Here is a 72,089-nt window from a genome sequence, read left to right on the forward strand (position 1 = left end):
TAAACTACTGCAAGGTTCTTTGATATATTGAAAGTGTGAAAAAATATTTTCTGTAATTTAGACTTTAATTTAAATATTCATAAAAATGATAAATAAGACCTATAAGAAATATGATGTTTAAAATTTTTAAAAAGCAAGAGCAAAGAAAATAATTTTTAAAAAAGAAAACAGAAGAATTGTAGAAAAGAAGGATAAGTAAATAATCAAGAGTAGAATAGTTAGAAACACATTCAAATCTGTCAATAATTATTAAAAAATAATAGACCTTATTTACCATGTAAAATGTACTCTAAAATTAGATAAAAAAAATAGTTTAGTCTATATCATTTGTAAGAGTTGCAATGAAAACAAGTCTTTGTTAACATTGAAAGGAAAAGAATAGAGAAAAATACAACAAGCAAATACTAAGAGAAAGCCCATATAATTATATTTATCCTGAACAAAGTAGATGTTAGAACTACTTTGTTACTAGGGGATAGATAGGGGCCATTATATAATGATAAAATGTTCGGTCAATTAAAAGAAATCTATAACAATATATAACCCTAATAAAATATTCTTAAAATATATATAGAAGTTTTGAGATAAAGAAATTGGCAAATCCACTAGCATAATGGAATATTTTAGATAATTCTAACATATTAAAAAGTCAATCAGCTCTCTACACCCCTAAAATAAGCTACAGATATTTTAAGCAACACAATTAATAATCTTCACCTATTAGACATGCACAGATGTCTTTACCCACAAGTAGTAAACACATATTTTTCTTGGAGAAACATTAAACAGTTATAAAAATCAACATTAATTAAGAGATAAAATAGTCTCATCAAGTGTCAAAAATGTGTAAGTATACAGACTTTCTTACCACAACAAAAAGTAAAGATGTAATAGATGTAATTTAAATTCCCTTTCTTTTTTTTTAAGTTTGAAATCACTCTTGGGATATAATAATAAGTCATACAATTTTAAAATTCTTAAAACCTAAAGGTTAAATATACCACATAACATGCGGGATGTAGTTAAATACTTTTTGACATTCAGCCTTAAATTCTTATAGTACAGGTAAAGCTAAAAATAAATTAAGCATTCAACTTAAGACTTTGAAAAGGAACAAAAACCAAGAAGAGTGCTAGGAAAAAGGGAGGTAAAATGTAGGACACAATAACAGAAAATAAAACCAAATAACATAGACAATAGAAAACACAGGTTTAAGAAAGCCAAAATTCAATTATTATACAATAAAATATGCAAATCTATGAAGAAATCAATGAAGTAAAACAGAAAATAGATAATATTATAAAAGTAAAATGATTCAGATCTATAGAGCAAAGATTTTAATAATAGAATATTTAGTATATTTATATGCCACAAAATTTAAAGACTTAGGCAAATAGACACATTTGTAGAAAATTAAATTTACTGAATAGAATAAAAAAGAAATAGAAACCCTAAATAGTCCTATATTTATTAAATAATTTAAATGAGTAGTTTTAAAAATTACCAGAAATAAAACATTAGTTCCAGACAATCTTAAAGACGAGATCAAATAAACTTGCAATAAAAACATAGAGTTTCAATATGTGGGGAACATTTTTATAAAATTCAAAATAGTTGATGAATATAAATCTTAACAAACTTAGAATGAAAGTACTCTCCATTTGGTAAAGCATATCTGTTTCTTTTTAAAGCAATCCTTTTTCTTAAGGGGAAAACATTAGGAGCTTGCCAACTAACACAATACTGCTTCTATTTTATCTATCTATCTATCTATCTATCTATCTATCATCTTTTTATTGATTTTTTCAGAGAGAGAGGAAGGAAGAGATAGAAACATCAATGTGAGATTGAAACATTGATCATCGAACGGCTGCCTCCTACACACCATCCCTGTGGTGATTGAGCCACAACCCGGGCATATACTCTGACCAGGACCTCTCGGTCCATGGGATGACACTCAATCCACTGAGCCACAGCAGCTGGGCTATTTAATCAATATTTAACTGGAGGGCATAACTGAAAGTCCAGCCTCTATTAGTTTTATTGTTTTTCTCTTTTCTCCCCATTCTGTGGTCTTCATTATTTCCATCCCTTTATAATCTGGTGGTGTCCACATTTCTCAATAGACACAATCTCTTCAACAATTTGGTCATTTATATTTATATTGTTAAGTGAGCTGGTAAAATAAGAAGCTAGGTCCATTGCTTGTGGAAATCAGCTGTCTTCATCCACATTTTATTCATTTAACCTAGCCTCAATTATTACCTTCCATGTCTCATTATTTCTCAGGCTTTATCACAAATCTTACTTGAGTCTCAGAGTATCAGACTGTTAAATACAATGTCAGACTCTTGAAATATATGCTCAACTACATCACAAAAATTACATCTATTAAATAGTCAATGAAAAGAACAGTTTTTCCTTCATATTGTATTCTAATTAGCTTTCAATATTTATAAATTAGATATCTTCTCTTCATAAATTTTGCATTCATTTTACACACATCCAATGGTAGTATACATTGTTATCAGTTCAATATAGCTAAACTGGAGCTATGTTTTCTAGATTTCCCTTCCCTGCCAAGGTCTGAAATTGCATGGGCTTCAACCAACATTTTGAAATTTAGAAAATGAAAAGTAAAACTGAAAGTTAAGTTAGGAATGTCAGGGCAGGAGTCCCAAGGAGTGTTGTAACTCAGGCACACTGTCACTTATTGAGGGCTGGGCTCATCCTGGTGTAGGAGAGGCAGTCTTGGGCCTAAAGCTCCTTTGGTTCCCATTGGCTCCTCTTTAGCTTTTCCAGTTTCTATACCTGGTATGTGCTTTGCTCCATGACAAAGGGTACCCAATTTTCCACGGTCACCCACATCACTGAAGTTTGAAGATTGGAAGTAAAGATAAACATCGGTTCCAGTCTATCTTGTGAGTACCAGTTCATCCTCATGACTTCTAGTGTGTCTATGCTTTTCCCTACTCAACTATCTAACATCCCTTTTGACTGCCTGCCCTGACAATTTTAGGCTCAGATGCCAAGAAAATAGCATGGCGTAAGTTCTCAAAATTGAATACGGTCAATTCCCTATTAAATCTTCCTATATATATCCATATATGTATATATCATGTTTAGTAGTTCCATTTTTCTGATCAAACCCTGACTGATGTGGTTGGGAAATATTCTGCATGCTGCTATAAATTTATAAATCGATTGCATTCTGCCAAAAACCTCATTCTGCAATTCCAGTAAATACCCCATCTCAAGGCTCCTCTGACATTGTGCCCCGAAACATACCTTATCATTTCTGTTTATTTCTCTTAGCCCAAGAAATAAACATCTCCTCTTCTGTTCATTGTTAGGTAGCTTCTTACTCCTACTGATGGCGGATATATATTCCAATAAGATTAAGTTTGTTCAGATAGAAAATAAAAATCATAATGCATGTATTATTTCACACGGGTGTGAGGGCAATCAGGAGTTCATTTGTAAAAAAAAAAAATTTACTAATATAAAATGACATATACATACAAAAAATATATACATTTTCTTTTCTGTAAAGTAAGAGATTCCTGTCCCTTTAATCACTAGGCGATGCCTCAGGAACTTAGAAGATATTTTTTCCAATTCTGAGATTTGTTGAATTGGGGAAAAAAAAGAAAAAGCTTCAATTACCTACTCATTGTTATTGATTTACTTAATCACATTTCAAAGTAGGATCTAGTTGATTTGAAATTGGCTTCAAATTGCTGGGGTGGAGCATGGGTCTTAGAGAAGTTAAAGTGAATCTCAGAAAAAGATGTCCCACCACTCTGATAAATAGAACCCAATTAGATGTACACAGGGCTTGAACCAGAAACGTGTTTCCTGTTTCCAGGATGTTGAAGACTGCTTCAACTCGGTTGATTGTAATTGCAACTAAAAGCTCCTTGATTTAAGGAGGCAAAAAGCTGAAAGGCTGTTAGGAAAGTGTTGATCAAATCACATTCTTTGATCTTTTATCTTATAGCTTTCCCCTCCCAACTGTTTTCACCTTGGCTTGGGCTTATAAAACTAGCCTATTAATAATTTACTATGTGCACCTAGTTCATTTTATACAGAGGGCTCTTAAAATAACAGCTCTAAAGTGTGGCTACATCTGGACCTTAGTACTTCATCGTTGTTGGTTCCAGGCACATTCCAGAGTTATTAGGATAAGAGATGGATGCTCTCACCTAATCTTTGATTTGGGAATTATTTTTCATGGACAACAATTTCCTTTGTAATTTCAAATCTCTGACAAACTATTTATTTGTGTTATGCCTTTAAGAGCAATTTTTCTATGGGTTCCTTCCAGGAAGGAGAATGCATGTGAATTTCCTAAATAAACACAATATTATTCTGACATAATGCTCATGATAAAGGTAAAGAGGATAGAGTCCTTTCCTTAAAGCTCTCATTTAGTTAGGAGACAATTGTAAGTAAAGAATTATAATAGTACATAACACACTGTGCTGCAATAGAGATAAGTCTGGGGTGCTACCAAAGTATAGGGGGAGACAGGTCAGCTCTCACTATGTATGTCAGAGATCCCCAAGAAGAGATAACTCTAGTGAAGCAGTGAAGGATCAACAGAACTTGCTATTGAGTCCCTAACATTAACCTTCACAAAGTCCCTTTTGTAACCCTGTACCAGAGGGATTATGTAGAAACATACAGAAGGTACACAGTAGCAGTAGCAGGCAATCTCTCCTGGCTGTACATCTCGTCTTCTACTTTGTCTCTGCCCAGAAAGATGGAGCAATAAAAGCCTTCTGCCCAGAGGGAGATGACAGTCGGGGCTGGAGAAATACAGTGGAAGATCAAGGGCAAAATGAATGGGAAGCTGTAGAATAGAAATGAGGGCTGCTGAAAACAGGCTGTTTCAAGTTTACAATTATGTGTAAAACTAGTCTTGTCCATGATCCATAAGGCCTTAGAATTCATTCTTCCATAAACATGCTTTGGGTCTTGGTATTGTAGGTACAATGTAATAGTAGGACAGTCAGTGTTCAGAATGGATTCTGATCCTTAGCTCCAACCATACAGATTCCTAATTTCTAAAAGGAAGATACCAAATTCCGACTACCTCGCAATTTCAAAAAGAATCGCATGGATGTGTGGAGAAATGCAAATTTTAGAAACTATATGAAATAAAAATTAAAGATGCTATTATTATATTATTAGGTAAATTGTTAGAGCATTGCTAAAATTCTTAAAATGAGTCTACTTCTGACATAACTTGTCAGAATTACTCAATCTGCCCAGTCACTTTCCAGATCATGCACTTTCGTTCAAAATCAACTCTTTGCTTGAGGGCAAAAGCAAAGCTTCTTTAATTAACAATTAATGACTCCTGTAGGAGCTGCTCTCTGGCTTTAAGAGGTATACTGGAATATTGTACTGAGATACACACACACACACACACACACACACGCACACAATCAGCCAAGAGGAAAATAAAAAATAAATAATTAAAATTGTAAAAGTATACCACAGTCCCATTTTTAATAACTTTAGTAATTCTTGTTTTGAGTATTATTTTGGTGCTTACTAAATGTCACCTAATTTTTTTGTGCACTGATGTTTTTCTCATCTTAGATTTTAAGCATCTTGAGAGTAAAATGTTTGCCTATATCTTTTTATACTCTCAACTTTCATTATAGATTTGTGCACATAGTAAGGACCCAATAAAATTTTGTAGCTGCTACCGATGATCGTCAGGAGTTCATGAAAATTAGAATCACCTTAAAAGCAATAATGTCCAAGGACGTACAAAATATTGAATGTACATTGTTTGGAGAAAGTGCTGTTTTGCTTGGATCTGCACCAATGAAAGAAATGATAAAAACTCCCTGCCGTTCCGCTGATAGAATTATGAAAACAAGTTGAAAGCAGCTGATCTGTGGCATCTGTTAACTGGCATTGACATTTTAATGTGTAGGGCAGCTGTCAAGCAATTCCACTTCCTTCTACGTTCTTTTCAGAATTAATTAGCACTGTGAGACCCTCAAATATTCACTTACTTGCCAAGAAAAATTTGGAAATCAGGTCCTCAGAGAACAACAGAGGGAGATGCACCCTTTCACCACCCACCTTCTCTAGCCCATCTCTGTGGGCCCCACCGGCTCCTGCAAACTACTGAGCTCCTTCGTGATCACAATGGCCGCATGGCCTGCAAAGCATGAGGTATGAGCCGACTCATGTGACCTCATACAAGACTCTGTGGTCCCGGGGGTAAAACAGTCATAACGCCTGTTTTTTTACTCAGGTTTGCAGGAAAAAAAAATCGAGTTAAATGATATGACGGATTTAAAAAATGAGAATGCTTCGTAAATATAAAGTCTTATGTATATAGGGGAAAATATTAATCAAATATAATCAAATGTCACTGCTGTGTGTATGTGTGTGTGTGTGTGTGTGTATTAAATGTATATCCATTCCCTTTACCAAGTTGGCCTTACATTCTCCCCTCAGCTTGACCAAATTTTAGGCAGGCTTTCTTCCTAACCAGAAAGTCCTCCCTTTTCTTAGAGCATTTACTTTAGAAAACATGCAATTGCAAATTCTTTCTCTGTCCTTCTGAGATATAAATCCTCTAAAACCTAGGAATTTCTTTCTCAAGGATCAGGATGTCATTCCGATAAAATGCAATCATTGAAGGTGATAGCATTTTCTAACTCCCAGTCACGGTGGGAAGGTGAGATCCTCACTTTAAAAAAGAACAGGTATCAAGCACATGTGACCTGATGACACTGAGCAATCCTTCATGACCCAGGTCCTCCAGCGCTTTTCCATTAGCTCACTCCAGCATTTGAAAAACCTCTCCCATATCTGTCCAAGATTCCCAACACCACTTATGGAGTAGACTTTACCCCATTGCATGTTTTTGCTTCTGTTATCAAATAGGAATTGACTATAAAGGCACGGGTTTATTTCTGGCCTCTCTATTCTCTTTCCTGTGTTCATAGCAGCACTATTTACAATAGCCAAGATTTGGAAGCAACCCAAGTGTCCATCAGTGATGAGTGGATAAGAAAACTGTGATACATTTATACCATGGAATACTACTTGGCCCTTTAAAAGAAGGAAAACTTACCCTTTGGTCACAGCATGAAAGGACATGGAGAACATTATGCTAGGTGAAGTAAGCCGGTCAGAGAAAGACAAGTACTATATGATTTCACTCATATGTTCACTCTAATGAACAAAATAAACTAACAAGCAAAAATAGAGACAGACTCAGAGGTAGAGAACAGGCTGAGAGCTGTCGGGTGGTGGGGACGGCTGAGTGGGGGAGATTGAGCAAAAAAGAAAAAAGAGAAAGAACTCATGGTTATGGACAACAGTGTGGTGATTGCTGCGGGGAGGGAGAGGTGGGGAGAGGGGAAGGAAGGTATAGGGGGGATAAATGGTGATGGACAGAGACCTGGGATGGTGAACACGCAATACAATGTACAGATGATGTGTTGTAGAATTGTGCGCCTGTTAACCAGTGTCACCCCAATAAATGCAATAAAAAGAAAAAAACATGGCCTCTTCTTCTTCTTCCAGTGTACTGTGTTTAATCTCTCTCCCCTATTACAATAGTCTTAAGTAAAATGTTTAACAGCATCTGATTTAATTTTTCTTTTTATACTCTGCAGGGTAATAATGAGAATGATAATATGAAGATAATATTTGAGGGGAAGATCTGCCGATTATTTCCCCACAGTGTCAGGGTCATATCTTGGTGAACTGGTACATTTTGAAACATTATTCTTTGATGCTGCTTTATGCCCCCTTTTTACCTGCTGATCCTCGAATTACCCCTACCAAGGTATCCCTGTCTCTGGTGTGCAGCTCTCTCCCATCCCTAACTTTTTATAGCCTTCTTTGAGATAATACTTTCTGTCTTCTGAATCAATAATTCTTTTATATATCCTGTTTTCTTGGATTTACTCTAGCTCTGTGTCAATGTTATAAGCCTTCCTAAAATTTAAATGACTATAAATGGCTTAATGTTCCATTACTTCTAGGTAAAGTATTTGCATTTTTTACAGAGACATTTTAGAAATAATACCCAAAGGAATGATTCTTTCATATCAGCAAGGCGGTTTAGGGGATATGCATACATTTGGGCAGTGAGATTACCTGTCACCCCTCAATCATACTAGCAGACAGGCGCTTATTCAGCCCTTGCCTGTGGCTAATCCTATAGGGCATTTAAGTCCCATTCAAAAATTCACTCAATCACAGCATTGAATCTCTCTTTGCCATATTCTTCTCTGGCTCTCTACTGAGGTAGGTAAATACTTCTGCTTTTTCCATAGGCAGTTACCTATGGGGGAAAAAGGGGACTTGAGTTTTGTGATATTGCCATAATATATATATATATATATATATTATATATATACTTTACATCTGTAAACTAATGACAAAATAAATTTAAAGTGGAAAAGCGGAAAAGCTTTGATAATTTTGTCGGGCTGAAGTGACATTAGTTCAACCTGCATAGCCAGGCAGTGAATTTCTATATCAGATCAGATGATGGAAAGCAATAAAAAGTACCCAATTTGATTGGCTGTACTGCAACAAATGACAAGTCTCCCACTAGACCCAGACACCAGGAGGCTGATGTCCTGCGTGCCGCAGACAAATGGTCAGACACGGAAAAGCCCTGGCAGGAAGTGTACAGTATACTTCTAAGAGCATCCTTAATAAAGTAGAATGCTACTGCCAAGAGGGCTTGTAAGACTACCTGAGACCACGTGGTTTGTAAATCTTGTCAGATATTTGGAAAGAATTTCAAAGAGAGAACATTGAAATTGTGCATTCCTTGAATATTCAGAAGTGGTCAAGTTTTTGCAGAAGCCTGGCAGGCAAGTCCACTAAAAGTATGTTTCCTTGAAGAATGAACAAGGTCTGAGACCCATGGTCTGTGAGAAATATGAGCAACCACTGCATCTGTGACAGGATACTGGATGGGGGACAAGTTCACCATCAAAAGAGAGACTGGTGTTTCAACTTGATGGGAGACACGGATTGAAAGTGGAGGATTATTGATTACAGGGTAGTAAAATGTCACTCACATTATCTGGTGTCTCAGCCTTCTTGTGATCAGGATGAGCTTGAAGAAGAGGAGGATGTAACAAAGAAGAAATCAGGTAAAAATCGACACTGCTGAGGTTTATATGTGAAAAATGAGAACACGTGCCCATTCTGCTCTGTCGCATAAGTCACGTGGTGGGAAAGGGCAATTTTTTTTTTTCCATTAAACCTTAGAAAGGCTTCTGGACTGAAAAGGAAAACACAGCAGCAATTTTTAGTGGAAAATGAGATGGGTTGGACAAAAGTCAGGTTCTTTGGTAGAGACACCTCCAGCTGTGGGGGGACAATTTCATCAGTTATTGTGGTCGCCTCTGGGGCACAAGACCTCACCAATGGGAGCCCAGCTGCGCATTAAGACATGTTTTACAAACTCCTGCATAGCTATCCGATGGGTTCAGCTCCTTTGGACTAGAAGAGGGATGAAGGAGGCTCCCGTGAAAGCCACATACTGTTTTCCTGGAGAGAGGGTGTGTGGGAGAGCACGTGAAGCTACCCAGTTACTGCCACATCCCTACTACAGAAAAACATTCATGCTTCTTGTGCTGACTCAGCCTAAAATGATCCTTCCTGCTGTTGAAGGAACTGAGTGTGCACACAGAGGCATGCCAAGAGGCATGACATTATCTTTGCATAGTTTTGGGGCTGTTTTAGACAGAAGATACATTTATCCTGTTACTACTAAGGGCAAAATTATCACAATGAAAATTTACAGATGTATAAAACTGATAGATCTAGCCTTGCTACCTCTACAATAAGAGAGTAACAATGAACATAGTTGAATTGAAGTTGCTCAAGAACAAAACCAAAATGTGGATATCATTGATCAATTCTTCTCTGTTAGATTACTTCATCTAAACCTCGCTAACAGATAAATGTAGAATCTATTCTAAAGGAGAAGAAAATAAAAAAAAGTTTGGTAATTTTATAGTAGTATTATAATCAGAAACAAATTTAAGAATAGCAGGACAGCCAGGCTCATGTGGCTCCCTGGATTGAGCATTGTCCCATGGACGAAGAGGTCAAGGTTTGATTCCAGGTCAGGGCACATGCCTGCATTGTGGGCTCAATCCCCAGTAGGGGGCGTGCAAGAGGCAGCTGATAGATGTTTCTCACTTACATTGATGTTTCTATCTCTCTTTCCCTTCCTCTCTCTCTAAAAAAAAAAAAAATCAATAAAAACATTTTTTAAATGTAGTTAATAATAAAATACCTAAGAGTTAAAAAAAAGAAAGAACAGCAGGACAAACTAAAATATATACATATGTATTCTCTTCCTCCTTTTTCTCTACCTTTTTCTTCTTTAATACTAGTGTCAGGAGCAAAATATCACTCATTTATAGGGTAAGATAAGAATTATAGTGTGGTTTTAACTATTCATAATTTCATAATCATGAGGGACATGAAATAAGTCTATATTAGATACCTAGGTGCATAATTAAATGACCAATTATTTTTATGATATTATATAATCTTAAATATATGTGCAATCAAATTCAGTATCTTGCCATCTGTTAGCATGTATAACTCCACATTCTAAAGACATGTAATTATTTTTCCAAATATATAATTACATATAGGCACAGAAAACCACAAAGGGAAATTTACACTGACATGCATTTATTGATTTACCTTTATATTGGACCAATTTTGATGACCACTTTTTCCTTTATTTTCTGTCCAAGATATTTTAGCAAAACAACTCCATGAAAGTAAGAACTTTAAGCCCTGGCTGGTTTGGCTCAGCGGTTAGAGCGTCGGCCTGCGGAACAGAGAGTCTTGGGTTCGGTTCCCGCTAAGGGCATGTACCTCAGCTGCAATTTGTCCCCAGCCCTGGTTGGGGTCATGTGGGAGGCAACCAGTTGATGTGTCTCTTTCACATCAATGTTTCTCTCTCTCTCTTCCCCCATTTCTCTCTCTCCTGCTCTATCTGAAGATAAATGCAAAAATGTCCTCAGCAAAAATATTCCCAGGTGAGGATAAAAAAAAAAAAGTAGGAACTTTAAAACTTTGTCTTAAGTACCTACCCGCCAATTTGTAACACAATTTAACTGAACATCCTACTGTATACAGGATGAATGATATACATTACTTTAAGTTTCAACTGCCCAGTAGAGGAATACATGTTTTAGCAGCCCAATTGAAAGAGAACACCCCCCAAAATCTATTCTTATTATACTGCCTTAAAATATTAAAATCTTTAAAGATTGTAGAAAAAGGAAGTATTTGAAAGTCTACAAAACATACTGATAATGTATTCAGAATCAGGAAATCATGGCCACGTGGGTAAAATGGTTTATTTTATTAATATTCAGGGACAAAAATAAAACCAATATTTTGACTTTATTAACTCAGAAACTTAACCAACAGAGTTGATCAGATAGTCTCACATGAAGTCATAGGAAACATTATTTTTCCTCATGGTGAACAGAAAGAGAGGGATGCTCCCGTAACTTGTTCTAGACATCCATCCATATTCTGTCCCAGAAACATTTTCTCTTTAAATTATTGAAGTTCTGTACTAGAGCATGCAAACTCCAGAAAACTTGTGTACTTTTGGGTGCAGAAGCCAACTTTGGGAAAGCACAGGTAGACGGAAGAAGGACAAAAATAAGAAAAAGATTCCCCTGCATTCCTGCAATATCAATAGTTGTCACACTGCTTTATTGCAGAAATAGGTTCTCTGTTACTTCCAGACATTCCTTTAATAAATGTGATCATAGATATGGGTTTCAGCATCTAGCAACCTCCAATTGTTCATTAATAAAGAAACTCCTAATGAACTTTATCTTGAAGAGCTGGTGTTAGCTAATGATGTACTTCCTATATTCTTCAACTTCAGCCCTGCTACTTTAAAATGTAGTCCTCAACGCAATCATGTCAGAAAAGGGAAAACACACAATCAACTATCTGTGACCCTCAGGATTTGAAAATGTCACAATTGCTGAGTTGCTGGTTTTAACTGCCCTTCAGTTGTTCACTGTCTCTCCACACCACCCCCACCCCCTAAATGTGTGGGTACTTGGTGTTAGTCAGCTTCCGATTTTTTTTTTCCCTGTCTCTGCAATTTCTAAGCCTAATGAGGCTGAGCTGAGTTAATAATGGATGTAATAAGTAATGACTCATTGTTTTGGGGCCTGCGTCTGTGCCTGCCTCAGAATGGGAGCCAGGACTCTGATGCTATTTGTTCTGCTATGTCACTTGCCACCAAGCAATGCCACTCATCAATAAAAGGCAAGATGACGGATGAGTTCATTTAATGGAATTCCTCTGAGTGAGCTACAGCCCAACTCTTCAATAGGTCTGCTACCATGCTCTCTCCCTCCCTCTCACCCTCTTGTGGCTCTTTTTTTCCTTCCTCCTAAATCCAAGACAGTTGGAAAGCACGCTTGGCCGAGAGGGCTACCATTTGTGCCAGCAGCTCCTTCTGCTCTTAACAACTGCTATCCTAAATCAAATCAGCAGCTCTGGGCCTGGAGATGAAATCTGTGCCACCCGATAGCGGTGGCACCCTGTGGCATCTGTCCACATGTACACCCTGCCTGGGCTCATTCCTTTTTTTTTCTCAGAGGACGGGTTGTGTTGGAGAAAGAGGTTTATGTCCTGGGCAGTCAAGGTTTAAGTGTTCTATTTTGGTCCTTTGCAAGCTAGAAACCAGAAACAGTCTGCTTTCTGGGAAAGTTTATGGACGAGTCTTTCTGAGGCTCACGCCGACCCTTCGGTTTGCGTAGCCCCGCTAGCTAAAGCCTGCTGCTTCCTTCCCTAGCCTGGAGTTCGCCCACAGTGACATCAGCACTGATGGCATCTTACCAATACCAGGCAGACTTTTCCAGTCTGCAAGAATGGTGACGACATCGGGAACCTGGATATCCTAAAACTGCAAAGTGTAAATAAATCAGTTATCCAAAGCATCTCAACAGGTGTTGATGTTAACACGCTGCTTTTAAATGCCATTTTAATGACGAATGAAGGACAAAAATACATGAAATCAAATATAACCACTTATAGGTCTAAGGAAACAGTTGAAACAGAAAAGGAGAGTATAAACATACTTGAACTTGAGTTGGGATATAGCCTCAAGATTTCCAATTGTGCAGAAATGGCATTAAGGCAAGTGACAAAGCAGGAAACAGAATGAGAGGGTGTTGCAGAGTGGACGGTGGACAGATAAGTACGAAAGTACATGACTAGATTGGAACAAACACCTTCAATTTCTCTTTATTTATAGAATACAAATGTAGAGACTCTATTCATAAGCTAATTCAAATATAATTGACAAATAGCTATAAAAGGGTCATTCAGATCTAATATCTCTGTTTTCAAATCTACACAGGTAGAGCTGAGATTGTGGAGCACAAGTGGGTATACAGTGGTGACTACACAGAACACAGTTCATTCTTTTATTATTTATTAATCATTGTGTTATTTTCTTGTGTTTGTCTGTGTGGGGTGTTTTAATTTATCTTTATTGTTGAAAGTATTACAGACATCCCTTCATTTTTCCCCCATTGACCCCCCCCCCCCCCGCTCCCACCCTGCTGTGCCTGCATGGCACTATTGTCTGTGTCCACTGGTTGTGCATATAAGTTCCTTGGTTTATCTCTACCCACCCCACCGTCCTTCCCTCTGATGTTCATCCATCTGTTCCCTGTTCCCATGTCTCTGGATCTAGTTTGTTCTTCAGTTTATTTTTAATTATTATATTATTTTCCATATGAACAACTGAAAACCTACTTTTGCCCACCCCCGTATATGTATTCTTATTTATTTACTTACTTACTTACTTATTTTTTATTTATTTTTTTCCTCACCTGAGGACATTTTTGCATTTATCTTCAGATAGAGCAGGAGGAAGGAAGGGAGGGAGGGAGGGAGGGAGGGAGGGGGAGAGAGAGAGAGAGAGAAACATCTACATGAGAGAGACACATTGAGTGGCTGCCACCCACACGACCCCAACTGGGGCCAGAGACAAACTGCAACCAAGGTACGTGCCCTTAGTGGGAACCAAACCTGGGACTCTCTGGTCTGCGAGCTGATGCTCTAACCTCTGAGCCAAACCGGCCAAGGCGGTATTCATATTTAAATCTGTGGCATGGATAGTTAAGGGCATGAGAAATTTCTCTAGTTTGCCCAGTCACTCAGGGACTCTGTGCATGGCTTTGACAATGAACCTTTCCTGAGCCTCTGCTGGGATGGTTCTAATACGCAACTCTCCATATCGAACATTCGTGATTTTATATAGAGCAAAAGGCGTTGATTCTCCTGATGCTGACATTATATTTCATATTCAGGAGCTTGCAGAGTTGGTTGAATCTATTCACAATTAAAGTCAGTGTCAAAATAGGAAAAGTGATGAGGAAGGAGGAAATATAGTGTAAGGAACTAAATGAGGAACAAAAGTGTATTTTAAAAACCTACAGAGTAAGGACAGCCAAGAAATAGATTAACAGAGCATTACATTTTATTGTTGAGCACAAATGTTCCATTCCTTCCTCTGAGCCCCTAATCAGCATTTTTCATTATTTTCCTTCCACTGTATCTGGCTCCTATGCATCAGTGCCCATAGCAACACCTCTAGTAGCACTGAAAACTTCCTCTCATACCAGAGCTCCCTACACAATGAGCCTTGGCAGGGCTGACCTGCCCGCCTGTTAGATTTTCACACCACTTGGGGTCATTGGTTAGGATAAGAATTCTCTCTTTTGATACTTAGAAATGATTGCCTCATTCGTATGTAGGAAGCGACGATGTACTTCCTACATATGACAAAGTCATGTTTCTAGGTTGTTATGACGTAAGGGTACATCGCATCAAGCTTCATTCTTTAGGAAGGGATTGCCCTCAAAGCTTTGGGTCATGTGGCTTCTCTGGATGCTCTGGGGTGATTAACCACCTCTACCTTTCCATTTGGGACAAAGACTTCACCAGCCCCAGGGTTGTGTATTGAATACAATTCTAGGCTAGTAAAAGTGTTAATGGCAACACCATCAGGTCCCTGAAAGACAGCTTTTATGACTATTTGTGCTTAAATGTGTTAAATCGCACCTAGTAGTTTTGATGTCCTCATACAGCTCTTGCTCTGTGAACACTGCATTCATAGTTTCTGGGTTCACAAGTATGAAGGGGTGGTAATAGGAATTTTAACTATTCAGGCCAGAATTGTGTGCAAACACCTTGGTATCACCACAGCATCTAACACGGAACTTCCACAGACTAGATACTCATTAATATCTGTTGAATTAAAATGGATTGAATAAAATCTGGTTTTTGTCCTCTGTGCTTACTTTCCCATCTCCTGTACCAATTATTCTGTAAATCTGTTTTTCCCTTGGTTTTAGAAATTTGGCAGGTGGCACTTTAATTTAATCTGTTCTTAAATATTCTGACTCCAACATAAATTAAGGCCATATGTGTACCGTGGTAGGCTGAGACCTGCAGACATGAATCCAATTTGATTTTGCAAGTGTTTATTGATCATCAACTATGTGTTTAGTATCCTCCACAGCACAGTCATGATGAAAATACTACCCATTAACAGAAGACAATAACAAATTATTTCAGGGTCTTACAGTCTAAGAAGTTAGGACTTTAATGTTTAAAAGATGATTTAATAAAGTTCGAAAAGTAGAGCCATGAGAGAAGAATTGATTTCTTGTTTTAGAAAATCTGAGTTAAAAGGGGTCTAAGAAATTTGTTAGCTCTAACTCAAGCCCCACCCCATACAACCATTTTATTTTTACTATTTTTTGCATTTATCTTCAGATAGAGCAGGAGGGAGAGAGGGAGAAAGAGAGAGGGAGAAACATAGACGTGAGAGAGACACATCGAGTGGTTGCCACCCACACGACCCCAACCGGGCCGGGGACAAACTGCAACCAAGGTATGTGCCCTTAGTGGAAACCAAACCCGGGACTCTCTGGTCTGTGGGCTGATGCTCTAACCTCTGAGCCAAACCAGCCAGGGCCCATACAATCATTTTAAAGGGCAACCTTCACAAAGGGTATTTGCCTGCTTGATCACAATAAGATTAGGAGCTAGCGTAGTTTTCAGGAAACACAATTCTCCTGGTCAGTATTTTCCCTCCTTGGTCTATCAGCTACTCAAACCTTTGTCCCACAAAGCTTTGTTTAACAGGAGAAGCGTGATTACTCTTTTCTCCTCTTCTTCCCTCCCTAAGGAGGAAACCATGAGCAATAAGTGCACAAGACAAAGTATGATTTCAGCGATATAGTGCACAGGAGAGATAACTGCTATTACTACTTGGCCAAGCGAAGGGATAATTACTTCCCAGGTATTACCACAGAGTTCAGATCACAGTGAAGACCTTCTTTCCACCACCCATTTAAAAAAATTGTATACCATTTACAGAGAAACTCTGTACTTTACAAATTGAAAATCAGCACAAAAAGAGATAGGAACCTGGAGTTGAGACACCAAAGGGGATAAAAAAAGAAGTCTCCGATGGGTGACCATGGTCTGGACATTGTCACAGATGTGTTCTGTTTGGTCTCCAATGATGCCTTATTGTTTTTCAGTTGGGAGAGTCATTTGAAAGTAGATATAAAAGAGAGATCCCAACTACTCTTGAAATGCAGAAGATCTAGCAGAACTGGACTGGCTTTTCCAAGGACACAAATCTTTTGTAGTTGAGGGCAAGTGTTCCCTGAGTCAGAGTGTGGGACCTCCTACTTACTGCAGCCTCCCCAAACTGCTCTCATTCACCTGGACTGCCTGGCCCCTCTAAGCACTCAGGTTCGGCCTCTTTGGCATCATAGGACTCAGAAGCCAGCGGAAGGAAAAGCAGAGACAGGGGTTCAAGATGAAAGAGCTTTCTCAGGGAAAAGAATAATGGGGTGGGGATGGCCACATGGAATAACTGAGGGAGGCAAACCAACACCAATACCTTTCCCCCTGAAGAATCAGAGTAAGATAATACCAGTAGAAGAAAGCAGGAAAAAATCAAACACTTTCTTTGAGATGCCAACCTAAACCACTGTTTTATGAAAGCCTTCTGAATCTCTGATGGTCTGTGGCCAGCTAGCTGTAAGGCCCTCCGATGGCTAGCTCTGCTGCTCGGTTACACCAGCATGTATTGCTCCCATTGTTACTTTCTGTTCACTTGTATATTGAATGGTGCATATATCAATGTGGAACAAATCGAAAGTATGGTATTTTTTCTGGGTACTGTGTAGGTTCTGGATACACACTGTTGAATAAAATAGACGTGGTCACTAGCTCAGCCTCGCCTTGCCTGGCACGTTCGGTGGAAGCAGTGGTACTGGCAGACATAGTGGCAGTGGATGGCCCAAATGGTGACTGTACTCAGGAATGGGAGTGGAGAACACGAGGTTCTTTGTTTAGAGAACAGGTTGAACCCCTGAAACATGGATAACAATTGTGCAGGCCATTTGAACCTAGAAAACACATAGTGACACATCAAAGCAAATCACCTGGCAGGTGGACTTCCACCGCCCCTCTGCTATTGGTAATTCTATCCGACCCTGTTCCTTCCACTAAAACAAATGTGGTAGAAGCCCTTTAAGTGGTTCTTTTCACACACTCGTGATCCTGGGCCACTTTAGGCTTTGGAAGTTTTAAAAGTAATTATGCACATTTTGCCACACACTGGTATTCATATCTTTTTTTTTTTTTCTTTTAATCTTCATCTAAGGATATTTTTCCAATTATTTTCAGACAGAATGTGAAAGAGAGAGAGAGAGAAACATCAATGCAAAATAGACACATTGACTGATTGCCTCCCACACAACCCCAATCAGGGCTGGGGATCAAACTGCAAGGGAGGTACGTGCTCTTGATGGAAATCGAACCCGTGACTCTTTGGTCCACTGGCCAACACTCCAATCGCTGAGCCAAACCAGACAGGGCAGTATTCACATATTTTAATACATCATTTTAGTTATCTGATAATCAGAGTGTTTCATGTACTAACAGTCTGAGTATAACTGAGTATAATAGCTTTTGAAAATAAAGTTTGGAGGTGTACGCCATCATAAAAATAGCTTAATGGTGTAAACCAAAATATCTGCTATTCTTCCAATTTTGTTCTACCTTGCAGAAATTCATTTGCCTATCATTTGTTGATTATATATTTTCATGTATGTAGACATGATATAGATATATATGGAGATAGATAGATAACTGTAATCCAAGAAATTATTCAAGCTATTTGACCTATATTTCCCTTAACAACTCTATACATTCAAGTATCAAGTATTCACAAAAACTACATGACAAAGTATTTTTCTAATAATAATGAGGTCCCACTTAACAACTTCATCTGCAGCAAGTGGATCCACTATACTGCATTATAACATATAATCTGCAATAAAGAGCCTGTTTCATTTGCTTCTTTTTCTTTAAGCCAAATTCTGTGCACCATCATTTTTTTTTTCTGACATCCTAAAGATTGAGTAGCATACTGAGTAAAGAATTAAATCTAATACATATTGCCTATCATCTGAGTGTATGTAACACAATACAGTTTTCTTTCTCAAAAATATGACAATTCCAACAGAAAAATAAACATCAAAGGTAATGCTTCCTATTTACATATATCATGCACGATGTCAAAGCATTTAATAATGAGATACTATTCTCTTTGTAGACTTTTCGTGATGACTCTATAACTTCACTTTTTCTCCTTAAATTTGTATCTAAAGTTTTAGGGGGGAAATTAGAAGCTACTGGTCATGATCTTCAGAAAAGATCTTCATTTTATCATAAGCTTCCTTTTATTAAAAAGTAATTTTGAGTGAGAAAATAAAGTATATAAATAGTATAATTAAAATATAAAGTCAAATTGTCAAATCTCATAATTGAAAAGGATCACAGTTATTTAGACCAAGTTCACTGCCTTCCTCTCCACCCAATACCAGTCACCATGCTTAGTGCATTCGACATCTATATGGAAACAATACCTACACTCTCACATCTTTGACCTCTGCTACCATGAGCCTTTCTTTCATTCCACCTTATTTACTTGCTCCCATAGCCACAGACCAAACTTTATCAGCACCAGAAACCACACTATAAAATCAGGACCCCAACCTCCCACTCTTCTCGAGCTACTTCTATCTTTCCAACTCACTTGATCAAGGATCTGGTCTGGAATTTTCCTTTGACTTATTAAGAGCTTCATTTTATATATATATGCCTCCCTACCACCCTATTTGTCTATCCACTATTGTTCCCATATTCACATTTAATACATAAAATCAACTTTAGTGACTCTCTCTCCATTCACTGTACTTACCAGATAAAACACACTCTTATATAAAATCAACTACTTGTCGTTTTTGGTCTCTGTACACATGCCCAATGGAACAATACCTGAGATTGTGAATCACTCAGGCACATGGGTTTCATTCAGTAAATAATTCATTATAACCAACTTCAAATGGGCACATAGCTCTACACAGTAATATTACACGACTATATTTATTTTCTAAATGTATCCTGTTATCATCAGTAATGCTTTTTTATCTTCCTACCTCCTCCAACCTGAATAAGTTGGATAGCTTGAACGAAAGTCTTTACTGACAAAATAGAAACCATTTATTATCCTACCAGTGCCTTCTGTATCCAATTGCTCCTTTTTTCTATTTTTTAGAACAGAAAAAGTGACCCTGATCTCATTAGGGGTCAGTTTCTCCAAATGTGAACCTTGCCTTATCAATACATGTGTTCCTTGTTATTCCCACTGTAGTATCTTTACCTCTCTTTGTCAACTGGATAATTTCCACTGACAAACAAATAAGCTATAGTAGCTCACATCTTTAAAAATAATACACATTTCCTGAAATTGCTGTCTGCACCAGTATCTCCAATTATTTACTCCTATTACCACTGTCAACCCTTTTCAGTCTGCCTACTGCTCCTACCACCCTCTGCACATCCTCTTGGTAAGGTTCCAATAGCAATGGATGGTCCTTATCTTTCTAAACTGTTCAACACCATTCAGCAGTTTTGACCATTCTCTCCATCTTGAATCACTCTCTTATGTACTTTGTTTTGTATTCTTCTTTCTCAAAAGCCTTTGTCAGTCACTATTCTTTCACCAGAGTGCTAAAAATTGTAGCTCCTTTTTGCCTCCAGACCCTCTTAGAAAATATAAACAATCCAACTGCCCTGTATCTCTCCTTGTATTCTCTTACAAAATCTAACCGATTTCTATATATTAGAGTATTACAAGTATACTGATATCTCTGGACATTTATTTCTTGCCTCAGACATAAATATCTAAATATCTTCTTGTCATCATTTTGTGAATGTCTCAAGGTAATCACAAATTTAACATGTCCCAAAGTAATAAAACTTTTCTAATCTTGCCAACACTTATCCCAGAACTTTTACCTCTCTTCCTTATCACATAAAATTCTATAACTCTCCATCAAAGGCAAAGAACTGAGTCATTACTGGAATAATTGTCTCCTTTACTCCTCATACTCATTCATAACAAATTCTATATGATCTATTTCTAAATATATCTAAAATCAGTCATTTTTTTCCTACTGCCACTTTTTCTACTGTCATTCTTTTTCCAAATCACAACCATTTGTCACCTACATTATAATAACAGCCTAAGTGGTTTTTGGGTATCTTGTCTTGATAGCTGAAATCAATTCTCCATAATTGCATTTATTCACTTAATTAAGCACCTTAACTCAGGTTGCTCTCTTAACTAAAATGTTTCAGAGTTTTCTAATATATACACACATATGTTTCATCTAGCCTAGACAAAATGCTCTTCATCTTATTGTATACTTTGAACTACCATTTCTCAAGCCACACTGTCCTCTTTCAATTTTTCTAACACACAAGGCTCTTATTTCTTTTTTTTTCACCCTTGCACACCCAAAGCCCAAAACCTAGTATAGATATGGTGCACGTTAATTTATGTACTGAATGAGTTATTCGATCCCAAATTGTTATCAAATAAATAATCCCCTTCTACAGCATTTCCCATGAGTCAGATTCTGTAATTCTCTTGTGACGGAACATGGACTATATAGCATCAGCTATATAATTAAAAATATTACTCTTTATAAACCTTGAAAGAAATACTGGGGAAAATATGAGAATAGTAGCTTTAAAAAAGAGCAGAAAATATACCATAGAAATATAATGTTGAGTCAACTGTGGCAGATTAAATACATGCATTTATTTCTAGTCTATCTCAAGCTATAATATAAAAACTGTAGGTAAATAAAGAGATCTAATATCACAAATAGTACAAAATGAATAAGAGTGGATGAGAGACATCAACTAATTTTCAGAAGATGTAAGGGGACAAGGCATTGTTAATAGTTTTGGCAGGATAGGCTGCTCCGTCTGGAACAGGCATAAAGGATCCACAGTTCTAATGACAGTGTTTTTCCCTGTGCACTCATTTTGAGATTAAAAAAAGAAGAAGAAGGTGTATACACAATAGAGCAACTCAGAGATGAATCAGGAATGGAAAACTCCGGTTACCTTAACAGGTGAAAGAGAAATTGCCTTATATTTTTCAAAATCCTCAAATATGGCCTCACCTCAAACTGAATAATTCCCATTGTCCCATAATTCAAGGCATTCTCTGATAAGTAGGTCATATTATCCATATCCATCTACAGTTGATTCTCACACATGGTCTTAACCATCCTAGAGACAGAGCATGGCTTTGGAAAAAGAAAACTCCTAGTTTGAATCTTAATTTTGGCACATAGTAGAACAGTCAACTTGGGAAAACTTCTTAAACTATTTATCTGGTGCTTTAGCATGAGTTTCACAGACAGCAGAGTCTAAGATAGAGGGGTTCACATTCTATCACTTCATCATTGATTGCTATCCCAGATGAAAAGACTGATGGCTGAGGGCCATGATTCATGGAAGAAGAGCCACAAGGAAGATACATTATTATGGTGGTTGACATTAAATGAAGCAGGTTGCCAAGTCATATGGAATTGTCCACCAGGCAGCAAAGTCAATGGCATTTCAAGACTGTTCATCAATAAGGAGAAAGGGAGAAAATTATCTGTCTTATATCTCTTATTCACTAAAAATGACCCCTGAATTTCCTGATTGTGAATGCATGGGCTTTAGTTAAGGTTTGATAAGGCAATAGGGAAGCATGAGAAAGAGATAAAATATCTGAGATATGAACATGAGGTAAGGGACTGCCAAGTGTCATCTGTGTGGAAGCCCAAACCCAGCTAAGACAAAGCTGAGGCAACTGCTTTGACAAAGACCTATAAATCCAAGAGGACCTGAAGTAGCACACGAGCTTCTTAGTAAAATAATAATAGTATTATCTGTGTTTTTAGATTATTATAAATGCTAAATAGAATATATGCCATTGTACACTGGCAAAGCATAGTCTTAATAAACATATTTAATATTCCCCTTATTGAACTCTATCATCAATAAAAACATTTCTAAAATTTATATAAGGCTCTAGATAAAATAAAATTGGCCATATTTTGATTACTATTGAAGTTGGGTTATAAGTAAATCAATATCTAATCTATCACAATCTCTACTTTGGCATACATATTAGAAATTTTGTGTGTCCTGACTGGTTTGGCTTAGCGGTTAGAGTGTTGGCCTGTGGACCAAAGAGTCACAGGTTTGATTCCGATCAAGAGTATATACCTTGGTTGCAGTTCATCCCCAGCCCTGGTTGGGGTCCTCTGGGAGACAACCAGTCCATGTGTTCCTCTCACATTGATGTTTCTCTCTCTCTTACCCTCCCTCTCACTCTATCTGAAGATAAATAGAAAAATATCCTCTGGTGAGGATTAAAACAAACAAACAAAAAAGAAATGCTGTGTAAAATATTTTCAAATAATATTTATAAAATTTGAAATGTGAAAACAAATAATTCTGTTCTCCTAGGTCCACTAGTAGAGTTTTAGTCATTTCAGAGTATCAGTGTTTATTGCATCCTCTTTCTGATGGTCAGAAATATAATTAATCCATTAATTTCCCAGTCTTCATTTTCTATGATTCTTGATGGTTTACTTCTCCATTTCTGAACCTGCTTGTTTCTTCACTAAATGTTATTGAGGTGAAATTTATATCTTATATTTTGACTGTGTTTACATGTATTTCTTCCCCACTAGATTGCAAATACATTTCATACAGAGCCTAGCTTCATCTTTTTTTTTTTTTCACCCAACGACTAGTGCATATTCATCATGTAATAGATCAATAAATTTGCATTGAAAGATTGGGACTCACAGTACTAACTGCTGATATTAAACAATTGTGTTTGTTTATCTTAACAGCAGGAAGCAAATACAGTCAACAATTTTGTCAAATTTGCCAATTTACTCTATGAATTAAACTAAGATTCTGATCAAACTTCATAGGTATATAATTAAGAAGTCTGACTACTAAACTTTGATCATTTTACTGATCACAATGCAGGAAAATGAACTGTCGTGTATTGTGAGCCATACTTTCCTCGATAAGAATAATTTGAAAAATTTTTAATGTGATTGACAAAGCTCTGAAAGTAAAGCATTATCTTTTTTCATAAAAGGAATGATATTTTAGTCAAATAATTTTCTTTCAGTATAGTATTTTCCAGTTCGCATAAAACACCCTTTATCCTTTTATTTTATTTACTGAGTTGAACATTAATGTTCAATTCTAAATAAACTTAGCATCTTAAATCTACATATTTGTCTGCTTTCCCTAATCATTCTTCTGAATTTCTAACTGATTTTATATTTAGAAAAAAAAATAATATGCTGCTTCTTGCATGATAAGACATCAAATATAATCTAATAATAGATTTAGTTTTTTTCTTCTTAAAAACTATCCCTCCAGGTGGTATCATGTGTGACCTGATTTACTCCTTTGTGATCTCCATATTTCCCTATTTCCAAATAATTACTTATGACCCATTTCCTTTTTCTTTTTCTTTTTTTTCATTCTAAGCCAAATATATTGTACTTAGGAAGAAATTCACACTGATACCATTATTCACTTTAAGAATCTAATTTGCAAAGTATTTCAGGATAATTTTATAAATTGTCACAGAATAATCGGGTCTATAACTTAACACTGAGTTTATTTCTAAAATAGATTATTCAGGAGGCTAGGAAAAATTATGTCTATTTTTATTTACTAGTGTATCTTCCCCTATGATTGGTTTATAGTAAAAATTCAATAGATTCTTCAATGAATGTCCAGATGGATAAATTTTAATATGATTTTACCACAATCTCCTTTAAGACTAAGAGCAGGTAATTCAGACTAAAACTCTACTTGGGGTTTGTTAGCCCACACTGAAAATTGCAATTAAATAGTAATTACATAATCTTTCTGTTTACTTTATTCAAGCATTTAAAACCACAATTAATAATTTTAGTCATTTACCATTGTCTGTAATTGTGGTCCTTGAGTATTTTCTTTTACTTGTTCTCAACTAGACCCCAGAATGGTCACAGATCTCAAATAAACATTCAATACAAGAAAATCCTAATAAAGTTCCTAAGAACATACACTTACCACCTTACAAGATGACTATTTAATACAATTTATTTTCTCTTTAAACCTTTTATTTTTCTTCTTTAAAGCTTATCTGCTTACCTCATCTCATATTGCATTCAGAAAATAGATGCAGTTAATTGATAAGTAACTCATTTTCTCACTAAAAAACACATCCCATATCTTAATCTAGATGCTCATAATTTGCCTTTGCTTCTAAAATGAAAAATTTGGCTCTATTCTATCTAATGGCAACTCCTTATGTAAGGTCTATGTCTCATTTACTCTCATCTGTCCCATAATGCTTCTCTGAAATCAGCATTTTACTTGTTCCATTGGATGATTATTATCGATATATAAATATTCCTTAAACTCAATTATTTTATATTTATATATACTTCTTTTCTACTCTACCCCTCTGACCACAACCTCATTTATTACCCAACTACCTTAATGGTAAAACTGCTTGTAAGGGTTGTTTATGCTCTAATTTCACACCTCTAGTTTCTTCCTCAATTATATTTAATCAGGGCTTAATCCCCATAGCAACCTGAAAAGGGCTTTTGGCAATTCCAAAAGTTAATTTTCTAACTTGTTGATATCATTTGACAGAGCTGACCTCCATATCTTTCTCAAACTACATTGTTCTCTAGATTGTAGGACGTTGCACCTCATTCAGTTCTCAGGTCTGTGTTCAACACTGCAGAAAGGTACTTCTTAACAACCATAGCTCAGGCATTCCCTTTCCCTATCGTTCTTTTGTTGATTGCCCTATTTTTTTTTCCTTATGGCATTTACCACTATTCAATATTATGTTATGTTACTTATTTACATGTTTATTATCTCTGTCCCCAACAAATATGGGAGAACCACTGGGTCAGGGTCTTTGTGTGTCATTCTCTTCTGAAGTCTCAGCATTAATTTTTGGAATCATTAATGTTCATCTATATTTCCAGTCTTCTTTTTCTTTGCCCCAGGTTAGTGCTACACACCACCACACCCCACGACCACCAGGCTTCAAGTTGGGCATAACCATGTGACTAGAATTGAATTGTCTCTTTGAGAAAGAAGTATTTAAATGTCTGTGTGCACTTTGGCACGTTTTTTTCCTACCACAGAAACCAAAGACATGCCCATATTGTACAGACTCAGTCAATGTTGTTTTCCAAAGAAATAACACTTGAACAGGACACCTAGAAAGGACATGTAGCTGGGGAGAAAAAAATGCATGATGTGTTAAGGCAGTGTGGTTTAATGCTTTGTTGTTACTGCAGCATAACCTAGCCTGTCCTGACTTAGGACATAATATTTTGCAAGTACTTAGAAAATGAATAAATTCAATTTTACCATAATACGTATAAGATGATGTCTCAGTCAAGAATCAGTTTTAATGCACCAAATAACTGGCATTTATTATGAAATATGGAAGCAGTGATGTCTAAAATAAGTCTTGATATGCTTAACATCTACTTTCATAACATGTCTCTCATTACCATTGTCCTAAATATTACTAGACTGAGAAAATAATCAAGACCAATGACCAGCACAGCTCTATGCATCATTTTTATGATGTTACTTAAAGCTTTAAATTCTTCCATTTTTAGTATTATTTTAGGGTTTTTATATTCAAAAATAAAACGGATTCCTACTTCCCTCTCTTTCTCTCTTTTTTCCCTAGGTCTCATTCTTCTAGAAAATAGAGAAGCTATCAGAAGCTCAAAGAACCATCATGCTTTAAAAAATATTTTAGCATATTAACCTGTTGTCCAACTTTACCTAAGCACTTTATATTTAAAATATCCCTCAATGGAAATTTGAATCCCTCTTTCAAACATTTAAACGACTCTTGAAGTACCTAAAATATGCGTGCTCCAAGTCCCACACACTACATTTTTGCCCAACTAGTCCTATCTCCCTTAAATAAATAATATGACGCAGTAATAATTCAAAACGATGGCCACCCAAATCCAAAAGCATTTTCTTACCCGCTATACAATGCAGTCATTTTATTCCACTGTCATGAATTTTCCTGTGCTATTCTCTCCTCTGGAACGGCCTTCCCCTGTGTTTCCACATTCCAGTGGCCATCCATTTTACAAGAAACACTTCATGTTTTCTGCTTTATGTTGGATCCCATGATAATTCTAGTTCCCACTGATCTTTTACCATGAGCTGCAGGAGCACTCAAAATTCACAAACTATTCTGTGCACTTTGGCAGATTTATGTTTTGTCTCATAATGGTCTGTAATTGCTCCATATATGCTAACCTTCCCTCCAAAACTAGTTTTTGAAGATTAATGGGACTTGAGCTTATCTTTTCTGCGTAATTCCCATAGCAGCAAAAAATATATATACTAGGCACACATAGTAGGCATACAAAAAAAACTGTGTTCTTGTGAATTAAACTGATGTGACTCCAACAAGATTTATATAAAATCGTCTCTCTTGTGAAGAGTGGCAACTTACACCTACTAAAAACATTAAAGGAGATTATGCTTTCTTGCCTAAGTTTTATGTCCAATTTGTTCCAGTCCCAAACCCCTTGACAAAAACAAAATCTTTTAATCTGTTTGCAGAATATTCCCTCCTTGCTCCCATCTTGCCACTGCAACTCTGTGATATACTGCTCTTGCCTATTACCCCTTTATAGCTGTTTTGTTAAAGTTCATACCGCAAAGACCTGTAAAAGAAATTTATGGCCCTAGGGATTTCAGCAAATTTTAAATAACCATAACAGGAACACGACGCATTAATTAAAGACACTAGAGTCTAAGTTATAACAGAAATCCTGACATTTAAGGCTCTGGTACCATGTAAATTTAAAGCAGTATGACAAACAGAGTAATTTGATGGTCAGGAGGTTATAATGGATACCTTAATACCTTTATCAGGAGAAAGAGCCTGTCCTTGCTCTAACCCCTACCCAGAAACTTTAGAAGCCTTCTTCATAAAACATGGTGATGCCTAAATATTTTTTCAATAAGTCATATATAAGCCAGTCTTTAAGTACACCAAAGACGAAGCACCAGCTCCCCCAAATTTCACACACCAATTTTTAAATCAAACACTTGAATATTTAACACACGTTTGTTGCAAATTGTCCATTTTTTAGTTTACTGTGGCCTGAATTTAAAGCCAGGGCACCAAGGAACATGCCACAACGTAGAAGAGCAATTTTACCTCAGGGAATATGCTGATTCTTGTCTAAAAGCAGACATTCTCTCAAGCCAAGCAACAAAAAACGCTCCGCCTAATTTGAAGTAATAAAAATAAAATTGGAGAGACTCAACTTGTTTTGTATGTTTCATACCTACCACCCTTCCTAGAATGTAAAAAAAAAAAAAAAAAAATGCATATCACACATATTTGTTAAATGCATGTTTAAAAAAAGAAACACAAATTGATCCTCAAGCTCAAATGTAAAGCCAGTATCTGTTTCTGTCTCATCCCCCACCTGTACCTAAATTAATTCTTTCCTATAAGGATGGACTGTTTTCTCTCTGTAAAATTCTTTAGTATATCTAGCCATTCATTTGTGATGTGTCCTATTTTATCTTGCATTGCTAGATTTTGCATATATAGTCTTACTTGTCAAGTAAATAGGAAGATAAGTGCTATAATTTATACTTGTATCCTCTACAAAACTTGGCACTGCCTTTGAATATATTAGGCTCTTAATAAATATTTGTTGGTTGATTAATCGATTTACCACACCTGCTAATTGCCAAGTGCCATCATTTGTCATTAATGACACTTAAATGGATTACCAAAAATCCCGTGAATTTGAATATAATCAGATTAAGCCCAAAATTAGCATCAGAGGAGCCAACCACCCTCTTCTTCAGACCCTTCTCACACATTACCCCTACTTATTCCTCACTTACAATTCAGCTACTCACTTGCCCTCTTTCCCTTTCAGCTTTGTGCTGTTATTTAATATCTCACCAGTTGTGTAATTTCAGCTCCCAAATTGAATAAGACGTTCCCTCTAGTGGAACCCTCACCTTGACAAATAGCCAAATAGTAATTATTATTCCTTTCAGGGGTTGAGCTATGGAATCATGCCTGCAATATCCCAATCTTGAGTGCCTAGAAATTTATGCCATACTTCCCTGTGTCGGAGTTTCCATCTGAGATCGTATTTCACGCCCTCTCATTTTTTTTTTTCCCAACATGATTAAGATAATTTCTTTATGAAGTTGGAGGCTCAGAAACTTGATGTTTCATATTTTTGCAAACTTGCTCGTACCATTTCCTTTCTTATCATTTTAGCCACACTGAGAGAGGGAATTAATTTTGCAGTGGTCTCTAATTTTTTTCTAAATGTGTGACCTCCATATTAATAGGAGCCAGAGGATTAATTCATCATATCTGGTCACTGGGAAACTGACATTACAGGGTGGAATGCTTCTCACGCAGGACAAATGGGTGTCATTTGTAAAACATGCCGCACCCAATCGTAGGCTCCCGTGGCTCTCAAACTACATTTTTAAGCAACAATATAAACCATTCCCCAAACTGAAAGGTCTTTTCAAATATTTACTGCCTACCTATGGAATTTTTATTCTGCTGGCTGCTGCCATCAATAATTCTGGAAACTCCAAGCTAAGTGTTGTGTGTGACCTCCAAAGAAAGTCTTAGTGCTGCTGCTGCAGAGTGGGGAGGAGAGTTTAGCATCCTATATTCTTCCTTCTGTCACTTCAAGGGCCTATTACAGTGAAAATAAGTCTTGTAGAAGACTTACTTTTAGGTTTGTTATGAAAGCCCTCTACTTCTGCGTTTCCAAGAAAGCTCAATGTTTTCAAGTGTTTTCCATATAAAATGGGATACCCCACTAAGACTTTGGGAGTGTCTCCTTAGACTTTAGAAACTTCTTGAAAGTCCACTGAGATTTTGGATTACCCAGCCTACCATGATCTTACAACTAGCATTTTGCTTTTATTTTTCTAAAACCCAGTCATGAGTTCAGAAGCCCCTGTCACGTAGACTTCTTAGTGATCTTAGCTCAGGCTCCTAATTCCATTGTAGATACCAGACCAAATCCCTCCCAGCATGGCTGCAAAGGGAACTCTTGTTTTCTTATGCTGTTCTGTCTCATGCTTCTATATCCACATTCTGTGTTGTCCATATCAACATGGGCACAAATGTCAGCTCTTCAAAGGGTTTCCACAAAAATTTACAGTCACCACACTAAGAATTGTTAAGGCTTCTGTTATCTTATTAAAATTACCCTCCTACTTCCCCTCTTCTCTCATCTTTTCCCTCCCATTTCTCCTCTTCATTCTTTTCTCCACCTTCTCAAAATCAAACACATTTGTATTGCCTCATATAGAATATTTCTAATCCCTGTCTTAAAAGCTTTGAAGCTAAAGTTCAAAGTTCTACACAGACTTACCTGTGCTTATTAGAACTTTATTCCTACAGAAAAATAAAATAAAATAAAAAATCTGTATTTCACCTGAGAGCAATGTAAAACGGCATTCACCTTATGCCATTCCTAGAGAATCCTTCTTCCTTCCGTTAAAGTATAATGCTCTGTCTTGAACATACAAATGGTGAGCCTGTCTCGATAGTTTTTGGTGATTCATGTCTGTTACTGGTTATAAGCTAACCCTGAATTTAAACATGGGCCCTGGATGGTATGCTAAGTGGTTAGAGCATCAGCCTGCACACCAAAGAGTCACGGGTCTGATTCCTGGTCAAGGGCATGTACCTGGGTTGCACATTTGATGCCCGTTCCTGTTTGGGGCCTGTAAGGGAAGCAGTAAATCAATGTGTCTCTCTCACATCAATGTTTCTCTCTGTCCTCTTTCCTTCCACTCTCTAAACATCAATTGAGAAAATATCCTCAGGTGTGGATTAACAAGTAATAATAATGCTAATAATAATAATAAAAATAAAAATAAACATGTTCATCTAGGTATTGGACTTGATAGAAAACAAGATAACGATCTTGGTCTTATCAGAATTTATACTTTGAATAAATGGGTCATAATTATAGAGAAATTTTGTACTAATAGTACCTGTCTGATAAGATAAATGTGAGGATTACAAGTGTTAACACGAGTAAGGTTTGGACACTGCCTGGCAATCACAAACGCTCAATAACTTTCAGCAACAGCACTTCTGTGCATCTTGAATCCTCATAACAACGCAAATAGATGTTATCAGCATTTCACAGAATAGGATACTTAGGCATTAGGGGTGATGAAGCCCTATACCGGAAAAATGTAGAAGAGTTGGAATTACACACTATTCTTTCTGAACTTAAAGCCTCCTGTGTTTTGTCTTTTTGAGTACACATGTTACAATTCATAATAGAATAAAACATATATACGGAAATTTTTATAAAACATTAACATAGACCTCGATTGCTTGAAAAAGATACCTGCTGTTTCACCTAAAAAAAAAAAAAAAATATATATATATATATATATACCGTTCTCTGTACCCAGTAGCTTCCCTAATGCCTTCCCCATTTATAAACACTTTTCTTTTCTTTTTTTTTTTTTTTTTTTTTTTTTTTACAGATAGAGTGGGAGGGAGAGGAAGAGAGAGAGAGAGAAACATTGACGTGAAATGGACACATCGAGTGGCTGCCACCCGCACGACCAACCAGGGCCGGGGACAAACTGCAACCGAGGTACATGCCCTTAGCGGGAACCGAACCCAGGTCTCTCTGGACCGCAGGCCAACGCTCTAACCGCTGAGCCAAACCGGCCAGGGCTATAAACACTTTTCATCCATGGGAAGTAGGCATTATAAAAAAAATACCAAATCCTCTGTTTATACTTATACTTCTACCAAATACTTCTGCATTTCTAAATGATATAAATTAGTTTTCTCTGATTGGGAGTGTTATATAACTGGGATCATAGTCAAAGCTCTTCATTGTTACCTTTGTCATAACTTAAGTTTCAAAAGTATATACAACAAATGGATCCCTCTGGGCTTTCTGTTTTGTTCTATCGGTCTTTGTAGTTACCTGCCTTAATTATTGTAAATTTATAGTAAGATTCATTTTCTGGTAGTGTAAGGCTAACCACCTGCTTTGTCTTCTTCAAGAATGCCATGGTCCTGGCCATTTTGGCACAGCAGTAAGAGCATCAACCAGCAGACCAAAGAGTGGAAGGTTGAATTCCCCGTCAAGGGCACACACCTGGGTTGCAGGTTTGATCCATGGCCCCAGTTGGGGTCATGTGGGAGGCAACTGATCCATGTCTCTCTCTCACATCAATGTTTCTCTCTCCCTCCTTCCACTCTATCTAAAAGTCAATGAAAAAATATCCTCGGGTGAGAATTAACAATAACAACAACAACAAAAAGAATGCCTTGGTTATTCTTCACACTTTGCCTTCTTATATACATTTTAAATTTAGCCTATTAAACATCATCCAATAATAATACTAGTAAAATATTTGGGCTTTGGTGTTTCGCAGCACCTATAAATTAAGGATAATTGACATCTGTAAAATCTTGAATTGCCCAACCCATAAAAATGGAATATTGTTACTCTTAGATTATCTTAAGTAGCTCAGTAATATTTTTTTGATTGTCTCTGTGGAGGGCTATCACTTGATATATTAGATTTATTTCTAATAAGAAATTTAATACTTATGCTTTTTAAAACAGGATAATTTTAAGTTTCATTTATGTGTTGTTTGTTGCCTGTATGTAAAATATAATAATTTTTAGTAGTAATAAACTTGTTGAACTCTTTTATTAAGAATAATATTTTCCTGTAGATTCCTTTGGATATTCTTTATAATTGTATCATCTGCAAATAAGAGCTTGATTTCTTCTTTATACTTCCCTACATATAATTTATTATTTATTTGATGTAGCTAGACATTTATATACATATGTATATTGTTTATAATGTTTTATTTTCTGTATATTATGATATTTGACATCTTAAGGTTATCTGGTTAGGGAGAGGCTGCCCCTGCCAGGGGGCTAGGCAATTTTTAGAGAGGGCAAAAGGCTCAGCCCAGAGCATGCCTTTGATATGCAAACTAAGCAGTCCAGGGCCACACCTTCTGCACCTGACCCAAATACAGCCAAGGGCAACAGGCCTCTGCCTTACTCATCCCAAGGCCAGTTACCAGACTACCAGGGATCACTCCTGTAGTTTAGAGACTGCCAAAAGTATTTGAACTAGCTAATCCTAAACTCTTTACCCTGCACCGAATTGCCTTTCCCACAGACACTCCAATAAAAGTCATTGTCGAAGCTCTTCTTGCTCCTGCCCCTTCCGCTCCCTGACTGATGCTTATGCTCTCCCATGTACCACCCATTTCTAGGAGGTGGGAGTATAATCAACTTGGTTCTCTTGAGTTTCTCCTATGTGTTTTCTTCTCACCATACCTGAATTACTATCACATAAAAAGACACAATAGCATGCATACTTAGGCATTTTATTTTACTGTCTCAGACTTTTCATCTACTATCTTTGTCTAATTATCCCTTTCACAAAGAATGTTTTGTTTAGCTATGGTCTTTTCTAATGGTGATTTGACAATTTTTTATAGAGTTCCTTTAACAGATAAAAACAGTTTAATTCAGAATACTTCCCTTCTAATCTTAATTTACCACAATGAGTGAATGTTGAATGTATCAATTTTCCTGTATCTATTTGCATGATCATCTGATATTTCTCTTTGATTCTGAAAATGGCAAGTTTTATTGATTTTAAAATGTTAAACACTTTACATTTCTGAGATTAGTTAACTCAACTTGGCATCTCTTACTCATTTTATATATTCAGATAAACAATTTTCTAACATTTTGTTCATGATTTATTTCATTTGCATTTATGAGAAATACTGGCCTGTAAATTTCTTTATCAATTCTCAAAGTTTCAATGTCAACTTCAGGACAGTTTTCTAAAATATATTGTGGAATATATCTTTTTTAACTATTCTCTGAAGGAATTGCCCTAATATTAGAATTATTTTTACCTTCAACTTTGACTGGAACTTAAGGACGCAGCCATATGAAACCAGAAATGTTGTTGTTGTTGTTGTTCTTCTTCTTCTTGCCCTTGTTCTGCCTTCTTTTCTATTTTTCTTTTGGAATTATTATTTATTAAAATTTTAATTTCTTTAACAATTCTAAGAATATTTAGTTATTCTATTACTACCTGAATAATCTTTGATAATTAGTTTCTCTGTTCAATATTTGCAAACGTATTAACATAAATTTGTTCATAATGCCCTCCTATATTTGCTTAATGTCCACAAGATCTATAGCAATGCTTCCTTAATCATTCTTAAATTAGGTTAAATAAGTTTTTTCCTCCATTAACCAGTTTTACCTGCAGTTTATGAATTTTATTAGTCTACTTAAAAAAAAAAAAAAGCTGTGGGTTTTATTAAGACTCTGCAATGCAATAAATATTTTCTATTAAGACGGTCCAGTTTTTACTATTTATTTTCTTTGTTTATTTTGTTTTTCTTGTTTAAATTTCTTGAGCCAAATGCTTACCTCAATTAATTCTAAATTTGTCTTCTTTCTAATATATGTACTGAAAACCATAAATTATTTTTTAAGTTTCCTATGAAGTTATACTTACAAATGACTCACCAATATTTTGCTTAGGAAAAAAAAAAACGAGACAAATCGAAAGCTATCAACCTTACACAATTTTGTTATTCAAAAGACACTTAAAAGAATGTGATACTAAGCCACAAACACAGATAAGACATTGGTAAAATACATATATGATTAAGAATTTATTTTCAAAATATCTGAAATACCCTAGCAAGTCAATAATAAGAATACAGGCTGATTTAAAAATGAGTAAAATATTTGAATAGGCATTATTACAACAAAAAGATATGGATGGCAATATACATTGAGATATACTTAACATCATTAGCCATTAGGAAAGTACAAATTAAGGCCATAAGAATAGCCTATTTTTAAAAAAGGATAGAAAACAGCAAGTGCTTGTTAAGATGTGGAAAAACTGGAACTCTAATAATTTTGTATTCCTACCACCAATGTTATGAGTCATTTTGGGAAACTGCTAGGCAATCTCTCACAAAATTAAATACATTTTGTGTGATCCAATGATTCACTCCTAGGTCCTTTTCCAAGAGAAACAAAAATATATGTCCATACAAAAATGTACACTAAGTTGTGATAATAGTTTTGTTCATAGTAGCCCAATACTAGAAACAATCCAGTGTTCATCAAAGGTTGAGTGAGTTATCAAAATGTGGCACATAAGTTAAATAAAATGTTACTTAGCAGTTATAAGGAGCAGAGAGTTGATACCTGACTGAATCTCTTGAGCACTATGCTAAGTGATAGATGCCAAACACAAAAGATGGAACATTTCCTTCCATTTATGTGAAATTCACAAAAGCAATCTGTAATGACTGAAAACTGGCCAGTGGTTACTAGTGGCTGAAAGGGAGGAGAGGAGAGACCTGGCTACAAAGGGGTTCCAGGAAATTTTGAGACAGTTCTAGAAAATGAAAAGTTTGATAGTTATAGAAAATTATGTGTACGTGTATATATATATATATATATATATATATATATATATATATATATTATGATATATATATGAGAGATATATATAATGATATACGGTCATTACGTGACAGTGCAGATACAATAAAACCGATTGAAAATGTTTACATCTTGCCTTTCGGAAATTGTGTAAATGTAGGTTAAACAGAGTGAATACATAGGAAAAGATATTTGGAAACTCATTTTTTCCCATTAATCTACATCAAAAGATCATTAGTGTTTTGGATTTAATCAAAGTAAACTAGAAAGTTAGAAGTGATATTTGATTAAGGCAAATTCCTCTTACATAATTTTCTCCTAAACAACTTTGATAATGTATGCAAAGAAGTTTATTATTCAGTATATTCAGTCAATGCCTTTAATATCTGCTCTTCTTGGCTCTTATACAGTACTATGTGAAAGTTGAGGTTTTGGCCTGGCTCCGTAGATTGAGTGTCATCCCATGGACTGACAGGTCTCCTTTAGATTCCAGAGGACATGCCTGAGTTGCAGGTTCCATCCCTGGTAGGGGGTGTGCAGGAGTCAACTAATGGATGGTTTGCTCTCATTGATGTTTCTAGCTCTCTCTCCCTTCCTCTCTCTCTAAAAAGAAAAAAAAAACAAACACACATTTAAAAAAAAAATTTTAGGTCTGTGTCTCCTAGGATCAAACAGTTTTTTATAGCCAAGCTGGTGTGGCTCAGTGGATGGAGCATCGCCCCCTGGACTGAGAGGTCCTGGTTTGATACCCGGTCAGGGCACATGCCCAGGTTGTGGGCTCGATCCCCAGTGTGGGGGCATGCAGGGGGCAGCCGATTGGTGTTTCTCTCTCACATCCATGTTTCTATCTCTCTCCCCCTTCCTCTCTAAAAAAAATCCATAAAAACATATTAAAAACAAAACAAAACCCAAAACGGTTTTCCTCTAAGTAAGAGTTTAAGTGAACAGAATTCAGGAACATGATTTCAACTAACTAGACATAATATTCAACCCAATATGTAGCAACGGTGTTAGCTGAACCACATTAAACTGGTTTAGTTGGAATTAGATCTTCCAGCAACCCTTTCCCTGCATAGTGTCAGACTGGAGTTGGCCCACAGAGGAAACTGCATGAGATCTGGAGGGTGGAAGTATAAAAGCACCTTTCCTTTCAGCATTACTCTCTGAAGGCCATCGTGGTTAGACCTGGTGAGAGATGGTTACAGAGAAGAGGGCGGATGTTGGCTGCTCTCTCCTTTACTTTGTATCAAGCTCTTCTTTGTCACTATCAACCCTATTGACTCATTCACAGGTGCTTCGGAGCAAACATATAGAAGTATTAGCACAATATCCCATAGACCTACACATCAGGCTTGCCTCCATAGTCTCCTTTGGTGGCTTGGCTTCTCAGAGTAGTTGTTTGGAAACTTGCCTGATGCTCTATTATCCCTTCTGAACCTTCACTTGTCCAGCTGTTCCTACAAGTCCACAATATCTTATTCCTACAATAAATCACTAACCCTATAACTTATAGGAGTTCTGCTTCCTTGATTGACCCTGACAGATATGGTGACTTTGGGCACCTAATAATATAACTACTTCTATGCAAAACCAACCCATTTTTAAGGCATCCCAAGTTTTTGTCACTTGCAGTATCATCTGAAGGGGTATAGATCATCAAACTGCGTGAGTGAACTCCATGAACTCTCCCATATTATTCATTTAATCTCTTTAAACCCTTCCAGATTTAACCAGTTTCCAGGTTTGTAGGAAACTAGTTGGTCTAGAGAGGACCTCAGGTGTGAACTTTTAAATCTGTTCCATCTGGTCTCTCATCATCCAATGGACTGGCCTCAAATGTCCCCAGCGGTAGCAAGTTTCCAAAAAGGAAGCATACAAATCTTCTTGAAGCTTAGGATCAAAATCACACATGATTTTGTTGCCTTCCATGGGCCAAAGCAATTCTGATTGTACTGCTTAATAGAAGGAGCTTAAGAGTACTATGATCCCCACTTTTTTTTGTTGTTGTTTTTAGCAATCTGTCATTGTAATTTTCATGGTGAGTTCTTTTCAGGAGAACATAATTTTTAAAAAAATTATTTTTAGTAGATGAATGGTTCCCTGACATTAACCTTTCTTACATTGGGAGAAAGAAAAGAAGTGCACCCCACTTCTCTCTCCCAAGGTTACACACCACCATCCTCAACCTCCCATCCTCACACACTCCTTCCTCTCCAGTGGTTCTCAACCTTCCTGATGCTGTGACCCTTTAATACAGTTCATCATGTGGCGGTGACCCCCAACCATAAAATTATTTTTGTTGCTACTTCATAACTGTAATTTTGCTACTGTTATGTCTTTGGCGACCCCTGTGAAAGGGTCATTCGACCCCCAAAGGGGTCACGACCCACAGGTTGAAAACCGCTGCTCTACAACAAGCCATCCAACTGGGTGTTAGAGAGTCCTTGAGGAGAAAACAAATCGAAATGGATGTATTTTCTACACACTTCCTTGACTATTATTGAACTTGAGTGTACATCCACTAAGAGATTAAAAAAAAGTGTGAATTGGATACCCTCCATTTCAATCTGTGTCTGCAGTTGTGGCTCTAAAACAAAGGTTTCTAAACATTGCTGATCAGATGCACCCAGCAGATTTGACAACATACAAGTTGTTGATCCACAATCCCACCCACACCGAATTAAAAGCCTTGTGAATAGTCAAGACACCTATAATTTTAGGACCATTGACAAAGAAACTAAGTTGCACATAGTTCGAGTTACCTGTCCAAAATCAACAACCACCTCTGAGAGAATTAGCAAGAAATCTGAAGATCTGTACTCCTGGCTCAGTGCTCATTTCTAATATACTCAATTCATTCAGTTCACACAATGAATCAAATTCACTTGATTCACATCAGGAACTTTTTACACCACTCCAAATAATTCTGACACCCTTTCTTTGATTAGACAGCATTAATTTAACATGATCCATGAGAATTCCAGAATATGTTATCTGGAAGTAATCTGCTTTCCGTGTACATTGATTTTTCAATTTTCAATCTTTGTTATGGTTCTATATCTAAATCTACTTAAGAAATTTACTATGATCTAAAAAATTTAATAGCCCTATGATATGACATGCTATATTCATCATTTATATGACATCTTTTAAATAGAAAAGACAAAATATTACAGTTTAGGTTACTTTGGGCCATTGTCAATATTGTCAGTGTCTGACAGAACATTGTTCTCTTTCTCTCTCCCTCTCTTTCCCTGTCCTTCAAGTAAAATTGCCTTTTTGTTCATTTTTGCTCTACCCAAGACTGGCAGCTGATTTTGAAGTGTCAGACCATTATTTGTTTTTTTGGATGTTACCATTTATTGCAAGGAGGATAAAATCAATGTGACATTTCTAGAACAAAGATAGATGACAATAGCGAGTGGTCTTTAAATGCAGAAGACTAATTTTTTAAAATGTCACCAGTGTACTCTTTCAGACTTTGTCAAAGATAAAGCAGTAAAACTTATAGACATAAAAACTAGTAATATTTTACCATGTTACTTGCAGATAAAGATGCTGTGCTTACATTGTTATAGGTTTATCTAAATACTGCCTTACTACTAGCTAGAATAACTACAGCTATACTACAGAAGTCCACTGATAGGAGCCATTCAAAACAAAATTAAAAATGCTTTGGATGAGTGACTATGTACATATTTGTGTATGCATGTACGCATGAAATCTCTGATTATGGCTAGAAGGACTTTAAATCTGTAAGCATAGATATGTGCTCTATGGAACACGCTTATCTATTTCTGTCTGTGTGATCCTGGGCAAGCTACACACCCTCTCCATATTTCACTCTCCCTATTTTTCAAGTAAAAATATTACTAGAAGTTAACTCATAGGTTAAATAGAAAACACAGACAAAAATCTTAGAATAGTGCTTGGCACATAGTAAGCACTCAATAAATGTTAGCTATTAATACTACTGTAGTATACATTTCTTATTGTTTATATCTATATTTTATTCCTCACCTAAGGATACTTTTCTATTTATCATCAGATGGAGGGAGGGAGGGAATGAGAGACAGAGAAAAACATCGATGTGATAGAGCCACATCAATTGGTTGACACCCACACAACCCAACCAGGGCCTGGGACAAACTGCAACCAATGTGCCCTTGACCGGAATTGAACTCATGACTCATTGGTCCACAGGCCAATGCTCTAACCACTGAGAAAACCAGCCAGGGCCATTTCTAGTTGTTTTTAAATGATACAACATCACTGTTTAATTGTTCATACCAGCAGAGATTTTTTACATTACCATTTTGTTACTGTTGTTGTTCATGCTTTCTAATTGGTCTTTAACTTCATTGCATACAGGGCCTGGTCTGCATTTCACTTTGTGTTTCAGGGAATCAAATGAAAGTGTGTGCATTACGTGAACACCCAGACTGGCGGTCAAGAAGCAGTTGAGCAGGAAGCCAGGAAGAAATTGGATAGTTCCCTTTGATGATCTGTTTTTAAAAGTCCAATTTGATTTGTGGTTTGGATGAACCATGTGTAAGTCACAATCTGGGATTTGATCACTAAAGAGCCATCATCTTTTGGAAGTGCCAGAGAATTTAGCAGGAATTTAGAACAAACTTGTATCAGAAGAGCTTTCTCTGTAAGACTGAAGTCTAGGAAGAACAAAAGAACAGATGAGTGGAAAAGGAGAGAATTCCCTGCTGCTTTCTGTGTGGACAGGTAATAGACACCCTATTTACACACAGCTACAACTTCATCAACATTATTGGGGGACACCCCCCAGATGGAGGTTTCCTTTCCCTTAATAATATATGCAGACTAGAACCCAACTTGCTTTCTAAAACTCTATTTCTTATGTAGTAAACCATAAGTTCTAAGTAACATCTAGGTATCTGTCAACATTCATAAAGTGGTTGACCCATAAAATTTTATTTCTGTGAAAGGCCTACCTTGGTTCAAATTTCAGACCTAAAACTTAAAAATTTTGTGACCTTCAGCAAGTTATTTAATATCTCTGCAACTCCATTTCCTCACTTTTTCAGTGGGGATAACAGTGCCGGACAGTGCTAGTGTCTTGAGATATCCTGAGGTTTATAATTTTCCACACATACACAGTGCTTGAGTTAACTCCTGGGAACCAAAGGGCCTCGAAGATCTCTTCTTTCCCCATTCCCTTTTCCTCCTCCCCAACTCCTTCTATGTTGTGCACTAGAAAAAAACTATGTTTTCTCTAGTTTACAGATCTGTCTTATAGGTCATCAATATTAATGATATTCAAGATGAATGGAGATTTCGAGCCAGCAGGGAAATTCCATCCTAGGTCCCAATAGCCTTGATTGCCACTGCCATCCCTCCACGCCCATCCTTGCCCTCCCCCTCCACCCCTATTGATGACTCTTCAGAGGAGGGATATCTCCAAAATAAGGCCAGAAAAGCAATAACGTGTTCCCAGCCAGAGTATCTGCTCCAAACCGAAATGAAAGTTCCTCAGCTGAGCCTTAGGAAGTAATCCTTTCATCGAAACAACCAACAACAGCCAAAACAAAAACAAAAACAAAAACAAAAACAAAAAACAAATCACCACCACAGACCACATACCTCTTTCCTCTTTTTGTTTAGTTCCACTCAAGAAGCTCTGCCCACTTTTCTTACTAATACTAGGCAAACCAAAGAGTTCAGAAGGTATGCAAGACAGACCGAGGGAGACAGGTTCGCTACAATACCTAGATCAGCAACTGGGAAGCTTCCAGGTGCAGGAAAGCCTGGACATTAGTCCCAAGCACAGAGAAGCCAAGTAGTGCCCTGTGACCCAAGCCCTTTGATATTTTAGTTAAAATCTCACCTGCAACGTTGTGAGAAAATAAAACATACAACCCCTGATTCTTCCTCCTTGTGAGGGGAGGAGAAAGAAGCTGAGCATGGGGTTGGGTAAGTCAACAGGTGTGGAAAGCAGAGATCTTGGAGCTCCTTCTGGAGGCCAAATAGCATTTTAATCACATTGCAGAGATGATACCCTCCAATCAGGACTTACCGTCTTCGCTTTCAAGCTCCTCTGCCTCAGGTTCCGGGAAGGTCAGGTAATGAATGTCCCTTATTTTCTTGTTAGGGCAAGTGTGGTCTTTGAGCCAACCACACTGGCATCCTGTGGAAGTTTATAGAAATGCAGGCTGTTGGCCACAACCTCTGGAATTCCCTGGGGGAGATTCAACACTGGTCCTGTACAGGGAGGACAAAGAGAGTTGGCAGAGAGACGCAGGGTGCACCAGATGGGTGGGTGGCAGTTTAATAAGCAAGGGAACTTACCTATGAGGCGTGTCTTGATGACTGCACGACCAGGAGCTCTCCGAACCCACCTGCCAGGATCTTAGGAGGTTATTTAGAAGCTTTAACAGTTCTCAGTCACGTGAACTATCCAGATGGTCCCAATAACACACTGCTCAACCCGGTTACCTTCTTAAAATGGCTTCAGCTGTGGGCAAGGTGGACCGCAGGTAAGTTCAAAGAAGAGGCATCTCCATTCAACTCTCGGTTCAAATGGCCATCCTGGGCTCCTTCCATGACCTTGTTCATTACAGGCCAACCTCAGACCTCGTAAATCAGAAACTCAGGGCACTCAGGCAGGATCCTGGGTTTTTTTGTTTTGTTTTTATCCTCACCTGAGGATATTTTTCCATTTTTTGTTCAGATAGAGTGAGAGGGAGAGAGAGGAAGAGAGAGAGAAAAAAAAACACTGACATGAAAGGGACACATCGAGTGGCTGCCACCTGCACGACCAACCAGGGCCGGGGACAAACTGCAATGGAGGTACGCGCCCTTAGCAGGAACCAAACCCGGATTTCTCTGGACCGCAGGCCGACGCTCTAACTGCTGAGCCAAATGGGCCAGGGCAGGATCCTGGGTTTTAACCAAATTTTCAGATGATTGATTTACTCATTAAATTTTTAAAAGCCACTCTTTTATTCTTATGAGATTTATATTATAAAGTTCCAATCATCCACCAGTAAAGACAAGGAATACCCAACCTGGATTCCTTGCCAAAGCTAAAAATGGCATCAAAACCCAGACCAGTGGTTTTCAAAGCGTGGGTCCCAGACCAGAAGGATCAGCAGCACCTGGACACTTGTTAAACATGCAGAGTCCCTGCCCTGCCCTAAAACAGCTGAATCGGAAACTCTGGGAGCGGGGTCCAGCATACAGATTTAACAAGCCTGCATGTGAATTTGATGCTAAAATCTGAGAACCTCCCACCTGGAACTAAAACCAGTCAATAGGCCACCCCTTGCCTGTAACACATTTTTCTCCCGCCCTTTTTGATTCAAAACACTAATAATAATCAAGCAGCCACATCATGAGGGTCACTCACGATGCCCATAGAAGAGCCAAACCAACCACCCGGTGAGATTAGCTCAGGGTTCTCAAGGAGCAGTCTCCTCCTTTCTTTTTTTGGGGGAAAAAACTACCCCAAAAGGGTCCCTATCGAGAAAGTTCTGAAGCTTACCTCCTTCAGTGCTCCTACCGCTGCCCAAACTCTAGGCTTCTATCAATGCCTTTGCCATTAAACTGTCGTCCTCAGCTTTTTTATATGATTGTGACAGAGTGAATGATGGGAAAGGAAAGAGAAAAGGTTACCGAGAGGCCTCTTCTATGCCATTTCACAGATGTCGTGTTTTAGAAGCTGCTCTGCCCCAGGTCTGTGATTTGGTCGCCCAACCTCACCTATCCGTAGGTGCAGAAAGCACTGACCTACTTTTGCTGCCTGTTGTAGGTTGGATGGTGGCCTCCCAAACATGTCTGCCCTAATCCCTGGAACTGAGAATGTTTCCATATTTGGCGGGAGGGAGCAAAGGTCCTTGAAAATGTAATTCAATTAAAATCTTGAATTGAGATCATCCTGGATTATCTGGGTAGGCCCTCAATCCAATACGTATTCTTATAGGAGAAAAACAAGGAGTTTTGAGATAGAAGATGGGAAGACACAAAGAGAAGCGATGTGACCATGAAGACAAAGATTGGAGTAACCTAACCACAGCCAAGGGATGCTTGGAGTCACCAAAAGCTGGAAAGGGTAAAGAACAGAGTCTCTCCTAGAACCTTCAGAGGAAGGATGGCCCTGTCAGTACCTTGATGTTGGATTTCTGGCCTCCATAGCTTCAAAAAAAGATCTATTGTTATTTTTTGTTTTGATTTGTTCAGACAGAGTGGGAGGGAGAGAGAGTAAGAGAGAGAGAGAGAAACATCAACGTGAAAGGTACGAATCGAGTGGCTACCACCCACACAACCAACCAGGGCAAAAACCTATTATTTTAAGATACCCAATTTGTGGTAATTGGTTAGAGCAGCCCTAGAAAACTAGTACGCTCTGTTACTTTACCAAGTGAAGAGATCGATATGGCTACAAAAAGTGAAGAGGAAGCCTTTTCACTTTAAAAACATCCTATAGTTAGTTAATTATAATACTATAAGTGCCAGATCAAAGGACAACTGATGGAGAGGAAACTGTTTCTGTTACCGTCTACCTTCAACTCACAGAGCTATTTCCATGTGAACTTTGGTGTGACTGGGTCCCTGCCACATACCCTGTACAGAGGTCTGTCCTCAACACCCAAAGGCGGACAAAAAAAAACAAATTTTAATTTACTACCTCTCCTACCAATATTTAGTAGCTCCAAAATAGTTATTTGTGTTTTTGTAATCTCTATCCCTATACTTTATCAGTAAATAAATAACAAAAACCTATAAGACTAGAACTGCAGTAGCCTGTGGATTGTTATGAGTCTAAACAGTTCAGATTTTAAGTTTCTGCTTTAAAAGAAACACTATTTATTATTATTATTATTATTATTATTTATTCTCACCTGAGAACATTTTTGCATTTATCTCCAGATAGAGCAGGAGGGAGAGAAGGAGGAAGAAAAAGAGAGAAACATCAATGTGAGAGAGACACATCGACTGAGGTATGTGTACCCTTAGCGGGAACTGAACCCGGGACTCTCTGGTCTGCAGGCCGACGCTCTAACTGCTGAGCCAAACCGGCCAGGTGAAACACTATTTATCGAATGTATTAATCCCCATGCCCCATTTTTATAACCCAGTGGTCTTCACGTATTTGGTTTGTGTACCCATTAAAAAAAATTTGAATATAAATATACCTTCATCCACATTTTTGCACTGACATCTAAAATGTTGTGCCATAAGTAGCAATAGATGTTGTTTTCAACCTGTTGTCAATTTTGACATTTTAAAATAACATGTTATATTTTTCTTTAAATATATCTAATGGAGTCTTGATATCATTACTATGCCCACTGTTACTTGTTTAAAAAATACATCAAAAACGTATCAAGAGTTGCAAATCTTACATATTTTTTTCTTTTCCCATATGGTATGCTCACCACATATTTTTATATACAAAGTATATATTTTGTATCATACATATATAATTTGTGTTGGAAAGCCTACTATTGATCACTCTATAATATCCCTGTACAAATTATAAACAATAAGTAAATGAAAAATTATTTTAAACTTTTTGTGACTATATGTTTCTAAGTGCTATAAAATTGATTTTAAATGAGTTATCAGAATATCAATATAAAATTGTTCACAGTATTAATATATACTAAAATTCTCAATTAATATTGCACTTAAAAGTTAAATGTTATTTAAATATCCTAATGAGAGAGATGAAGCTGCCTCCCATGACGTATTTATTTATTCATCATCAGTTCTATTATTTTTATGTCTGTTGGATTTTATGCTTGTAATATGCAGAAATACAGTCAGGAGGGACCAGGCTCCTAAGAGGTAACTAGCAACCTCAAAACTTCAGTGTCTAAAGGAATCAAGCAAGCAAACAAACACATCTGTCTATACCTCTCATCCTCTATGTACTCAGTGCAAGTCATTTGTGCGCTCTGGTCCATGTCTGCTGAATCCAGAACTCAGGCTGTCAGAGTAGCTGCCACCTTGAAAGTTGCTCATCAGAGTTGCAGAGGAAAAGCTAGTACAGCAATTAAATGCTCCAGCACCAAAATGAGATATGGCACTTTGACTCCAAAATCACTGGCAAGACATGCAGTCCTACTATGAGCTTGAAAGGTGGGACTCCAGAAATTCGTGGGGAGTTGCTGTACTGATTACCACAGTTCATTGCTTTGGCCACTAAATTTTTGGCTCACTCCCTCTGTCATAAGCAAAACACTCTCCTACTCCTCTAAAGCAGCCGATCCAGAAATACAATGATTGGGTGTGGGAGGAATCAAAGATGTGCCTTTCTTTTATAAATTGGCAAAGGTGTGAATGTGAAAGTAACAAATTAGGAAAGCAAAATGAAAGGAGTATGGAATGGCAGCAGCTCAGTTGTAAGAGGGGAAGAATTTGAAATGTGAGGATCTGTTTCCCTTAAAGTTCCCCGGGCCCAGACAACCTTCAGATAGTCTTCATAGAGCCCTAGATCTATTTTAGTACATTTAGAAGAGTTTAAAAAGTGGCATTAAAAAAGAAAAAAACACTTCTCTTGAGTTAATTGTGTTCTTAGTATGGATTATGAGTACACATGTGCACAGCTTGTGGGTCCCTCCGTTTCCTCCTGGCATCGCTGGGAAGAGAACACATGCCTACAGACTAAGCTTGAGGGCAATGACTTGCTGCCATGAGATAAAGCATCCATAATTGTTTCCTTGAGAGTTTCAAGACCCCGGCTCCCAAGGTCATCTACTCTCTGCACTTTGCCATCTGACCGTTCAGCTAGTGCATTAGGATTGTCACTTCAAAGAACTGACCTTGCATTTTGATGATATAACTGCATATGAAAAAGTGGAGTCGTTTTTTTTTAAAGGATTAGTAAGTCACAGTAGAAATGTAGGGAAATAGTAATAACTGTTTCTAAAGAACTGATTATTTATTTACCTGTACGTTTCTATAGTTCAAGTTTTAGAATAAACTGACAAGGTTCGACAGATGCAAAACTGCTAGAAACTTTTATTACTGGGTAAAGAGGAATCATTTTTCTTTTTGTTCCAGGAAAATATGTTCCCCATAGGGGGAAAAAATGAGTTCATTTCAACCTGAAAAATCAATGGTCCAAAAAAAAAAAAAAAGTAGAAGAAGTAAGAAAAATTCAATGGGCCATATTTCATATAGGAAAATGATACTACTGATATATTGTAAATAAGACACGCTTTTTGAACTTCTTTCTATGGGAGAGAAAATTTTCACTAAATTACCTACAGTTACTCATTTGGTTTCTTTCTTCCCTCCTCCTCTCTCACTCCCCCCCTTTTTTGACTAAAGACACTCTTGAGCTAACAACCATCTTTTTTCTATGAAAACTACTTCATTTAGCTTCATTAACTCTATGATCTAATCCAGTAATTTTCAACCAGTGTGCTGTGGCACTCTGGTGTGCTGCAAGATTTTTAAAACATGCAATACCTGACCTCATTTCCCTAAAATGGTCCAAAAAAAAAATGACAACAACTAGCACAACAATAGGTGTCTGGTATTTTTTTGTCAGATCAGCAAAAAATATATATATTTTTTGTATGCTGCAAAGTTTTAGTAATTAATTTATGTTTGCTATGACATGAAAAAGGTTGAAAATCTCTGCTCAAATCCATTGCTCCTCCAAGACTCATTAAATGCCCCACCTTCTCATGTTACCTCACATGGACACAGAGTCCACTCACATCTTAGGAAGTTATATTCTGTCATCTAATATACTGCTTTTCTGTTGGTTATCTTTTGTTTACTAACTGATAGTAAGTTCTCTGAAAAGAGATGTAAAAAGGATCTCAATTGTCTGTGTTTTCTGTAGATACTCAGAGCCACCAAAGAAACTCAAGGTGAATAGAGCTCAAATAGATGAAGGAACGCATTATACTTTATTTCTCGTTGGTGTTCCAAACCCTTAAAGGGTCTCCTACCAAGTCCATTTGAAGTGAAAGCAGGTGTGACCTAGGAAAGCTCTTTTTCTAGGACTAATGGCTGAATGGTGAATTGGTTATTTTCCTCTGTGTTCAACCCTGAATCCCACTTGGCCTAATTAGGATATCCTGGAAGTAGGTTGAGTCAGACACTTTGTTGCTACCTTGTCTTCAAGGAAGGGGAAATCTTTACAAAAAAACCTTACTTGTTGAGGAGTATTTCATTGCCTGGCCTCTTCCAGCTCCATCTTTCATAAATATGAAATCAGGAGCGCACTATCTACAGGTACTCCTATTTTTCCTTTATGTATTTAATTTTTTAAAATATTTATTTATTTATTTATTAATTTTTATCCTCACCCGAGAACATTTTTTTTGCATTTATCTTCAGATAGAGTGGGAAGGAGAGAGGAAGGGAGAGGGAGAAACATCAATGTGAAAGAGACAGATACATCAAGTGCTTGCCACCCACACAACCCCAACCAGGGTTGGGGACAAACTGCAACCGAGGTATGTGCCCTTAGAGGTAACCGAACCTGGGACTCTCTGGTCCACAGGCCGATGCTCTAACCGCTGAGCCAAACCAGCCAGGGTATATTTTTCCTCTTTTTAAAAAAATATGATTTTATAGGTAGAAAGAGCTAGAAACATTGATGTGAGAGAGAAATATTGATTGGCTGCCTCCTGCATGCCCCCTGCTGGGGATCGATCCCACAACCCTGGCATGTGCACTGACTGGGAATCAAACCAGGACCTCTCAGTCCATGGGATGATGCTCAATCCACTGAGTCACACTGGCTGGACTAGTTATCATCTTTTCCTACGCTTATTTACTTCATCTGAAGGCATTCATCCAAATATTGAAATAATACATATTTGCTTACTCTTTTGTTGACTAAGACCCTTAACAGTAGGGACCAGGACTGTGTCATTTGTAATTTTATATGCCCTTTATATAATCCGACGTGTCATAAAAATCACAATAAAATGTGGTGATTAAGTGTATAACAGAATAATACTCATCAGATATATTAGAACTTCTCTGACTTGGTGAGGACTCTCTCTAAAATTTTTGGTGAACTTATAATCTTACATCCTTTCTCTTACCTCCAGTGAATTGATTGGTCAGGCCTGTGTTTTATTAAGATTCTTTTTGTTTCTCTCAAAGAAAGGGATCAAGAGAGGTGTCAGAGAAAGCCTCATAAAGGTCTAATCAATAATTGCCTCTATTATTGTTTCTATTCACTGAATGGGAACTGGTAAGAAAAGCAGAATCACTATCCAATTGTTTTGCTTTCGGTGTTGCTCACAGGACCCCCTGAAATGCTGTAGGGTTTTTGTATGGTTGCTGGTATTCCTGGTTCTTATGACACAGGGTGGTGCGCATCACAATGATTTGGGAATATATCTATTATATGCACATCCGCCTCCAAACCCTGATCCGGGATTTGAATTTGCAAGAAAGAAATTTGATCCTTTATATTTTGAGGAAAGCATCCAAAGTGGTTTTGATAAGCACTGCCAAATAGACAGCACTGAAATGCAATGATGAACTACCATATATTTTATTTTTCATTTCAAATTACACCCAGCAACGTTGATTAACACAGTCCATTTGATTCATCTTTTAAAAGAACTAAAGCCTTTTAATTTTAATTGGGTGTTTGTTGTTTGGGGTAAGGGCTTTTTTTTTTTTTAATCACTTGCTATTTGAGGATTTTTTTCCTTTTCTCAACAAGTTGCGCTTTATTGATTTTCTATGTTTCATTCTTTGGGTTTGTTTTTGTTTTTGAATTGTTTACTAAATGCATCTATTTTCAATATTTCTCTCTCGTAGATCTTTTTGTTTTTAAAAATAGAAATGTACTTAAAACTGAAACTGCCTCTTTGAAATATCACTTTGACTAAGTAAATGGGTATTTAATGCTTATTTTGATTCTGCTCCAAAATAATGTTATTTTCACTTTTTAATTTTTATTTTTCAATATTTGATTTAAAACAATTCTAATTCTGTTGTCTTAAATCTTTGGTATGCATTAAGATTCCCTTTATAGCCTCAGTCCAAATTCATGTAATTTCTACATTTGTTGAAAATAATGTATATATTATATTTGCTTGTTTAAATTTGTATAAGTTTTTACTTATTTCTGACCTACTTTAACTGTTAATATCTTAATTTATTTTGTATGTTTTCTATCAATTTCTCTTAGAAGTTTAGATTTTTTTTTTTTAATCCTCACCCGAGGACATTTTTCCATTTTTTGTTCAGGTAGAGTTGGAGGGAGAGAGAGGAACAGAGAGAGAGAGAGAGAAACATCGATGTGAAAGGAACACATCAAGTGGCTGCCACCCGCACAACCGACCAGGGCCGGGGACAAACTGCAACCAAGGTACACGCCCCTAGCGGGAACAGAACCCGGGTCTCTCAGGACCGCAGGGCGACGCTCTAACCGCTGAACCAAACTAGCCAGGGCCTAGATTTTTGTTTTTTATACCTTATATCTCAAAATGATTTTGTTAGATACCTAATGATTCTTGGTTTTAATGTTACCTATGGATTGAAGTTTAATAAATAAAACTACCTGCGTTCTTTTTAATGCTTACATACAAATTATATTTTGTTTCTTAGTACTATCACTTTCCTGGGTTTCTTTTCAATAATTGACTTTATATCATTTTATTTTCTCTACTCTTATTATTATCTTCCCCCCCACCACCACTCATGCTGATTTCATCTAGAAAAATTCTACATAGTTATTTTTTTAAATTAATTTATTTTTGTTACAGATGTTTCTTTTTTTTTCCCCACTGACTCTCCCCTCCTCCTCCCTCCCTGCCCTGTCCCCTCTATATAGTTATTGATTGGCCCTTGCATTGACTTTCTATTAGTGTTATAAGAAATTACCAGAAACTTAGTGGCTTAAAACAATGTAAATTTGGTATCTCAAAGTTCTGCCGGTCAGAAGACCGGTGTACTCAGCCAGGCACTCTGCTTAGAGACTCGTGAGGCTGAAATCAGGGGTCGGAGAGCCGATGCTGCTTACTGGAGCCCCTGAGGAAGAGTCCGTTCCCAGGCTAAAAATCAAACAGGGCAAAACTCTCATCAAGAGGTCGTATTTGCTATTTCAGTTGAGATTTGGAACATTTTTCATGGAATTGTCTAACAAATTGCTATTATATAGAGATATTGCATTTACTTCATGAAGCAACAACTTACATCTTTATTTGTTCCAATGAAGGTTTTGATTTTCTTGAGATTTTCAGGTATAACGTGATATAGTCTGAAATAATATTTTGTATCAACTCCTCACTTTTTATGTTATTTTATGATGTAATTGTTTTGAGTGTGTCTTCAAAATGTTATATTAAAGGGTTTTAGACAAACATTTTCTTGTTCTTATTTTTGATGGTAGAAATTATAATATTTCTTCATTAAATACAGTGGTTGGGTAGGCATATTATTCTTGGAGTTTTCATTGGGACTATATGTAAATTTTATCAAATGTCTTTTGGAAGTTCTTCAGAAAATACTATTTTTTTTTTCCTTAGGCATATTAAAATGATAAATTATATTAATAGAGTTCTCTTGCTAATTGAAATTAAAGTCTCCTTGGTCATGGTATATTATCTACAGTGATTCATTTATCTGACAATATTTTATTTATGATTTTTGCATGTATCCTGCAGACTTCATTTTTTTTAACTTCTGTCTTATCAGAATTTGTGATTATTTTATCCAGCTCATTTACTATCTAAATGTTGCTTAAATATTTTTAGAAACTGACTATGTCTTAATTTTATAAGCTCTAAATAAGTTAGATCACATGAAAATTATTTATTATTTTTAAAGTAATACTAGCTCTGGGCAGGTAGCTCAGTTGGTTAGAGCATCATTCCATACACCATGCAACACATCAAAAAAGTTGTGGGTTTGATTCCCGGTCAAGGCACATACCTAGGTTGCAGGTTCAATCCCTGGCTGAGGCACATATTGGAGACAACTGGTCAGTCTCTCTCTCTCTCTCTCTCTCTCTCTCTCTCTCTCTCTCAAATCAATAAACATCCTCGGGTGAATCTTCTGGATTCTAAACACCTACGGGCTACAGGGATGGTCATTCCTTGACCACTTCCCCTCCATTTTTCCCATGGTTATTAAACTCTTAAGATGTTATACTTCTTGAATTTTGTTAAACCTGTGTTACCACTAATCATGAGACACATCATTATTTTATGTATGTTCTAGGGAAAAAGATCCTGCTGATTACTCTATGACACTTATTAAAATTCTTTAGAATGTATTGTCCATTTAGTGGAAGAGCTTTTTAAATACTCATTTAATGTAGATGTATATTATATACCTCCTGTGAATCTACAAATATACAGATTATAATCTTCTCCTTTCCATGATGCTGAATTAGTACACGATGATGAGAGAGAACTCTGAAACTTGTATGATTTTGGGTGAGTTATTCAATGTTTCATGATTCTCAGGTAAATTAGATCATAATAATTCTTAAAGAATTGAATAAAATAATGGATGCAAAGCATGCAACATACTGTCTAATGCATAGGAATTGCTCAATAAATATCAGCAATTGTTATTTCTTGGGCTTAGTATATGTAAATGACATTCATCTCAGTTTTCTTACTCTCAGTATTTTTGTTTATTTCAATTTTTATTTTTTGATAGCTTGAATAAGAATATAAGGGGGAAAACAGTTAACATTGATGGTTTAGCTAGCCATTTAGAAATAGAAACCATGACTATACATTTTGAACAAATAAATCTATAGTTTATTAATTATTATTTTAGTCATATTACTTTTGTTCTCCCAAAACTACATGTAAGAAGTTAAATCAGGTACCACATATTATTTCCTTGCTATTCTCCACTGTACTTGGCATAGAGCTAGAGACAGAGCAAGCATTCCATGAATGTGTGTTGAGTTAAGTCACAACCAAAGCAGTTAAAGCGTTGTAATTTTCCTCCAAGCATTCATATTCAGGTTCAGTCTCAAACTAGATGAATAGCACAGTAGAATCATTACCTTCCCAGGCCTGTTTCTGGGAGGCATGTGAAACATATGAGTTTCAATTCTGTTCCCAATAGACAAGTGTACAGATCACAAAACACATTCACTTGCCCTTCTAGTTGTCAGTCTATGCAGAGGATATAAGGATGGAATAGGCCCCAAAGGCAAAACTATCTTCTCATTGTCAGTGGCAACTAGGGCCAAGGTTGAAGCAGATTAACGGAGGTGATGCAGGGTAGTACAAGTGTCCTCTGGAGAAAAAGAAATTCATTTCCAAGACTTGTCACTCACACTCATGAAAGTTGTACCTGCTCCTTTTAAAAAGATAAAATCAATCTATATAATTTTGTAATATTTGGTTTCAGGATGACCAGTTTTCTGTGACTCTTAATGTATGTACTTCAACCAATAAAGTCGCCACAGCCTTAGAATAAGGCTTTATTGTGTGTAACATTTTACTTTTGTTTTATTTATACTTAGAGAAAACTTGCAAAAATAATATAGGCTAATTTACTCTTTTTTCCAGAATTACCAGTTGTTTTCCTTTTGCCTTCTTTGTTTTATCATTCACTGTCTGTCTGCATATGTGTTTGTGAGTATGCATGTATATACACACATTTATATTATTTTCAAAATGATTTGAGAGTAAAACTATAATATCATGATCCTTTACAATTAAGTATTTTCATTTAGTGGTTCAGAGAAAAGATATCCTCTTACATTAACAGAGTAGAGTTATCAAAATCAGAAAATTTAAAATTAATCACAATGTACCTTCTAACATACTCTATGTTCATTATTTTTTAAATTTTCTCTATGATGTTTTCTATAACCATTCTTCTTTGGTACAAGAATGCATGTTCAATTTAGTAGTTAAGTCTTCTTGGCTTTCTTTAATCTTGGCATTTATTTTTCTTCTTAAATTTGATTATTGTGATGGGCACCTATTAAACAGACTATTCTACCACATGGGTGTATCTGTGATTTTCTCATGAATGGATATTGGCTATGTGTTTTAGGCAGAGTACCACAGAAATAAAACAGTTTCCTTTTCCACGAATCATATCCAAAGGTATATCATGTTAGTGATGTCACTTTTAAAGACTGTTAAGGTGATGTCCACCTAATTTCTCCATAATAAAGTTATAAATGTTTACCCTTGTAATAAGGTAATAAATAAGTGATTTGAGTGATGATACCATGAGACTATCTAAACATCTTTCTTTTTTTTTGTTAATCATCACCCAAAGATATTTTTCCATTGATTTTTAGGTAGAGTGGAAGGGAGGGAAGGAGAGAGAGAGAAACATCGATATGAGAGAAACATTAATTACTTGCCTTCTGCATGACCCCAACTGGGGCTGGTGATCAAACCTGCAACTCAGGTCTGTTCCCTTGACTGGGAATTGAACCCGGGATCCATAGATTCAAAGGCCAGTGCTCTAACCACTGGGCAGGCTAATCATCTTTTTAATCAAGCTTTCATCTGCTAACTTTAGCAACCCTTGAAGAATGTCTAACTTTATCATTCCTTCTTTCTTTATTAGTTGGTATTCCACTGTATGAAAGAGCTTTTGCTTCTCCCATATTCATTCATTTGTTCATTTATATTAACACGAATTCATGAATCTCTATTTTATGCAGTGGATTGTATTGTATTTTCATTATTACTTTTTTTGATGATCAAACTGCCCTAGATGTGAACTAGTACAAGCCTCTTCAATCTGGTTTCTATTTTCCTCTGACATGTCTCTAATCTTTCTGACTTTTCATTAACACAGGTATCATTATCATCTTTCCATTTTCCATTGTTTGCCAATACCTTCAACAGTGATCAGTATGGCTCCAACTAACCTTAATATTTTTATTTATTTTTAAGACCAAAATAAATCTAAAAAGTAGTTTTTAAATTGTTAACTCATACCATCATCCCACTGAAAAAAAGCAAACCTATAAACTAGAGTTTAATAATTAAATTATTAACATTAAAAATTAATATTTTTTGTAAAATTCACATACAGTGTATGCATAATTCTTGAGGAACATCTTGGTGAGGTTTGACAAATTCATAGGCCCATGGAGCTTATACCTCTATTTAGATATAGCACATTCCCTTTATTTCATTAAATCCCTTTATATTATTTCCCACTGAATTCCCAAACCACCCAAAGGCAACCACTGCTATTTTCATCATAGAATAGTTCGGCAAATTCTACATTTTAATGTATATTAAATAATGGTGTTAATATAATATTAACAATATAAAAAAGCCTGCGATGACTATTAATTAGATTAAATCTCTAGGTTAATTTTGAGAGAATTAACACTTTATACTTCTGAGTCTGTTATTCATAGATCCCTCTAATTACTTAGGTCTACTTTAATTTTTCAATGGTGTCATAAAATTATGTGCACAGATGCTGCATGCTTTATTAAATTTTCCCTAAATATTTTATGTATTTTGATGTTATGGTACATGATTTCTACTGGTTTCCTGAACTTCCTAACATCACGAAGGTTTTAGAGTGGTCAGATTTATCTGTGCTTTTAGAACTACAAAAGCACAGGTCACACTCAACAAAGTCAACAAGCCTTTATGATTTAGCCTTGGAAGTAAAATGGCATAAATTCTGCTTTACTCTATTGGTCAATACAGTCATCTACCTGAAGAGATTGAATGGGAGGAAACATAGACTCCTCATCTGGTGGGATAATGGAGGACACATTGCAGAAAATATGTGGGATAAGAAATTTTGCCACAGAAAGTGTTTAACATTTTAAAAAGTAAAATGTAAGCTGTAGATATTTTGTAGCTACCCTTTATCAAATTGAGATATTTTTCTCCTATTCCTAGTTTGTTGAGATTTTGTCGTAAATGCAATGTGACATAATAATGATGTTATTTCTTTATTCTATTCATGTGGTAAATTCTGTTAATTTTTAAAATTGTGAACTATCCTTGAATTCCTTGGATAAACACTACTTGTTCATAATGTTCTGTTCTTTTCATATATATCAGTTATGAATAAATTTTAAAGAAAATTTGCAGCTATGATTTTGTATGTGCCTAGATGTTCTATATCCATTACTGAGAGAGATGTGTTAAAATAGCAAATTCCTGAAGTAAATTTTTATTATTGTGAACATTTCTCAATTTCTTGCAATAGTTTTTGTTTAGAATTCTATCTAATATTTATGTAGTATGTTCAGCTTTGGTAGACATAGTAATGCCCTACCAAAGATGTCCACATTCTACTCCCCAGAGACTGGGAAAACGCTCTGTCAAGTTTGTAGATCTAACTAAGGTTGTCAACCAGCTGACCTTGGAATGGGCTCAGTTTTCTGAGGGGTCCAATGTAATCACAAGGATTCTTATAAGTGAAAGGGGGAGGCAAGGCATCAGGGTCAGAGTAGAAAAAGTGGCAGAACAAAAGCAGAGGTCAGAATGATTTGATTGCCTGTTGTAACATGCCAGTGGGCCGTGATACAAGGAGTGGGAGCATCTTCTCAGGACTTGGAAGAGGCAAGGGAATGGATTTTTCCTTGAAACCTCTAGAAGCAATTCAGCCCTGCCTATGCCTTGAATTTAGTCCAGTGAGACTGATTTTTGGCTTCTAATGACTAACACTACAAGATAATATAGTTGTATCGTTTTAACCACTGAATTTGTGATAATTTGTCACAGCCATGGTAAGAAACTAAACCAGCCTTCTTATGCTTAATTATTTTTTATGGTATGTCCTCTTTTATCTTTTTATTTTTATCCTGTGTCATATTTTAGAGTGCATATAGATGAATTTTGATTGATATCTATTTCGGCAACATCTACCTTATAACTGGGATTTTTACCTCAATTGCGTAAAATATAATTATTGACACTGTTGGATTTAGTTCTTCTCTTGTTTTTCTTTTTTACTAATTATTTTCTTTTACTTATTCTTTGTTTTCTTTTGGGATAAACAACTATTGTTTTCATATTCTATTTTAATTTGTTCATTTGATTTTAGCTACAGCTCATTGCGTTATTTAGTAGTTGCTCTGAAAATTCTAAAGTGTATTAAAAATAAAATACAATTTAAAGTAAATACTTTAGGACTTCACATATTGTAAGAAACTTGTAATGGTATTGTTGCACTGACCACTACTTCTGCTATTTGTGCTATTGTCACATGTATTGCATTTTATAAAAAGCATTACTTACAAGAGAATGATAATACCTTTTTCTTTAAAAAAAAAAAAAAAAAAAAAAAGATGTTTTTTAAAAGAATTCTTTAGACGGAAAAGAAATGTTATCAGATGAAAACTGAAATCTACAAAAAATGCAGAAAAAAGACTAACAAAGGCAAATTGTACATGTATGTGAAATAATACATATATGTTAATCATTTAATTTATTGTATTTATATTATGTCCTTTTTATTTTCTTGTGCTTTCATGAGTATGCAACATGTATCTCAGAATATATCCCCATTATACATTTCAGTTATGGGAAGATTTATTTGGTTCCTCTTTTTTACATTTTCCATCTCTCTCTGAAATTCCCCATCTAACCATTCATTATAACTATATTTCTATTTAAGTTCTTGAGAATGTTTAACATAGCAGCTCAGGCTGGCCAGTGTGGCACAGATGACTGAGTGTCATCCCAACCAGCAGGTCATTAGTTCAATTCCCAGTCAGGACACATGTCCAGGTTTGGGGCTAGATCCCCAGCAGGGGACATGCAAGAGACAGCTGATTGGTATTTCTCATTGAGGTTTTACCTCTCACTCCCTCTCCCTTCTCTCTGAAATAAAAAACAAAACACATAAAATAGCAGCTTTAATATACTATCTCACTCATTTCAATATCAAGATCATCTCAGTATAAGTTCTAATAATTACCCTTTTTCTTGACATTTAGTCATATTTTACTGTTTTTCATATGTTTAGAAATTTTGATACAATACTGAAAATTGTGGTTGATGTTTTAGAGGTTTTATATTCTGATTTCTTTTTCTGAAAAATGCTGATTTTGTTTAACTCTACCATACCTAAACTCCAAAATCGGTCATCGTTTTGATGTGCAGTAACTGAAGTTACTCACTTATTTTAACTGTTCTTTTTTTGTTAGACCCCTGGGTTCTCCTCTGAGAATCTGTAAATAAATAGTCACTTATGAAATTAGGCAGAGTTTTCAACAAATTTTGGGACATCTCTCTCTGCAGCTACTTCAATCTGGATTTCCCCCTTCATTTTCAGTTGCTCTTACAACCCTGAATTTTATCTTTTAATGCCTTAAACGTTTAAGAGTATGGCTTTCAGATTGAGTCCCAGTTACCTAACATGGATCAAATTTTATTCTCAAGAACCTTGATATAGTATATATCAATGACTACCTATCCTAATTTAAAAAACACAGAAGATTGGATCCGACTATCCTACTATGGCCGTGTCAGCAGGATTAAACACCTTAAAAGACTGCCTGCAGTCTTCCTCCATGGCTTCACTTCAATATGTATAATAATTCATAATAAAGTGAATTTTAAGACTTATCAAGAAACAAAAACCAACTCATACCTTTTAAAGAAATTGTGTTTGTTAATTTGGGAAGAGGATGGAAGACTAAAAAATAAAGAATAAAAATAAAAAGATGTCCAATAAGAAACTGGAGGGTTGAAGAATTATGTCTGGTAAGAAATCATGTAGCTCTGAAAACCTGCAATAGAGTGTCATCACTGAGAGCGAATCGCTAGATTACTTTATTCCACGGGATGCCAATAACAAGGTAATTTACTCTGTGGATATGCTCTAATTGCCATGTAATTAGAATAATTGCATTTTGGGGGCAGAATATGCACTTATACTAGGTTGTAATTTCACTCAATAGTTAGCCTGTGTAATTTGGTTTTCAGATGTTCAAAACTTAAGATTAGGTCAAAATATTTTTTTTTTTATCTTTAGCTACAGACAACTCTTATTGCTAAACTGACATTGTTTGAAAACCTTACTGAACTGCCTAGTTTCTGTGTCTTTTTCTCTATAGCAATACTCGCCTTTGGTGGTGAATGCCCGAAGTTTCTATTTTCAGTGTTTTTCCTAAGTTCCATTTATATATTTCTTATTCCCAAATTTGTATCTTTCTGCCTCAATCTCTATCCTGGGTTCCAAATTTAAATATTACAATATTTGTCTCAGTGTCTTCCACATAAACAACAGACATATCGAAATTAACATATCTAAAATTGTGGATTTTTTTTTTAATCCTCACCAGAGGGTATTTTTCTATTTATCTTCAGATAGCGTGGGAGGGAGGGAGAAAAAGAGAGAGAGAGAAACATCAATGTGAGAGGGGCACATCAACTAGCTGCCTCCCACAGGACCCTGACCAGGGCAGGGAACAAACTGCAACCGAGGCACATGCCCTTGATGGGAATTGAACCTGCGACTCATTGGTCTGTGGGCTGATGCTCTAGCTGCTGAAACAAACTGGCCAAGGCAAATTCTGGATTCTTCTTAACTCATCTCAACCCATTCTTTTCAGCCTTTTCTACCCCAGTAAATATATTATTAATCCAGATATTTAGACACAAAATCTGGAAGTTATTATTGATTCTTCCACCAGTTATCCCCTCATCCTCACATATAATACATGTTCAAATATGTTCCAAACTTGGGAAATGTTGCTATTTTTACCATTGCTTCCTAAGCTAAGCTACTACCTTCTATAGTCCTGATTATTCCAATATCTTTTCATTTTCTTCTTGTCTTTGAAACTTCTTTTATAGTTTGCTTTCTATAAACAACAAATGATCCTTATTACATATAAATTATATCACAATACCACCTATTAAATCCCCACTATTTATTTCCCATAATATTTAGAATTAAACCCTAATTTCTTACCATGGCCTAGAAGACCCTCATAATTTTGTAGTGACCTGTTTTTCTAACATGTCCTTTTTACTCTTCAAAACCATAACGTCTTCCTGTTTTTTGCTTGTTTATATGTCTGATTTTACAAAATCTAAACTGACTTCTACTTTAGAACCTTTTACTTCTATTCCTCCTGCTTGAAATGCTCTTATTCTATCCTGTTGTATTCCTTCCTCCCTTGCTTCATTCAGTTTTATTTCAAATGTTAACTCATCAGAGATGTCTTCACTGTCTAGCCTGCCTGGCCCCATCCATCTTTCTCCTATCATGCTCCATTACTTAAATTCTTTTATTTTCCTTCACATCATTTATCACATGAAATGACAGATAGTTGAATGAATAAATAGAGATATGGGTAAATATATACATAAATAGATATACACAGAGTTGGGGGACTTATTTTTACCAGTTTTTTTCAGGGTCCTACTGAAATACAAATTCTACAACATCTGGAATTCTGTCTCTATCACAAATATATCCTCACTCGCAAGAAGGGTATTTAACACATAGAAGATGATACATAGTTTTTAAATCAGAATTAATTGTGTAATGTTTTGAGTCAAAAGATCTAATAGAGATTAATTAATATAGAGATGAACTTAATATGCTATTCTTCATATAAAAAACTAGTGTCACTATACAAATAGAATTAACAGATGACCTCAGACTTGTTCTTCTAAAAGTGAAGAACACTTTCTTATTTGACTTTGACAGTAGTAAATTATACATTCTACATATTTTTAAAAGTTTTCATAGTTACAAATACAATCCATATTTGTAGAAAGATATTTTTAAAAATGTAAAACTTATGAGAATTGGGAATATTACTTATAATCTCTGATTCTAGAGAATTACTTAAAACAAAACCATAACCCTGGCCAGTTTTGCTCAGAGGTTAGAGCGTCGGCCTGTGGTCCAGAGAGACCCAGGTTCGGTTCCCGCTAAGGGCACGTACCTTGGTTGCAGTTTGTCCCCGGCCCTAGTTGGTCCTGCGGGTGGCAGCCACTCGATGTGTCCTTTTCACGCTGATGTTTCTCTTTCTCTCTTCCTCTCCCTCCCTCCCACTCTATCTGAACAAAAAATGGAAAAATGTCCTCGGGTGAGGATAAAAAAAAACAACAATGCCAGAAATGTCCTGTGTTTTTGGTCATTTTAATGCATTTATTTATTAAAAATTGCCTGGCTTCATACATAGATTTTAGTTATGCTTTTTGCATGGAATTTTATAACATGAGCAGTATCTTATATTGGGTATTCAATGAAGTATTAAGGGTATTTTTATTTTATTTAATTTTTCAATTACTGTTGATATTTAATATTTTTGTATTAATTTCAAGTGTACAGCATAGCAGTTAAACATTTATATAATTTACAAAGTGACCAATAAATAAGTACTCACCTGATACCATACTTAGCTATTATACTATTATTGACTATATTCCCTATTTTGAACTTTACATCCCTGTAACTATTTTGTAACTATCAATATGTACTTCTTAATCCCTTTACTTTTTCCACCCATCCCTTCCACCCATATCCCCTTTGGTAACCATCATTTTTTCTCTTTATCTACAAGCCTGTTTCTGTTACATTTGTTCATTTATTTTTTTCTTTTATTTTTCAGTGTAAGAAACTTTTATTTTATTTTTTATTATTTCTTTTGATTAAAGGTTACATTCAACATCATTTTGTATTAGCATCAGGTACACAGCAAAGTGGCCAATCCTACACTTCAAAAAGTGCTCCCCCTGATGTTCCCAGGAACCACCTAGCACCACACACAGTTATTCCTACATCATTGACTGTACTCCCCACTCGGCACCCCACATCCCCAGTTTGTTCTTTAGATTCCACATATAAGCTAAATCATATGGTATTTGTCTTTCTGTGTCTTACGTATTCCACTTAACGTAATACCCTCTCAGTCCATCTATGTTGTTGCAAATGGTAATTTTTACTCATTTTATGTGAAAGTAATATTCCATTAATATATGTAATACACCTCTTTTATCCACTCATCTACTGATGAGCACTTGGGATGATTTCATATCTTAGCTACTATAAATAATACTGCAATGAACATAGGGGTGCATATAGCCTTTTGGATTAGTGTTCAGGGTTTCCTCAGATACAGAATTGCTGAGTCATAAAGCAGTTTTATCTTTAAGTTTTTGAGAGACTTCCATTATTTTTTTCCATAGTGGCTGCACCAATTTGCATTCCAATGGTGTACACTGCCACTTGTTGCTTGTTGATTTATTGATGATAGCCATTCTGACAGGTGTGAGGTGATATTTTATTGAGGTTTTAATTTGCTTTGATCTGATGATTAGTTAAGATGAGCATCTTCTCATATGCTTACTGGGTATCTGTATGTCTTTTTTGGAGAAGTATTTATTCAGATCCTCTTCCTATCTTTTAATTGAATTGTTTGGGGGAGTTTCTTTATGTAGAGTTGCATGAGTTATTTATAAATTTTGGATAATAACTCCTTATCAGATGATTTAACATTGGTGAATACCTTCTTCCGTACAGTAGGTTGTCTTTTCATTTTGTTCATGTTTTTCTTTGTTGTGCAAACAATTGTTAGTTTGATGTAGTCCCATTTGTTTATTTTTTCTTTTGTTTCCCTTGCCCAAGAAGACATAACACAAAAAAATATTGCTAAAACAAATGTCAGAGAGCTTATTGCCTATGTTTTTTCCTGGGAGTTTTATGGTTTTGTGTCTTACATTTAAGTCTTTAATCCATCTTGTATTTATTCTTGTACATGGTGTAAGAAGGTGGTCTAGTTTCATTTTTTAATGTATCTTTCCAATTTTTCCAATACCATTTATTTATTAGACTATCTTTACCCCATTATATGTTCTTGACTTCTTTGTCAAGTATTAATTGACCATAAAGGCATGGATTTATTTATGAGTTCTCTATTCTGTTCCTTTGATCAATGTGTCTGTTTTATATTAGAACTATGTTGTTTTAATTACTATAGGCTTGTATAATTTGATATCAAGTAACATGTTACCTCTAAATTTGTTCTTTCTCAAGATTGCTGTGGCTGTTCAGATTCTTTTGTGGTTCCATATATATTTATGAATTGTTTGTTCTTATTCTGTAGAAAACACCATTTGGTATTTTGGTAGAAATTGCACTGAATCTATCTACCTAAGATTGCTTTGGGTAATATGAACATTTTAACAATGTTAATTCTTCCTATACATGAGGATTTTATAGGCTTCCATTTGTTTGTCTCTTCAATTTCTTTCTTCAATGTTTTATAATTTTCAGAGTATAGATAGGTCTTTTACCTTCTTGGTTAAATTCATTGCTAGGGTTTTTTTTGTTTGTTTGTTTTTGTTTTTGTTTTGTTTGTTTTATGCAATTGTAAATGTGATTGTTGATTGCTTTCTTTTCTCTTTCTAGTACAGTGATACCTCGGTTCTCGAACATAATTCGTTCCAGGAGGACGGTCGAGAACCGAATTGTTCGAGAACCGAAGCAATGAAACCCAATAGGAAAGCGTGACTCCACAAAGCGTGACTCTCTCTCTGCACTCACACTGATGACGCCAGCAAGGCGCGCTGGGCCGAATGAACACCATTCGGCTCAACTCGGCTCATCTCGGAAGTTCGAGTTCCAAATATTTGTTCGGATTCCGAGACAAAAGTTTCTCGAATCTCCATTTGGTCGAAAACCGAGGCGTTCGAGAACCAAGGTATCACTGTAGTTCATTATTGGTGTATAAAAATGCAACTAATCTCTGAATATTTATTTTGTATCCTGCTACTTTACTGAATTTATTTATCAGTTCTAGTAGTTTCTTGGTGGATTGTTTATGGTTTTCTCTATGTAGTATCATTTCACCTACACAGAATACCTGTTTTACCTCTTCCTTTTCCACTTAGATTCCTTTCATTTCTTCTTCTTGTCTTGTGGTTGTGGCTAGAACTTCCAGTACTATGTTGAATAAGAGTGATAAGAGGACATCCCTATCTTGTTCCTGATCTTAAGGTAAACATTTTTAGCTTTTTCCTGTTGAGTATGATGTTACTTGTGGGTTTGTCATATATGGACTTTATATGGTAAGGTGTGTTTCTCCCATTTCCACTTTGTTGAGAGTCTTGATCATAAAGGAGCACCAGCCTTTGTTAAACACTTTTTCTGCATCTATTGATATGATTGTATATTTTGTATCCTTTATTTTGTTCATGCAGTGTACCAGGTTAATTAATTCTGAACATGGGATCAACCATACATTTCAGGAATAAATTCTATTTGATCATAGTGTATACTGTTTTTAATATATTGCTAAATTTGTTTTTGCATCATGTTCATATTAGCCTATAATTCCCTATTTTGTTTTGGAATCAAGATAATGCTGGCCTTCTAAAATGAGCTTGGGAGTCTTCCCTCCTCGAATTTTTTGGAATAGTTTGAGTACAGGCATTAATTTGCCTTTGACTATTTAGTAAAATTTATCTGTGAAGCCATTTGATTCAGACCTTTTGTTTGTTGGGAGCTTCTTTTATTACTAAATCTACTTTATTGATTGTTTAAATTTTTTTTTTCTTTATTGATTTTACAGAGAGAAGGAAATGGAGAGGGAGAGAGACTTCAATGAGAGAAAACATTGATTAGCCGCCTCCTGCATGCCCCCCACTGGGGATCAGGCCCACAACCTGGGCACATGCCCTGACTGGGAATTGAACTGGTGCCCTCTTGGTGCATGGGTTGACACTCAACCACTGAGCCACACCAGCCAGGCTACTTTATTGGATTTAATATGTCTGTTCAAATTTTCTGTTTCTTCTTGATTCACTCTTAGAAGATTGTATGTTTCTAGGAATGTATTCATTTCTTTCAGATTGTCCAACTTGTTGGCATGTAATTGTCTGTAGTATTTGTTAAAATAATCCTTTGTATTTCTGTCAGTTTTCATATCTCCTATTTCTTTTCTGAATTATTTATGTCCTCTTTCTCTCTCTCTCTCTTTCTCTCTCTCTCTCTCTTTCTCTCTCTTTTGGATGAAGTATGAGTTTGATGAAACAGATTATTTCTTCTTATGAACATCATATACCTCTTTTTTCCTGCTCTTTTGTCTAGGGGGTATTTATGATATTTCCATTTTTTGTTATAAGTAATAATAAAAAGAATATTCTTTGACAAATTTTTGTAAGAACATATATTTGTGAAAACAATGAAATTTTTATTATATTCTGAGTGTCTGATGTCAAAGTACAAACACACACACACACACACACTCACGAACTTTTGCAATAAACTTCACATTTCTAACTTGGGTGAAAGAGAGAGACCAATTGTATTACTGAGGCTTGTTTAAATTTACTGACTTTTAAGTGACCTAAAGTTAGTGAAGAACATTAATAAGCTGCATCTTCTTGGTGTTTCTGGTAGTGGCTTGCTGCATTTAATTCACCAGAGTCCAGCTCACCTGCTGTTTATCATTTAGATAGGAATTTGCCAAAATTTGAATATTGAAACACTAGACAACATTTCGTATAATCCCTGTTTATCTTCATCATTAATTTGTATACCTTGTTATAAACAGAATGGAAATTCTTCTTTCATAAGCCAGATTTCAATAGTTGTTCCACCTTCTTTTTCTCTGTGAAGCTCAATTTCATGTACACATAAGAAAGTGGAAATGGGAAGTAATTGTTGTGTGTGTGTGTTTTTTCTTCACCTATATTCTCAAAAAAAAACAATGCCTTTCTTATAGTTCCTAATATATTATGTACTCAATATAAAGCCAAAGTTTTTAGACATCACTTCCTAAATTTCATAAATGTAACTCTAACCTAAAAGCCTTGCAAATGAAAAGGCACAAACAATGTATTATGTGTTTATTGCATGTTGACCCAGAAATGTTCATTTTCCAAAAACTCCATGGAGTTATATATGAGATGATACATCAGTTTTATGCTTTTCACAATGTTTCATCAGTAATAGCTTTGGTTTATCAATATGTCAATATTAGCCTAATTACACACGACTCAACATAACTGTGAAGTAAATGAAGAGCTCAACTGTCAAGGAAAAGATATAAAAGAACCCTATCTAGTTAAAATATGTGTTTTATACTGCACCAGAGGAACAAAGCTTCAAGGGGAATCTATACACAGTCTCTGAAGAAGCCAAGGGATTATTTTGAAATTGAAACAAAAAAATCATCTTTCTAGACATTTGAGAATCTGTGAGGTCTTTAAGTTTTGCTTCTTCAGGGAAAGTTTTGACAGATCGCATTTATAACGCATTGCTGATGCTAGCAGTTGCCTCTGTGTATGATGTCCATTTGCCTCTTCGCCAAGGCAAGCTGCAGGCTATACTTCTCCAGGCATAAGCTACGCAAGTGTGGGGGGTCCCTGTGCTATGCTCTGGTTGAGCTGCTTCTTTCTCATAGGGACTGACAATAGTTTTTTCCAGAGTGGCCCAACTGCACACAGTGGCTCTCAGTTAGGGGGGTAGTATCTAGAATTATGAAGAATTATGTTTTTCTCTGCTCCACTGAAAGGCAGTCTTACCAGGGCACCTAATCCAACCTTTTCCAGTGAATCTTTTCTTCTCTGATTGACTGCTTTGGATAGCTGAGTAAGATCCTAAAATGAACAAGTCCTGTCCTAGTGATTAGATTTTCACAACACATACATAGCAATAGAAAATTAGATATTTCCATTATATTTCTGGTAAATGTCACATGAATCCAGTGAGTGGCAGTGGTCAAAATGATTGATTGAATCGATTATTGCTTCACTGACTGACTGGATTGGGTCATTAACCCAATTAAAAGCAGAATCCATTGCTTCTGGCACATTAAATTAAATTGTGATATGGACCCTCTGAGCTTGAGCTCAAAGGGGAATAAAATAATATTAGCAGCTTATAATAAGCATGGCTGCCTGCTCAATATAATCCTGACCTCTTACTGAGAATATATTCTACAGTCCTAGAGAGCCTTTTAATTTATCAATCTTCCAGAGGTTTTACATATGTCACGTCAGTTCCAATAATCATCAACAACAACAAAGGCATGGTCAAAAGTAGATAATTAAATAAAATACTAATCAAAAAAATGTATGACCTGCTTACTTAAAATAAGGAATTGGTAAGATGAGAAGAAACAACAGCTAATTCATGGTAGGAATTTCAAGTGTCATGCATTGGCCTTTAATTTTTGAATGACTTACTCTGTTTAGTTTCTTAATTTATGAACATAAATCAATACTGTGATAATTAACAATATCGAAAATTTAAAATAACTGCAGAATGAGAGATATATAAGTGAAGGCAGTATCCAAGGAAAACAGTCAGTATGAAGCCACAATTGCAGTGAAGGGTGTGTCTCCTGCCTGCTCTGTCCATGGCTTCTTCCATGTAAGAGCAATATGTTCATTCAAATTCGCCAAATCATGGAGAATGGATACATTCACTATGTTTGATTGTTTTTTTTCCTGGGGAAAAAACAGGATTTTCTTTTATTTTCATGGCAGCAATAGAAAATTAACTCTGAATGGAAAACATAGGTCTCTAGCTTGGAAGGCAGAAAGTTGGGAAATATCTTCAGCCTAACCATTTCTCTTCTGTTCTCCCCCAATGTCTCCTGTGTCCATGACCAGACCATAACTCTGCAAAGGTAATCATGACAGTGGTGGACAGCTCTAAGTGAGAAGCATGTGGTTAGCCCAATTCCTGGTGCAAACACACTAAGCTTAACAAATCGTTCCCGGTACACTGGTGCAAGTGCACTGATCTTTTTGTCCTGATACAGCAACAGGGCCCTAGAGAACATCTAGGACTTCCTCCTGGTGATAGCCCAGAGCTCTCTGGAACAGGACAGGATCCCAACCAAATGAATGTGTCAGTACATAGAACTATTCCTCATAGAGTTCTGATTGTCTCTTGACAGTGCTTAGCTATGACCTCTCAAATGTGCGGAGTGACAGAAAGGAGCCAATATTAAATACGTCCATCAGGCTACACACTGCCATTCAAGGCAGGAAGGGAACTGCCCCTCAGATGCACCGGCATTCTGTGATGAAGGGTGGGGAGGAGAGAAGCTACAACAAGCCAATGTGGGCAGAGGTGACATGGTTACTGAAAGACCTTGAAGAAAGAATAGATACTACTCTCAAGAGTGATCCTGTCCAGAGGGGGAACAACAAAAAAATAAACAACAACACAATAAAACCAGTGGAACTAATGCTAAGGAATTTACCTGAGATACAAACTTCTCTTTGTGCGGGAGACTAACCCTATACGCTATTGTATTATCTGATAGTATGCTACGTCTACTTTGTATGCATAGTTATTATTTCAAATCAGGGATGGTATAATCTCTCTGACCAACCTCAGTGTACGGCAACCTGGAGCCAAAATGTTTTATTCATGAATAATGTCTTTTTTTTAATAAACTATAAAAATGTGAAACAATATACCTAATAATGAGTGATATATACCTAATAATGAGTAATATATACCTAATAATGAGTGAACCACTAAACCCACTGGGCAGCATTGCTCTGCAAGTGGAAAAAATTGACCTTGTGTAAGAAATTGTAGAATTACTAATCCTACTCGAAACCCTTCTTCTATCACACCGGTTACTTTAATTATTATTAGTTTGACCATTATCATACATTATGTATTTTTCTTGTTATGTTTTGGGGAGGGGACGTGGTGACTGAAGTGTACTCTTGAACTTCCAAGGCCTCTTAGCCAGTTCAGGGGGAGGCCCTGACCAACTGGCGAAGTGAGGGGGAGGGAGGCCCCGGCTGCGGAGGCTCTTTCAGCATCTGGATGGACAGAGACCTCCAGTTTTCCTCTGGAAGGATACTCTTTCTCCAAGTCGTGTGAAAGAGAAGCAAACGTTAGAAATAAGCAGGTGCTTGGCTCCCATGCTTTCAGTAAATTTTTCACCACACCTGCTAAAGGATATTCTTCTCTAATTAAATAAATACGCAGGGGCAATATCAAAGCTCAGAGATTTTAAAGGCATTCTGAGAAAAGAAAACAACCATTTAGGTGTTGGACCCTATATTAAAAAGTTAGGCTTGGCCAGTGTGGCTCAGTGGTTGAGCATCGACCCATGCACCAGGTGGTCGCCAGTTCGATTCCCGGTCAGGGCACATGCCCAGGTTGTGGGCCAATCCCTAGTGGAGGGCATGCAGGAGGCGGCCAGTTGACGTGCTCTCTCATCGATGTTTCTCTCTCTCTCCCTCTCCCTTCCTCTCTCTAAAATCAATAAAGAAAAAAAAAAAAAAGTTAGCCTCCTTGCCAAGGATCACCCATACGAGCAAGGGAACATAAACAATGACAAAAAGAGTTGAAAACTGTAATGTCAACATATCTTGAGGGAAGACTACTAGCAATGCAACTACCTAAACTTACATTAATGAATTATACTTAAGAGAAACATAGCAGACTTGTTGTGTTTTCATTATAAGTTTTAAACACTTGGAGAGATAGAGATCTTACCCATCACTGTTGCAGGGTTCTCAACTTCAGCCTGAGTTATGTACACCCTCGGTTTTAGGATTTTTGACAGATGCATGCCATAGTGAGCAACTCTGCACTCATCCTCCCAGACGGAGGAAGAACAAGGGAATATATAGTATTTCTAGGGAAAGTAGAGAGTAGAACATGTGTGTCTGTTTCTCTATTTCTCAGAGTTGTAGGGTAAATGGCCATTACATAAGAGAGGGTATAATTACATAGGTATATTTCACTCAGCTTCCTGGGGGGCACCGTAGCACACAGTGCTGCAGCACTGATACCAGCAGTTCTGAAGGCCTCATTTCACCAGGCCCTGAGGGAACATCATCCCTCTTAGGTGGCGGTTCCATATGCAGTCACTGTATGCATCAGCGGGGATGCACCCAGAATGGGAGAAATGAAACATGGCAGGATGCCCATTGGCTGGTTCTGTGAGGGCTTTCTGAAATGTAGTCTTGATCCTGTTATTGAAATCTTTACTGATTCCCATAGTATTGCAGCCCAAGAAACCTGTGCTACATACAGATCAGGGCATGGGGTCTAGAGCGATGGAGCAATTTCCAAAACCATTACCCATCTAAATGAGGAAAGTCCTGAACTAGAATTCCAGTCTTCAGAACTGAGCAAAGACGCTCAGCATATTCATTACTCTAGTCTGTGTATAGGTACATTCAAATTATTGACTCTTTCATCTTTGAACAAATATTTATTCAGTATCTACTACTTGTTAGGCTCTCCTGCACCTTGGGGAAACAATGTCGGTATCATATAATTTATGTTCTGGTCCAATTTACAGCAAAGCAACAACACTTAATTATATAGTCAGCAGCAAACATGTCTAAGATCCTCTTGAAAATTGGTAGAGAAAAAGTCTTAGTTTCCATAATAGGAAGAATTTTGAAAGTATGGTGTGAATCTGCAATCATAAATATGAATCTAGATTGCATACACTTTATAAACTTACATTGAAAATATAAGCAGGTACAGAAATAGTTTAGATAAGTTAATGGATTCAACCAATATTATAAAACTTCAAAAATATTCACTGAGTGAGTATCTGGGATTTGTTCCTAATAAGTGAGACTCATGTCAGAGAAAATGTAAGACCAGGCTTTCCCAGATACAAAATCCTTCTCTGAATGGACATGGGTCTGAACCAGGTGTCACTTCTGTTCTTATGTAGCACAGGTAGCAATTCCTTCCTTCCTTATCTTATTGATAATCAATCTTTCCCATGCCTCCTGCTTTCTGAAATACGCATCTCCGAGGCTCCAGTTATCTCTTCTTCATCCAGTGTCATCTTTGAGTGAAAGGATAGGAGATATTTTCCAACCTCAATTTGTTCTATAGCCTTCAAAATCTACTATCACTTATGGTGCAGGGTCGGTCTCGCTTTTCAGAATAGTTTCTAGGAAAGATGCTCTAGCAAAAACAACCACTTTATCTATCAGTCTAGAAGGCACAGACTTACTCATTTTACTTTAATACTGTTGTTTCAAAACAGCTGGGGGAGAGAAACACAAATACTGCTATTTTAATAACTGCCGTGAAAAGGTTTTTGTTTACTATTTCTAGAGAGAGTTGAACATGACATTCATTTTCATGAATTGCTGAAGATTGAAGGGCTCGAATCCATCCCTCAGTAGGCTTCATTCTCACATCTAACAGTCCTGTGCATTCCACTTTCCATAGTCAGGATATCCTCAGGCAGGGACAGAGCTGAACAGTTTAAGGCAGTGACCTTGCCCCTGGACAGACTTGGATTTGTACCTTGTATGAGCAGCTGAAGTGATTTACTTGTATTTTCCTGTGGATACAGTAGACAGCTGGCAAAATCTTATGCATATTAATCTTACATGGCACATTCATCTTCTCACGTGCAACAGATATATTTTTAAAATCTTTAGTGCATCAAGCAAAGCATCACTCTACTATATTCTTTAAGGACTGATACAAAGTACTGAATGTACATTCAGTTTCTGAGGTTGTTGAAGGTAAGCAGGTTTGGGGGAGTTTGCTCGACTACAAAGAGGAGGATATAATGCTATTCTTTTACAACAAAAAACAGAATGCTTTATGATTCTGAAAGTTCCCAAGGGGATCACCATTAAACCCTGGAAATTATTTTTCATTTACATCATGAGAGGGGAGTGAGGGCAGAATGGAATTTAATGCTTTCCCTTTTATGCAAGTTTGTAGCATTTCAAAGCCTTTGGTGTCTTCAGCTTAAACTAAATCAGCACAGCCATAAAAGGGTGCCTCCTCCCCACAAACATCCCCACTGGCTGTTTCAAAACCTACCGCAGTGTGTAGCATGGAGAACTGGAGACGCTTGGTGTGTTTGGACAATGAACTTGAATGCAGAGCTTTGTGAGCCTCTGTGTATGCATTAAGACCCTTATAATTTTTTTTGTGCAATTTTTATTTATTTTTGGTACAGATGTTTCTCATTTTTCCCCACTAGACACCCTCCTCCCGATCTCAACCCCCACCCCCACCCCCAGCATGGTTGTCTATGTCCACTGATTACGCATATGTGCATATAACTTCTGTGGTTTATTTCTTCCCTCCTCTCCAGCCCCCCTCCTCTGAGGTTTGTCAGTCTGAACCATACTCCTTTCTATGTCTCTAAGTCTATTTTGTTCATCAGTTTGTTTTGTTCATTATATTCCACAATTAAGTGAGATCATGCAGTATTTGTTTTTCTCTGACTGGTTTATTCCGCTTAGCATAATACTCTCCAGGTCCCTCCATGTCATCTCAAAGGATATGAGATCTTTCTTTCTTAAAGCTGCACAGTGTTCCGTTGTGTATATGTACCACCGCTTTTTTATTCACTCATCTACTGTTGGACACTTAGACTATTTCCGGATCTTAGCAATTGTAAATAGTGCTGCTGTGAACATAGGGGTACATATATTCTTTCTGATTGATGTTTCAGGCTTCTTAGGATATATTCCCAGAAGTGGGATCACTGGATCAAAAGGCAGATCAATTTTTAATTTTTTCAGGAAACACCAGTGTTTTTCATAGTGGCTGCACCAGTCTGCATTCCCACAAGCAGTGCACTAGAGTCCCCTTTTCTCCGCACCCTCGCCAACACTTGTTGTTTGATGATTTGTTGATGGTGGCCATTCTGACAGGTGTGAGGTGATACTTCATAGTTGTTTTAATTTGCATCTCTCTGATGATTAGTGATGTTGAGCATTTCTTCATATGTCTCTTGGCCATTTGTATGTCCTGTTTGGAGAGGGGTCTATTTAGTTCCTCTGCCCATTTTTCAATTGGGTTCTTTGTCTTCCTTTTGTTCAGTTGTATGAGCACTCTATATATTTTGGAAATTAACCCCTTATCTGATGTATCATTGGCAATTATGCTTTCTCATATAGAGGGACCTTATAATTTTATGGACTCTCTAAGGGAGATGGAGATATGGATCATGGCAAGAAAAATTATGACAGAAACTTAAGTCCTTGATTTTGGGATGTTCTTCTCCCATAAAAGTAAATACAGACATAATTTATGGGGAAAGAATATGTTGCTGTTATTTGTGGACTGTTTTTTTCCAAAAAAACTT

Source organism: Molossus molossus, unplaced genomic scaffold, assembly GCF_014108415.1.
Source record: "Molossus molossus isolate mMolMol1 unplaced genomic scaffold, mMolMol1.p scaffold_m16_p_6, whole genome shotgun sequence".
NCBI classification, from domain to species: Eukaryota; Metazoa; Chordata; class Mammalia; order Chiroptera; family Molossidae; genus Molossus; species Molossus molossus.